Consider the following 72,089-nt stretch of genomic DNA (forward strand, 5'->3'; position numbering starts at 1 on the left):
TCTCCAACCGATTTATAAGTGAACTTTGTTTCACAGCCCTACTCATACTCCTCCTTGTATGTGCTCTTACAACCTATACTCATCTTTGATTGTAGAATCTCAAAGCTTGTATCAAAGGGGAGGCAAATTTCATGAGTGATTTTTCCTGCATACCATAATTTTGGATCATCATCTATGGTTTGTGAATGTTGTTCTTTGAGATTAACGTGTGAAATTAGACCTTATCACAAACTATTACCTCCATCGATCATACACTTGATTGGTGGGATGATTGAAGGTTATTGGAAATTAGGTGTTGCATGGTACTTAGACATGTATAAAGGTGAAGGATCCCTTGGTTATAGCCTTATTTATTAACTAGGTGTGGTTTTTATTGCATGTCCTCCTTGTTGTCAGACACAACTATATGGTTACCATGCTCACATACCTCCACTGCACCTACCAAATTTGTAATTTTTACTTTGTTAGTTTTAAGTTTGTGTAATTTTTTTAGTGGAAGAAATTTTTCCTTCAATATTGAATGAATACCTTCTTTAAAGTTTTTATGGTTTTATATCTACTTGAGTGTCAATTTTTTGAGGGTTCACCTTGTGTGCAATCATCTCCACCTCACCATGATCCTCAAGCATCTCCTTATGGTTATGGAAGTCCTATTTGTAGAGGTGCATTTGTTTCATTTTTGGCACCCCGTCCTTTGTTCATGGGCACTATTCTCTGGTGAAGACTCTATTTGAGCTCATCTAGCAATGCTCTTTATGGGTCTGCAAGTTTGCAATTCTTACTACACATTTTTTTTTAAGGTGATGTGTATGTTTTCTATTAGAAATAGACCTAGCCCACAGGTCTTCTAGGTTTATGATTTATTGAATTGTGCTTACCAAATGTTCAATTGGTCATGTGTTTGACTTGTGTTTAAGCTTTCTTGCCTCTTCCTGATTGCTAGTCTATTGGAAATTTTTACATGCCCTACACCTACACAATGTAGACTATGCATGCATTGTAGACTATGAATATGGGTTTGGCCTTGCTCAAAGTTTGTGTAGGTCAAGTGTAGCTTGCCCTATACATTGGTGTTTGATATTTTTTAACATGCTGAGGCATATTTATTTCCATCAACCAACATTACTTCCCCCAATGAAGGTATCCCTTTTGCATTACATGATTATTTGGAGTTTTTCCTATGTTTTAATAGTTGGAGTAGTCTTTTCATTGGCATTTTTAGGTCTTTCTATAGTTGTTTTTCATATCTTCTTCATGTGATGCTTGGGCCCCATCTACTTTTGCCTCTATAGAGTTCGACACCCTTTTAATGGGTCCCATGAACTTGCATATATTGGCAATTTTTTTGTGGTCTCCTTTTGCATTGGATTTATTTCCTTTTATGGTGGTTGTTTTGGAATAGGTGGTTTGAGATTATTTTTCAATGGTTTCCTCCCTCTTGAGACTATTTAACTTTAAACATGTGTAATTGTGATGGCCACTGGTTATTTTTTAGTGGCTCTAACTCTTTTATAATGACATGATTTTTTCCAGTGATCATGTTTTTCTTCTGTACCTTTGTATTATTTTGGCCACCAAATTTTTTTCTAGCACTAACCCTTAGTTTTTTGGCTTGTTTCTAGCAGTTAGATTTTTTTTTTCTAGTAGGGGTCTTTTTTTAGGCTTTTTTTTGCCTCGACGCCCTTTTTCTTGTCAAATTTGAGCTCATCACTTACCGATGTCAATGCCATGTTAGCACTACATCAACATATCATGTGATCTCTTTAGGCTCTATTTGGACCTACCTTCACATTTTTTTCTCATATCTTAGGCATACAAACTCCATTTTTTGCAAACAAGATATTGTTAGAAAGTTGGTTCCAAGCCCATCATAGTGGTATAGTTAGTTTTTAATTTTGATGTTTTTTTATGACCTTCTTGGCTATCAACGTCAGGGGTACAATATTTCACTTCGAGAGACATATCTTGAGCATCCAATCTCTGATTTGAGAATTAATTATGTCATTGGAAAGCTCTTTCAGAGCTCTTTCCAATAATGGTAGTTATTTTTCTAGATTTTGGTCCAAGCACATTCTATTTAGTATTTTTCATTTTTGCTTTCTAGTGGATACCTTGATTGTTTCAAGTCTGAGGATCAATTTTGTTTCTTTAGATAATTCATCATCACTTGTACTATCTATTTTATTATTCTTATGTGTCTTCTGGTCTATTTAGACATCATTTTTAAGCATTCTTGCAAATGCACTAAGATAAAGTACCATATTCCATATGTATTTTTGTTTTATTTTTTTTGCCTTACTTTTCATTCTGATTCAAGAAATGTCATCTCAAGACACTTGTACAAATTATTGTATTCTTGGGATTCACTATATCTTGTGCCTTATTATACATTCACTACTCTAATTAAAGTGCTATGTGGGGTTGATGATTTTTCCTTTGTTTGTCATCTTGATCTATCTATTAAGCTTCTCTTTTGTGACATTAACCTCATGATGTTATGAGATTGATCACCTAAGTACACACATGTGTAAAAGTACAAAGTTGTTTCATCATTCATGTTGACTTATTAGAATGAATGAATTTGAGTATTTCTATCTAAAATTTTATTTTATTCAAACATATGATCTAGCTAAATTCATTCGAGATAAGTTATATATGATCCTACACTTTTCCAATTGAAAATGTTAATTAAATGCATGTTTTGTACTAGTTTGTATCCAATTACTAAAGAAATATAATTATTTCATAAAACTGATGTTTCAATAACTCTTACTATTTTTAGTGATATTTTTATAATAACTTATAAACACCATTATATAGATCTCAAAGTCAAGAATATTCTCATATAGTATTTATAGTGTTTTAATTAGATATAGTATATTATAATTAAAATATTCTACAAGCACTTATTTTAATACTCAAAAAGATGTCAATTTAGAGAAAGAAAAAGATATTAAATCATATATAAAAAATTTGAAACTTATATAATGTTATAGAGGAGAGAGCCCTTTTCTAGAATGTATAATTTGTATTCTAGTCAAAATAGTTCTTTTTTTTAAAATGTGGTGGGAGATGAATACTATCAATTTTAGCTAAGTTGAAATTTGAATCATTATAAAAGAGAAAATATAGGTTTAAAGCCAATTTTTATTCTTGAATGTTCTAGATATATATGTTATCTATAACATAGTCTAAGATCAAAGAGAAACAAGTTTATTTCCATATAGTTTTGTGGTGGGAACTAAACCTCTAATTTTTAACATTTTTCAGCAACTAAAAAATTGTCTATAAAAATTACAAAAATATATCAATTCTTATTCTAAATAATTGTTAAAAATTATAATCCTAAACTTGATTGATTTCTACACATTTCATTAGTTTACTTCATTTTCAAATTCTAAATAATAATACTAGTTTTATATCATTGAAGGTGAACAATTATACTTTTGTTAGCCTTTTCCTTTACAAAAGGGTGACACGGGATTGTATTTTTACCCACACATATACTCTTTTGTGCATCTTGATCACGGTTCCTTGGCATGTAGTTCTTTTGGTGCACTTTTCTAATTTTTTGTCACCTCACCCCTATCTACATAGGTGGTTCCTTCTATTGTTTCCTCTGATATTTATCATGCTTTCTTGGTTTGATGTAGTGAGCTATGTATTTAGTTTTTGTTCCTGCGTACTAGGTGGATGTAGTGGCAGGGTACCTATGCATTTCGATGAGATGAATGACTTAACATACACACACTCTTCTTTTCATTCTTACATTCGATGTAGCCTTCTATGTTCAATTGATCAGCTCTGAAGGCTTTGGTTTTTTGCCCCATCTGTATCTTCAAGTTTAGTTTTTTACTTTTGTGTACCTCCTAATTCAATGCAAATTACATTCTTCTCTATTTGGTTAGGTTCTATTTCAATGGAAATTCTTAAGATCAGGAATTACTTTTGACAGAGCTCTATAGCTTCTACATAGTTTAGTGATAATCTTCATGATCATCTTTTATTCCTATCTTCTAGGACATTCCCTAATTTGGAGGCTTCTTTAGTCCTTCATTAGTTTCTTTCAGCATGTTTTCCATTTCTTCTTGGAGTAGAGTTTTTCCCATGTGGTTTTCTCTATTTCTCACATATTTAGAGATTTTTTTGTGATTGAACACCTCATGAGGCCTTGTTACTGAGACCCAAAATCTACTTTCTATAAGTAGTTTTAGGTTTTTAGCTACTCCCTAAGTTTATTTTAAAGGGGAGTGTTAAATTAATTTAAAAAATTCTAATTAACTCTAGCTTACTTCAACTAAATTTTAGCAATATAATAATTAATTCTTTTATTAGTTATTATTATGCAAACTACGTTAAAGCTTTTTAGGGTTTTGATCTCCTTTATAAAGATGACCTCTCTTTGTAATTATTGATTGATTCACTTTTAAATATAAAAATTTCTCTTTTTGCTCATCAGGAATGTCCCATTCATGGATCTGGGATTCCCACTCTCCACAGCTTTTTCATTCTCTTTTTTTGTGATAGGTGTTTACATCCATGTGATTTTTGAAAGTTGTGGGGATGATCTTTTATCAACTTCAATAATTTTGTCTTTAGTGGAAACAAGACATCACATGAAGGAGGTTAGTTTATTCAAATTCTAATTAGTATTAAGTAGATTTTGAAAGTGCTCTATGTCTAACAATCACAAAATCAAAATGCCTCTAATAGATCATGTGTTCTAGTCTCAGTTCTAGTTTATATAGTTGATTGTGACCCATTAAAGACAAAGAAGAATGCATACATTGCAATTCATGAGTTAAATTTTGTGAATGAACATGTCTACTTTCTATTTCTATGCCATGTTTTAGATGTTTGTAATAGACTACAAGTGATTTAAATATAATATTCTTTTTGAACTATTTGAATATTCTATGTGTAGTATTGTCATTGGGGAATCATTTTGTTGACTGTCACATTCATTTGAGGGTATTTTAGGTGTTATAGACAATAGTGCCGATAGATGTGATGTGATTAGTTTTTCTTATAGAGCCTAATAATTCAAGTTATTTCAATTGGTCATCCTAGCAATGATTTTCTCAAAAGCAATTTATAATTCCACTTGCATAATGTAAATTGAGATGATATTTATGAATTCACAATATCTACTAGATGAGTTGGATTAGCTTCATTTCTTTGAAGATTCTTTTCAGTGGGTGGAAAAATAGAAATTGCACTAATTTTGTCAATTGTATTCTTGATCATGATGTTTCACCTTATAATAAAGCTATGTACATTTTTTATTATTTTAGTACATATTCAAATAATAGAAAGAAAAATGTACCTAATGTGGCTCACAAAAGAGATATTTTTTGAAAATTTATTTAAGGAAAAAATGGGTAGAAATACTACCATAATGGAAGACCCAAATAATGTGTTAGGCAAGTCGAATGCTTCTAATGAGATCCCCTATAAATTAATTGGAGTGACTTGCAATTAAACTGAGAGAAATCAAAATGACGATTGTGTTGTGGGGTTGAATATTCTCAATAGCCATCTCATGGATATTGTACCATCTATTTTGAGGTCTCTTCTTTTCCTCTACCATCTCAATCTTAGACACAATGACTTCAATGGGAGATTTTGTCTCCAATTAACATATATAGTTGAACTATTTATAGAGATTTGTATGATTACATGATCTATTGCATGTATAATTCCTTTATCAACTGCATGTAAAGAAAGGAAAAATAGTTAAAGTATTCCACATTTCTTCTTGAAAGACTCCAAAAATGAAAATTAAAATTAAAAAAATGAGTAGTGATTTTTTTAAGTAAAATAGTTTCTCATACTGCATTTCATTATTGGAGTTAAGTTCAAGTACAAATCCATATTACATGACTAGAGCAAGGTTAAAATAAACAATCAATATGAATACAACAACATGAAAATAGGGAAAGAAAAAAGGTTGAACTCAAAATTTCTCTTGCAAAAAATCAAACCATGCTCACAATTCCACTAGCTTATGATATGGTTTGTCAGTTGTGTAGACATTTTGAGGTTGGACATACTTTTGTGTGGCATTAAAAAGGAAAATAATTGATTGTTATCTTAACCAAAAAATCCTCTATTAGAAAACTAATCAGGAACTAAAAACTACACCCAACGATATTTACAGGTAGACAAGGCCTTTTGGACAAAAAGGCCAACAAAATCTAAGTCACACTAAACCCTACTATAATAGAAAGATAACATGCATAAATATGTTAGATTGTGGTGACTGGTCAGAAAAGTATTTTTTCATAAGGTGATGTAAAAATTGGTTCTTGTGGCAATATTGAGCTATAAGGGATTATTGATTGTAATCAAGTTGTAATCACTCGATCATAAAATATTAGACTTTCTATTTGGTGGACATAGCCCAGGGTTTGGGTGAACCACGTTAAATCTTGGTGTCTTGTGTTCTTTTCTGTGTGATCTATTATTTTTTGATATTGTTTATATTTTCATGTAATTGTTATTTCTAAATGTGGTTTTATCCTAAAAAGTGGTATCAGAGTGAGGTTTTTTTTTTAGTTATCCTCTATAGGAAAGTCTTACGGTTAAGTGGGAGTCTCACAGCTGAGTGGGAGAAATGGAAGATGAGGGTAAGCTGAGAGTTGATACATTTAATGGGTAGAACTTCTAGGTATAGAAGATACAAATGCAAGACTATCTTTATCAAAAGGATTTATGGAAGTTGTTAGAACGAAAAGCCAAGAATCAGGGATCTATGTCAAATGATGAATGGGATATTTTGGATAGAAAGGAACTTGGAAGCATTCAATTATTTATGGCACCATCGGTGGAATTTAATATTAGAAAAGTGAAGACAACAAAAGAATTGATGCAAACCCTAGCAAAACTTTATGAAAAGCCCTCTGCTCCAAACAACATATTTCTCATGAAGCATTTATTTAATATGAAAATTGTAGATGGTGGATCTATTATAGATCATTTAAATGAGTTCAATACTATTAATAGTTAGTTATCTTTTGTGGTATCAATATTGATGAAGAAATTAGGGCTCTCTTGATTTTGTTTTCTTTGCCCGAAAGCTAAAATGGCTTGGTAATGGTTGTGAGTAATTATGTTCCTGGATCTAGTACCCTAAAATATGATGATGTGATCGATGTTATTTTAAGTGAGAAAACTCATAGGAAAACCTTAGGTGGATCTACATTAGGAAGTTCTTTGAATGCACAACGTAGGGGCAGAATGACTGATAGATGAAGTAATTCTGAAAAATCATGGGAAATCAAGAAGAAAGTCAAAGGGGAGGAGGTCTCAATCAAAAGGACTGAATGGCTATTGGTACTATGGAAAACCAGGGCACAAAAAAAAACATTGTTGAAATCAAAAGAAAAATAAAGGAGATAAACCAAATGGAGACACGAAGCCAAATGTGGTAAGTAAAAAATTCAAAGAGGATGTTTTTCTTCTACCTTTAGAAAGTGTTGATGATTCATGGGTTATAGGTTTTGGTGCTTCATCTCATGCTACACCTCATAGAGGTTATTTCATTTATTATGTCCAAGGGGATTTTGGGCTTGTTTATTTGGGGTATAATAAAACCTGTCAAATTGTTGGAAAGGGAAAAATTAAAATTAAGTTGCAAAATGGGAATCATTGACTACTACATGAGGTAAGACATGTTCCAAGGTTGAGTAGGAATTTAGTTTCATCAAGGCAACTCAATGATGAGGGTTGTGTAGTTACTTTCAATGATAAAAATTGAAAGGTTTCAAAAGGTTCCCTTGTAGTAGCAAAAGGTGTGAAAGTAGGCACCCTATATCTTTGTACATGTCATATTGTTTCTTCTACTTTAATTGTTTCAGAAAAAGAAAAAAAAATGTTTAGAAATAGTTGGTACTGTTGAGTAGGGAGAACAAATAGCTACTATAAATTTTGATACAATGTTGTGGCACAATAGACTTAGTCACATGAGTGAGAAAAGTATGAAAGTACTTCATTCAAAGAATGTTTTACTAGGTCTTCAAAATGTGTTAATATGGATTTCTATGAAAGTTGTGTGTATGGAAAAGAAAAAAGAGTGAGTTTTGTCAAGACTGGGAAGGAAAACAAAAGGGAGAAATCAAAGCTTGTGCATGCTGATGTATGGGGACTAGTTCAGGTATCTTCCCTTGGTGTCTCTCATTATTATGTTACATTTATTGATGAAACAACTATAAAAGTATGGGTTTATTTTCTTAGATAGAAATTTGATGTATTTCAAACTTTTAAGAAATGGAAATGTTTGGTTGAAAATGAGACTAGTAAAAAATTAAAATGTCTTAGATCTGATAATGGTAGTGAGTATTGCAATCATGAATTTGAAGATTATTTCTCCACTAATGGTATTTTTAGACAAAAAACTATTCCAAGGACTCCACAAGAAAATAAAGTGGTTCAACACATGAACAGGACTATAATGGAGCATGCAAGGAGCATGAGGTTGCATATTGGGTTTCCCTTACACATCTGCTATCAATACTATTGTATATTTGATTAATAAATGCCCCTCTACTCCTTTGGGTTATCGTATTCTAGAGGAACCATGGACTGGTAAGATGGTGAGTTACTCTTTTCTCAAAATCTTCAATTGTGAGGCATTTGCTCTCATAGATTCTGAAAATAGAACCGAGCTAGAAGCTAAGTCAAAGAAATGTGTATTTTTCGGATGTGGCATTAATGAATATGGCTATTGGCTTTGGGATTTTTAAAATCATAAAATTGTAAGAAGTAGGGATGTCATATTCAATGAGAAAATGTTGTACAAAGATGTATTGCAACAACATGAGAAGAAAGAAGATGATTATGTAGTGTTGGATGATACTTGAGAAGTTGATGTTCCAACCATTCCTCATGATGTGCAACAACCACAATAAAAAATACCACACATACTAGTGAATGTTAGACAGTCAACAAGGTAAACTAGACCTCTAGAAATATTTTCTCCCTCTTTGTATTCAATTTTATTTACTGATGCTAGTGAACTTGAATGTTATGATGAAGCTGTGCAGGTGGATACTAAGATTCAATGGGAGTCTGTAATGAAAGACAAAATGGACTCTTTGCTGAAGAATAAGACATGAGATTTATACAACTTACCTATAGGTAAAAGAGATTTATAAAATAAGTTGGTTTACAAGTTAAAAGAAGAGGATGGAGGTAAGAAAAGATTTAAAGCCAGGTTAGTTGTGAAAGGATTTGCATAGAAAAAAGGGCATTGATTTTGATGAGATATTTTCTCCTGTTGTTAAGATGACTTCTATCTGTACTATTTTAAGTCTTGTGGCTACTGAAGATTTTCATTTAGAGTAGCTTGATGTTAAAAAAACCTTCCTTAATGGTGATTTGGATGAAGAGATATATATGGCTCAGCCATAGGGTTTTGAGGTCCAAGGTAAGGAGAAATTAGTGTGTGAATTGAAGAAAAGTTTATATTGCTTGAAGAAAGCACCTCAACAATGGTATCTAAAATTTGACAATTTTATGCATGAGCATTGATATCACATATGTCATTTAGATCATTGTGTTTATTTTAAGAGGTTGGATGATGATAGCTACATTATTTTATGTTTATATGTTGATGATATGCTTGTAGTTGGGTCTAACATGGATCATATTAAGGGGCTAAAATACCAGTTAGCATATGCATTTGGTATCAAGGATTTGGGAGCAGTGAAACAAATCCTTGGTATGAAGATTTATAGAGATAGGAAGAATAGAACATTGATGCTATCTTAGGCTGATTATGTCAAGAAGGTGTTGCAATGTTTCTCTACGGAGAATGCTAAAGGTGTTAGCACACCTTTACCTAGTCATGTGAAGTTGACTAAGAAGATGTGTCCCAAGACACGAGAAGAGGAGGATAAGATGTCCAAAGTACCCTATGCTTCAGCTATAGGAAGCTTGATGTATGCTATGGTATGTACTAGGCCAGATATTGCACATGCAGTGGAAGTTGTTAGCAAGTATATAAGTCATCCAGGAATTGAACATTGGAATGCAGTTAAGTGGATTCTTAAATATTTGAGAGGAATATCCAATAAGTGTTTACACTTTAGGAGCTCTACTACTAATTTATAGGGCTATGTTGACTTAGATTTGGTAGGGGATATTGATACTAGGTAGAGTACTATAGGTTATGTCTTTACTATTGGTGGGGCAGCCATGAGCTAGGTTTCTAGGTTACAAAAGATTAATGTTTTATCCACTACAAAGGTAGAGTATGTTGTGACTAAAAAGGTAGCCAAGGAGATGATATGGCTTTATTTCTTCTTGGAATAATTGAGACACCCTCAAAAGGATAATTATTTGTTTACAGATAGTCAAAGTGTCATTCATCTTGCAAAGAATTCAGCTCTACATTCAAATACCAAACATATACAGTTATGGTACCATTTCATTCAATCAGTTTTGGAGGATGGACCATTAAAGCTAAACAAAATACATGCAGATGACAATCCAGCAAATATGTTGAAAAAAGTAGTAACAAGGGAGAAGTTGCACTCCTCTTCAGCTTTAGTTGGTCTTCTAGACTAAACATGAATAAATGAACAAGATAGTCCAAGGTTGTTTGATCCAATGGGAGCCTCATGGAGTAGCGACATAGCTACACGATCAGTCTCCAAGTGGGAGATTACTATTTAGTGTGGAGTCTAATTAGTCCCCAAGTGAGAGATTATTAGATTGTGGTGATTGATTAGAAAAGTATTGTACATACTTCATAAATTCTTTGGGGCTCAGGGTATTGGCCTAGAAAAATTTGTGGGCTCTATTTTATCTTGATTTTGGTCTAACATGTAATTATTAATTGTAACCCTAAACTGGTAAAAATACTTGTATAAAAAGGGTTAGGGTTAGGTATTGTTTCATAAGGTGATGCAAAAATTGGTTCTTGTGGCGGTATGGAGCTGTAAGGGATTACGGATTGTAATCAAGTTATAATCACTAGATTGTAAAATATTGGACTTGCTATTTGGTGGACATAGCCTAGGGTTTGGGTGAACCATGTTAGATCTTGGTGTCTTGTGTTCTTTTTTGTGTGGTCCATTATTTTTTGATATTGGTTATATTTGCATGTAATTGTTATTTCTATCCATGGTTTAATCCTAACAAAATATTCATATAATCATTAGTTGCTACCATGTGCCTAACAATGTGCTATAGAATATGAAATCACCCAATCGCAGCTTCATTGCACTGGAAGAAGAGAGTTGCATCCCCTCATCTCCAGACCTTTCATTTGGCTCTATAATCACATTGATCTGAGGAACTAGATTTTGTCTCCACCCATCTCTAGTAACTCTCAATTATATTTCTCCAAACATCTGGAAAAGCAACATGCTTCAATATTGGAGTCAACTATAACAAAAGGATATATGTAATCTCAATATGTCCAAATATTTTGAATAATCTGGCATGCAAGAAGAAGATACCCTTGGAGTGATTCTCTACATAGTTGCTACCACTACTCGAAGCCTTTTGTCCCATCACTGAAACAATGGGTAATTTGAGGGGATTTTCATGACCTAATCTATTCAAAATGAAATCCATTCTATGGTTTCCATTAATAATCCAAAGGGAAATAGTTTTATGGCCTCTTGAAATAGGCTCTAACCTTTTATATTTTCATGAAATATATGTGTATTTGAAGAATTCAATGCTTAATTAAGTTTTAATTTCTTGGTGATTATTTTTGGCACACTAGAGAGTGTACTAAATTGTAAACCTTCATGATTTTGTAAAGACATTTTCAAAAAAAAATAATGGAGCTCAAGAATAGAGTAGTCTACAAGTGAAATACATCCGAACAACCAAATACCTAAAGTTACAAAGACACAAAAAGAACAGTGCTATAATCTTCTCTACCAAACCCTAACACCTTTCCCATTTAGGGTTTTAAGCACTCACTATAATTCAAAATGATTAACAAACAAATGGAAATCTAGAAATACAAATTGCATAATTTGTGAACCAAGATTATAGTTGATATCATGGGTGCATTCTTTCTTACAATCAATTTACCCCAAGGCCCTGCAATCAAGATAATTGGATGCTCCGTGGCCACTCAATATGTCTACATCAGTCAAGCATAGAAGCTCGTCAACAACCACCAAAGCTTTTCCCTATGTGACAGTATTCCATGACAACAGAAGCCATATCAGGTTGGTGGAAAACATGCTCCATAGGTGAAGCAACATGGTGGCCACTACAAGAGACTTGGGGTCTTCTCCATCAGCAAGAAATATGTGCTCATTGTGTAACATGCTACTCTCTGAGAAGGGACAGTGAGGATGTCCATCATCATCTTACACAGCTCTAGAGCATTCACAACCATAAATGTAAAAAATTAGTTGCAATTAACTTTTCCAAGCTTTTTAGTGCTCTAAATATACTTTTCCAAACCTTTCATTGTTTAATCATATAATGCCAAGCATACACAAAAAAATAGTACACAAAGGAAAACTATAAAGAAAATGTGTAGGATCACTATCAGTTTTCTCTCTTGCTTTCTTGCTTTTCTAATTTTGTAACTAGACAACACTCAAAATTATTTTTCTCATTTTGTAATTAGACAACACTCAGAATTGAACTGAAATAGAGGTTTTACAGTATCCTTACAAGTTATTTTGCCAAACCAAAATCAGTATGGCTATTGCCATACTCTAGCATAAGACATAGAGGAAAATGACATACTTTTGTGCTTTTTAAGATGAAAATAATGATTTGATAAAGTATGATAGTGTAAGAAACAAATTTGTGACCAAACCCCAAGATTAAAATAAACATTGATTATAACTCATAGTGGTTACACAATATACAAAGATAAGATACCAATAAAAACATATGAAATAAAGATTTGTAAATTCAACTCAACTAAGAAATTACTATATGAATGGAAACAAGTAAGGAATTATAATGTGACAGCCAAGACAAGCTAACAACTTTTCAAATACAGCAATTACTCTGGTATGTAATTCATTGTCTTTCTATCAACATGTGTTAGACTATTCTGAAAATTCATAGAAAATTTATAATAATCTAGGATCAGTGGTGAGCTAGTTCAAAAAGAAAATAGGAACCAGACAAGAGTCAGATCTACACTAAGTTATAAAGGAAAATAATGACTTGACCCCTGAATAGTATCAATTTATTTTTCTGTACTAGCTTCTTTGAGATTTACAGCACATAGATGCAACAAATTTTTACCATTAGGATTTAAAAACAAAGAATGTTTTAGTTAATGTTGTTTGTAAGCTTAAAAAAATTTACCATCAAGATTTAAAAACAAAGAATGTTTTAGTTAATGTTGTTTGTAATATTAAAAAATTTTACCATCAGGATATAAAAACAAAGAATATTTTAGTTAATGTTATTTGTAAGCTTAAAAAATATTGCATTGGCTTAGCAAGAGTTTCTTTCAATGACATTACTACTATAATCTTTTGGACGTATTATGCTGCTGCATGATAGTATACAAGTCTAGAGCTATATGGATATTTTTTCACTTAAGGGGTACCTATGGCTCATATCCTCTAACATTTGATAGGTGATGAGGAGCATGACTTGACTGGAGAAGGTTGCATAACTATTTCCAAAACTAGTATACCCTTGCCATTGATATCTAGCGAATTGATTGTATATTACTAAAGGTTTGACTGGGAAACCATTGTTCCCTAGTAAAAATGTAGTCCATCAACCTAATCTGATGACTGACTTGTTTTGAACCCTATTAATGGAAGTCCTCTTGAGGGTTTTATAACGCCCCACCAAGGAATCCAAAAGAATTAACCTAAAGTTTTACTAAGTTTGCTAAACATTTTTTTTTTAAAACATAAAAGATAAACCATTCACATCAAACACATAGTAGCAAAAGCAATAACATGTAATCATCAACAAACATACATAACAAGTTACATTCCTTAAGGATCCTAAGATGTTGAGTCACATTTAAATTTAATTTATTCTAAGTCTATCAACTACCATATCCACAACAAAAAATAATGAAAAGTCCAATGTCCATTTAATATACATTTGCTCTGAATGCCTCTTGGCAAATTAATTCGGAATGCACATTCATCCACTCGACATGTCACAAGGTATGAATGGCTTAAAAGAATATACATATGTAACAATAGAAATACATCATCCTCTTCGGATCCATGACACACGAGCAATAAAATGAATGAAATCATCCACCATACATGATACATCCATACATCAATAATGATAAAACATCCATCACAAAATCTAACCATCCATCACAATGATCCATGAAAAGAATGAAGGTAAATGCCAACCAAGAAAGCTCCAGCCATGGTTACCACGAACAAATCTCAATGATAAGAGTTAAAAGTACTACCACCCAACCGTGTGGAACCTAAATGGCCCACTCCCACCCCACTGAGGAGATAGTCTCAAGTCACAAACAAGATATCAAAACACAAAACACAAGTACTCTGTAAGTCTGGGAAATCCTAAAAGTACACTAACTCAAAGGTTCCAACATAGATAGACATCTAGACACAGAGGCACACAAGACACATAGGAAACCTACTATGCAATTGGGAAAGTGCCATCGCAAAAGTCACATAGTAGAGTTAAATAGTAAGGTAAAGTTTTCATTCAAATGTAAGATTTACCATTTAACCCTTACACATTATCCCATTCTTATATTTGAATAAAATGTACAATTACCCCTATTCTAATTTTAAGTCAATTATTAAAAAATAGTTCAAGGATAAATATTTAGTTAATAACTGTTGATCTTCCAATAAAATAATTTTCAGTTTTATTAGAGTCAATATCATTATTATTAAAATAAATCAAAATTAAATACTTTCATTTATTAATTAAACTTAATTAAATTCCATTTAATTAGATTAACTAATAATTATATATAATAATCATCTTAATCTTTTATTAATTTATTTATTAAAATAATAAATCTTAATAAAATTTACTAATAAAAATATTAAATAAATTTTAATTTAAAATCTTAATATTAATAATTTTTAATAAACAATTATTTAAAAACTAAATCATATTAAAAAATTATATATTAAAAAAAAATTAAAATGATTTATACAAAAATCGTGCCTTAAAAAGGTCGTCGAAATTAATCTTGCGACAGCCGGTACCTCTGCTGTCGCAGTAAGTAGTACAACTGCTATTGCGCATAGCAGGGTACCTGTTGTCATAGCACTTTTAAAGCTGATACTAGGTATGGGGGGGTGTGGGGTTTCCCACACCTCCCATTAATATATCAATATTATATATTTTTTTTTTACAATTTCCTATGTAAATATATTTTTTAAAATTATTTTGTTTAATAGATTTTATAAATATAAATTTTATGAAAACAAATACCTTCCTTAATTAAATTGTATTATTATTATTATTTTTAATTATTTCCTTCTTTATTTCGATAGGAAAATATTGTCAACTATCCAAACTTCTAATTTAGAATTTCAATCTTAGATTCAACCCTTCCCATTTAAATCCTATGTATATAGAAGTTAATTGACAAGCATCTGATAAATTCCAAAATTGAAATGTTTAAACATTCATCATAGAGAATTCAGGTCTACAATCCACAAACATGAAGAAGATAGGAAATGCGAAAATTGCATAAATAATCAGCGATCAAAATACAAGACCCTACCTGATCCCGATGCTAATACAAAATCCTCAAAAAACTATGAGAGAATTTTCTCCCCTTCAATAACTTTCCTCTGAAAAACTTTCTTAGAATTCTCCTTCTGAAATTCGCTGCCAAAAGATGTCTCCCAAAATTCCTGTCTCCAAAAATTCTTTCACAAATTTGTTGTCCCTCAAAAATGAACCCCAAAGTTGTGATAAGGAGTTTTCTCCACAAATTGGTGCACTAATTGTGCATTCACCCAAGAGGACTCCTTGCTCACTAGTCTCAAACTCAAAATTAACTTTTATTAATCTTTTCTTTATCTTTTAATGCACGTTAACCAGATTATTAAATAACTTTACTTAATTTTCCACTTGACTTTTTGTTAGTCTCAGAATGGTTTTGACATTTGAGTGCCAACACAATTAATCACTTTTTACATTGGAGCCGAGCACACTATGTATTTTGAGTCAGGAAATCCAACAGGTGTCGAGTGATCTTCAAGTGTTGAGCAGACTTCAGGTGCCGAGTGAAGATTAGGTGTTGAGTAAAGAACAAGTGTCGAGCGACTTCAGGTGCCAAGCATGATACAGGAGCCGAGTGATATTTAAGTGCCTAGTAAGCTAGTTTATTATATGCGTCGAGCAATAGGAATCAATAAGTGCCAAGTAACACAAAGTGCACATATAAGTCTGTAACTTTACTAATTAAGATGTAAATGATTTTTATGGCTAACATATGACGAATCTCGAAAGATTAAAATGATAAGATTGAATGTTTTATTTTTCCTATGCAATCTACATGTAGCCAATAAGAAAAATGGAGAAGGCATGCAACCAATAAGAAAAGTGCAAGGAATAAGCAAGAAACAGAGATTCAATGTGGATCGTAGATCCATATCTAGCCCTAAGTCTTTGAATGTCTTTATAAGGAAGACAAAATTTCATTGTATAATGATGAAAAAGAGTGTATGAAGAAGATATACTGGAGTTCAGAATGAAGAATAAAAAGACTTAGAGGAACAAAGCAGTAGTGAAATATTTAGTTGATAAAGAATAAAGCAAGGGATACAATCAAGAATCAGATCTCAAAGGATCAAGATAAGAGTAAGTAGATCAAGTGCCTATATTTAGCAATCAAAGGATTATAAGCTATCAGGTTTATTATGTCTAATACTCTCTAGCAATTGTATTAGAAAGTAAATCCTATGTTGATATTTTAGCTTAACAGCTATTTTGTAGATCCTTTATATAGGTGATTAAATCCTTTAACAAGGTAACACTTCATGTGAAGTGTTTGTAAATCCTTTAACCAGGTTACTATTAACATAGTGTAAAGCCTTTAATAGGCCAGGCCTTTAACACGGCAGACCATCAGAAGTGGTCAAACATCATTGCTGCAGTAATTTTTTGGGTATCATCCCCACCCTAGTTTTTACCTTCTTATTCCTGGAAGGTTTCTGGGTTACAAAAATCTCACATGTTATGTGGTGATGCATGTTTCTTTGTCATGATTTTTTGATATGTTTATATGCATGCAATCAATTTTTAGTTAAATCTTATTAATGATAAAAAGTACAATACTTCTGATTCACCCCCCCCCCCCTCAAAAGCATTATTCCTATTTGAATATTCCAACAATTGGTATCAGAGAATTGGTCCTCTCAAGAAGAAGCCTAATAGCTTGGAGGAAAAGATCTAAAGATGGAATTTTTCAAACTTGGAAAGATCATTGAGAACCAGGCGATAGATGTACATCTTGCTCTACACAAGGTTGAAGAAGCTAGAGTGGAATTAAGAAAATCCTTGAAAAGAAGGAAAAAGATAGCCATAGCTGAAAATCACATAAACTATAGGGAGATTGATACCACACAAGTATTTTCAAATGGAGACACTAAAGAGTTTGATGCAACAATAGCAGAACTGATGGAGAAAAACAAAGTTCAAGCAGAAGAGATAAGATCTCTCAAGATGGAACATGAATCACAAGCCATAATGTTATGTGAAATCACTGAACAAAAGAAAAGAGCATTTGAGGATAGAGTCATGATGGAAGATGACAAAAGGAATCTTGCAAATAGATTTGAAGAGAAATGTATCAAATTGACAAAGATCTCAAACATGTAGATGGATACACTTGCCCAAATGATGAACCTTCATCATAAACTCAATATGAAAGATATTGAGATCTCTACTTTGAAGATGGAGAATGAACAACTGCATAATGAATTGAACAGAGAAAAAGAGATAGCAAAAAAACTCAACAAGTCAAGTGAAGCCATCAAGTATTTTGAACAATTGATGAAATTCCCAAGAATAGCCCATGATACATCAGGATTGGATACAACAGCACTGAAGTTGGTGAATCATCAAAAAGTGATGAGCAAAGAAGTGATAAAGGTAAGGATTCTAAACCCACTTGTCATTATTTTAACAAAAAGGGGTATACTGCTAATGTTTGTAGGAGTAGAAGAATCAATCATCATAACACACCCAAAAGCAAGGTTTACAATCACAAGTGCAATATGCAAGGACATATGACTCAAGATTGTAGATCTAAAGTCAGAAAGACACAAAGATTTGATGGACATTGTCATAATTGCAAAAAGTATGGACATAGAGCATTTGAAGGCAGATCAAAGCCTATGTGGACACCAAACCAACATGTAAGAAGGGACAACTATGAACACCATTACAATTGGGAATATAACACCAGGTATAGCTATCATTATTGTTAGGAATATGGACATATACCCTAGAATTTCATAAGAACACATTTCAAAGAGAACTATAAAAGATGGTTGAACCAAACCACATGTTTCAGTTGCTTGAAAATTGGACATGTCAACAGGAATTATCCAACAAAAGACAAGGCACCCAAGACTGAAGTAAATAAGGGCAAAAAAAAGATTGACATGGAACACAGCAGAATGGACATGAAGAAAACATGGCAGAAAAAGAATGAATCAAGTTCATCCAATGAAAGGGTCACTTCACCCATAAGGTCAAGTGATCATTTCTCTTTCAATTAATCACAAAATGAGCCTACAGGGCTAATACATATAAGGAAGTATCATACATCAGCCCTAAACTATGAAGAAGCATTGCAAAGTATAAATATGCATGAGATAAGATGCTAGGACTAAACTTGAATAATGATGCCAAGCTGTCTTTGGATGTCGAGTTACTAACAGTGACCGAGTTGATAGTTGATGCCGAGTTAAATAAACTCCAATGGAAGCTGAGTAAAGTAGGAATGCAATACAAGCCAAGTAAGGTTAAAATCCTTCAGAAGCTGAGTGGGCAGTTGAGCATTTAATGCGATAAACATAGGGTATATTATCACAATTTCAATCATTTTTCCTCATCGCAATCAAGAAGCAAAGAAGAGAAAGAGAGCGGAGTGACTTCATAGTAGAGAATCTAGCATTCCAAGAAAATTCCAACCTCTTACAACACATTTTTATCAATCTTGAGGTATTTTCATTTGTGCCAAGCTACGCAATTTCATATTTCTGTGTAAAAGGAAACCTAATTTGCATAAATGGCTTTGAGCTCTAAGAAAACCCATGAAAAAGAGTCATTTGAAGTCTAGCTAGTATCTAATGTGGTTAAGCAGCCTAATTTTTTTCCCATTCCTAAAGTTGCATACAAAAATGACCCAGTCGTAGCCCTTTCTCAAATACCCCCAAAAGTTATAATGGTTCAGGATGTAAGAAGATGTTATAATTGTAAGATAGGAGTCATAGGAGACATGGAAATAAGGGAAGCCTATGAGAAGTTGTGTGTAGATGGAGTTTTGAAAGATGAATACAAAATTGTTGAAAGGAAAGGTTTGACATGAGTTTTGAGCTTTCCTACTGTATTCAAAACAAAATGGATCAAACTTGTGTTAAGCAGAATTCATGATGGAAGTCTGTGGCTAGAAGATGTTCCTACCAAGATCATGAAAAGAATCATTCACGGGGTAACTGGATATCCTACCCTAGATCAGCCCAAGACCTTGAGAAGTGAATCAAAGGAGGTTATTGAGAAACACACAGGTGCCCAGTGGAATAAAAGAGGAATGAAAATTTACACCATTCAAGATCCTCTAGTTGAGTTTGTTGTTAGAGTTATTGCACATAAATTTTATCAATCTAGTAGACTCAACAGTGTGCCATGTATTGCAGTAGATGTAGGTTACAAATTGGTGAAAAAGGATCATACTTATTATCTTGCAGAACTGCAATTACAACAGATTAATGAAAACCTTGCTACTATAAGAAGGAAAAAGGGTGCCCAGTGCAAATTTGGACCAATTTTTTTATGTGTATTCTTCTATGTTATGAATGAATTTCCCTCTTTTGGAAAAGCTACATGGAGAAATGATAAAACTATCATATCCCAAATCAATGAATATATAGAATAAATGGGAGACAATTTTGATACACTGATGACAAGTTATTTTGAAGATTTGAAGAAATCCATGAAGCAACGAGTAAGAATACCAGTTTCTTTAGTAGAAAAACATATTAGTGATATATGCTTCTTAGTTGATATTTATTTTACCTATATCCAAGCAGTAATTTCGAGGGTGAGATGGCTAGGGCCATTTGGTTATGAGATCAACATAGATGAAGCATCTGCAGCAATAACTGCATTATTGGTAGAAGAGATAGATAAGAGTGCCCCACACTTTGGCACTTATGATGTGGTAAGGTCAAAGGTAAAAATGGAGTTAAAGATTGCCTCTACAATAAAGAAGAAAGACAAATTGATGAAGAAAATTAAGAAGAAATTTGGTGAAGGAATTGAAGTTGAAGTAGAAGAAGATGAGGAGGATGAACAAGAACAAGGCCAAACAGAATTTAACTCAAGGCCTAGGTGAAGACAAGGAGGAAGGTGCTAAGGAAAAAGAAGCCAAGGAAGCACCAACCCAAGCTGAGCCAAAGAAAAGAAAGGCAACAGTACAGCCTCCAGCCTAGCCTAAAACAAAGAACGATGCAAAGCCAACACAAGACAAGCCTCAAATACCAGTCACAAGGGCTACCACAAGGGCATCTTCACAGAAAGCCAAAGAACAAATCAAAGAGAAGAAGAAGGCTATTGAACAGACTTATGAAGAGCCAAGAAAAAGAAGAAAATATGTAGCTCAACTAGATTCTATTGAGGAGGAAAGAACAAAGTCAGAAGACATCAGCCAATTCAGAGTGGTAAGTCATCATCCAAAATCAGCCTTAGATAAAATCTGAAAAAATATTAAGAATGCAGATTTTACTGATTTAAAAAGTATTGACTTCAACATGCTCAGTAAAGAAGAGCAAAACAAAATATAGGAATCAGTATATGCCATGATGACTGAATTCAAGACTACACCTCTAGAGCTAGACAATACTATGCCTAGAGAATTATATGAGATAATTGAAAATAAATGGCATCATTGTTTGAAAATTGAAAAGGAGATAAGAGAATATACCCTATCATAGGTTATACCTGACCTAACAAAAGGTCAAATAACTAAGGCTAATAAGAAATATAGTGGCAATTTTACACTGAAGCATAGAGCCTTTGATATCTTACAAAACAAGATTGAAAATGTAGTCAGTAAGTCAACAAAAATATGGAAATTGATATATGGTTTGACTACTGTCAAAGATGGAGAAGAAGATCCCCTTGAAGGACAAAACATAGAACATGAAGAGCCTAGTGAGAAAGAGGAGGAAGAAGTAAAGAATACAAAAAAAGAAGAAGAAAAGAAAATGGGAGAAGAAAGGAAAGATGAAGAGGAGAAAGAAATAGAGACGCCAAAGCAAGATGAAATGGCAACAGCTGAGAAAGAGTAGCAATAAGACCAGAATTTGCAACACACACAACTACCACCTTCTAGCCCTCCTCATGTACCCATCACACCTGTAGAAACTACAACTATATAGGATGTTCCTGACACTTTTTCTCATAACATCAATCCATTAATTGCAGAGGATCTCAAAATAATCCTTGACCAATTCATAGAACAAGCAAAATTATGTACAGATCCAGTATTGATCAATGTGGATGAATTAAAAAAATTAGTTGAAAACATAGTACGAGACAAGGTGAAACCACAAGAACCACCTTCCATTATCTCTACAGCTACTAGTGGTCAACCTCAAATGCAAACAGTTGTTTCATCAAGAATAGTTGACACCACAATACAGAAGCCAAGTGAAGCAAGAGGCAAAGAAATAGAACAAATAGGATAGACTGTTACTTCTAATCCTACAACACAAACACAAAGTGTACTTACTAAAATTACTATAATTGATCAAGGTAGTAGACAACAGGAGGAGAAAACAAAGGAAATCCCTAAAGAGCAAGAGGCAATACAGACATTGATAAATTTTCCTACCTCTGGAACTCCTTCACAACAGCCAAGTAATGATGCAGTGCCACTACAAATATCTACACCAAGATCAAGTTCTAAAAAAGTTGCAAAGGTACTTCATTATGGAGACCCTGAATTAGATGAGGAGATAGTCTTACCAAGTTATGACTCAAAAACAATAAGCATTGAAAAAATAAATGAGGTGCAGGAAGCATTGAATAGAAGAAAGAGGAAAGAGATACTCAGAAAGGAGTATAAACAAAAGAAAACATTACATGAGATTAAAGACATCTTTATGGATGCTTTTAGTTTGTAGTCACCAGATGAGTCAAATCATATCATTGAGAAATTATTAGAAATTGTTGACCAAGTGACAAATGAAGACCAAGAAACAAATGTAAAACTTATGGAATGGTCTGAAAGGAAATTTCAACGGAAAGTAAATGAGAAAATATCCAATGAAATTGCACTTTCCTAGGTTGAATTGGAAAAAATGCTTGACAAAGTGAAAAAGGTACTTGAGAATATATTCTCATTGTACAACAAGCTATGTAACTTTTCATACTTCACATAGGAAACAAGCCAAAAAATAATGAGTCTAGAGAGAAATCTAAAGATTTCAAGCATGCAACTACCCCAAGGCCCAACTCAAAGTGAGAAGCACTTTAATCAAATGCTTCACACTTAGAAAGAAGTAGTTGTGTTAATAGTAGAAGAGGCAACCATCAAGGAAAAACTGATATAGCTCCAATCCTCCATTTACCCCACATTTGGAAGTACTCCATAAAGAACAGGTTCATGCTGAAACTGTTCTCAAGAAAGATCCTAATCTTTCCACTTTAGATGGACTTGTACACCTTGTTGCAGAGACTGCCATCTAGCACAAGTCATTGGATATTGCTTTGCATAATTGGGATGTAGCTCTCAGGATGATTATGGAGGTAAATAGCACATTTTTGGCGAAATATGGACTTAACCCTTAAGAACCCTTTGACATAAGTGTCAAAAAGGGGGAGATATTATAGATGAATAGGGGAGACAAGTTAACAGGGGAAGACAAGATAACAGAGGAGCATCAGAGCATCACAAAATTTTGGTTACCAAGATAGCATAGATAATGGCACAATCAACTCAGGGGGAGTTACAATAATTTTGAGGTATATATATTGTAAATTACAAAATTTTGATCAAGTTTTACCTCTATATATACCAAGAAAATTAGTGAATGTACTCATAAGGATAGATAAATAAAGCTTAGTTAAGTGTTTTTCTCACTCATGTCAAAGGAGGAGATTTTTAGTCTCAGAATGGTTTTGACATTTGAGTGCCAACACACTTAATCACTTTTTACATTGGAGTCGAGCACACTATGTATGCTGAGTCAGGAAATCCAACAAGTGCTAAGTGATCTTCAGGTGCCAAGTAGACTTTACGTGCCAAGTGAAGATCAAGTGTTGAGTAAAGAACAAGTGTCGAGTGACTTTAGGTGTTGAGCATGATACAAGAGCCAAGTGATATTAATTTCCAAGTAAGCTAGTTTATTATATGTGCTGAGCAACAGGAATCAATAAGTGCCGAGTAATACAGAGTGCACATATAATTCTATAACTTTACTAATTAAGATGTAAACTATTTTTATGGCTGACATATGACGAATCTTCAAAGATTAAAATGATAAGATTGAATGTTTTATTTTTCCTATGCAATCTACATGCAGCCAATAAGAAAAATGGAGAAGGCATGCAACCAATAAGAAAAGTGCAAGGAATAAGCAAGAAACAGAGATTCAATGTGGATCATAGATCCATATCTAGCCCTAAGTATTTGAATCTCTTTATAAGGAAGACAAAATATCATTGCATAATGATGAAATAGAGTGTATGAAGAAGATATACTAGAGTTCAGATTGAAGAGTAAAAAGACTTAGAGGAATAGAGCAACAGTGAAATATTTAGTTGATAAAGAACAAAGCAAGGGATACAATCAAGAATAAGATCTCAAAGGATCAAGAAAAGAGTAAGCAGATCAAGTGCTTGTATTTAACAATCAAAGGATTGTAAGCTATCAGGTTTATTATGTCTAATACTCTCTAGCAATTGTATTAGAAAGGAAATCCTATGTTGATAGGTTAGCTTAGCAGCTATTTTGTAGATCCTTTATACAGGTGATCAAATCCTTTAACAGGGTAACACTTCATGTAAAGTGTTTGTAAATGCTCTAACCAAGTCACTATTAACACAGTGTAAAGCCTTTAACAGGGCAGGCCTTTAATAGGGAAAACCATCAGAAGTGGTCAAACATCATTGCTACATTAATTCTATGGGTATCATCCCCACCCCAATTTTTACCTTCTTATTCCTGGAGGGTTTCTGGGTTACCAAAATCTCAAGTGTTATGCGGTGATGCATATTTCTTTTTCATGATTGTTTGATATGTTTATATGCATGCAATCTATTTTTAGTTAAATTATTTTTATGATAAAAAGTACAATACTTCTAATTCACCCCCCCCCCCCCCCCTCTTAGAAGCATTATTCCTATTTGAATATTACAACACTTCTATTTTTAATTTTTATTACTTTTAATCTCATGTGCACTTAATGAAATTAAAATAGCATTATTATTTTCACTTATTTTATCTTTTTAATTAATTTTTTTTATTGTCAACTCATGCTTGCGTCATGCGATCTAGAATCTTTTAATAGTTTAATATCTTTTTACTTTTAATTTTATTTTAGAAAACTTAATTGATAAAATATTTAATTAACTTAAATAACAATAATATTTAGCAATTATTTAAAAATGAACTCTAAATATATATTATTATTAAATTAAATAAATATTATCACTTTCTAAATTTATCCTTAAACTTTTATCTCCAAATTTAATTCTTTTATTTAATTAATTTCTCACTTAATTAATTATAATTAAATATTAAAGATATCATATTAATTCTCCATTAAATTAAATCATTAATTTAATCTTTTTTAATTAGACTTAATTAATAGAAAATACACCAAGGCCTCATAAAGCAACATATGAAAACCCATCATAGAAGAACACATACAAAATCAAACGAAAAGGGTTATAATCATGAATTAACATCATTCAACACATTTGGAGGGTACTCAACTCATATACTTGTCCTAATTATCAATTAGGACAAATGGCTAAAGGGTTTAGGATTTGGACTTAAGATTTATCTCCCCTCTCTTACCATTGAGATAATGCAATTGGGTATGTTCATCCTGGCAATTCAGGGAAGTCGATACGTGGTACCTACAACCTACATAAAATCCACGCATGTAGAGACACAATATTCTAAGCTAAACAGACAATGGTAGGAAGTGGTGCATCGCATAGATCCTAACTAGTAGGTGACTACAACTCCCTTCCTTAACCACATCAAAAATGCTATACATAAAGAAAAAAAACACGCACACCATACACATGCAGTATGAGGTAAGTATCCATAAGAAGATGCATGTGATAATAAACCATCTAACTAATCATTATCGATAACTAAAAACACTAAATAATCATCATACATACTAAAAATATAGAGTACCAAGTAATCTCACTATATAATAAACTGAATGTAAAATAATATCTGATAATCTTAAAATAATACTACTAATCATCAAACATAAAACTGGCCTAAAGAGTTTGGCAATGATAATTGAAATACGACTTAGGGGCAGGCACTACAAGTTTGCAATGATAAGGCTAGAAGATACCTCAGTAGCATACAAAAAAAGAAACATGTACCTTCCTCACATAAACTTCCAAATATAGACCCACTGACACTCAAACTTCTATATTTTTTTTATATATCTTTTGACCCAAAGGATCATCCAATAGAAGAAGGGGCTTTGGTTGTTCCTTATATTAAAGGGTTAGCAAAAGTAGAGCGTGAACCTTTTGCTCAATGAATAAGTAAGATAGAGTTTGAGTTTGAGAGTTACAAGTAGATAAAAGAAGATGTGAGGGAGCTTATTTTCTGAGAAGTTATTGAGTATCATTCACTGATGCTAAAAGTGTATCTGAATGGGACAAATAGGATTTACTTTATGTGCCCTAGTGTTATTGATCAATTCAAGAGATAGTCTGCTAACCTTGAAGAACATTATGGAAAAGGTGGATGTGGTTCTTTTAGATAGGTAACATGAATCTCTACCATGATAATCTATTGTCTTCTCAAGTACCACACCTCCCTCTCCAAATAAAATGTGTTCCAATAAGGAATGTCTTATAGAAACTTATGATGAAGCTTCTAGGTATATTAGAGAAATAAAGAAGCAACACCAAGGTTCAAAAATGCACAAAGCCTCCATGGCTTCCATCTAAGAGGATCTTGAAGGGGTTCTATGAAACCAAGGAAAGCCATTGACCTTATATTACCATATGAAAAAGGTAACATTAAAGAAGCATATGATTCTAGAAGGTTAATCAGCAATGCAACTCTTCCCACTTCTCAATATGGTGCTCCCATTCACTCATATCAGAAAACAACCTCAATAATAAAAGTTGAGAAAAAAGAATAAGATAATAGCAGTCACTAAAATATGATGCAAACTAGGGCTTGATATGCTATAATGACTACAACAAGGATAGTAATTGTAGTTCTTATTTTTTCATGTTGTTTATACTAAGTGAAGTTTGCTTCCTAGTATCAAAAAATTGTAACTCATTATGTAGTGTTGATTAACATCATTCTTTAGTGATGCGTGGGATTTTAAACCTAAAGCATCTGAAGAACATACCAAAGGTTACATGTCAATCATATGTTCATATATAGTAATACATTTTGGTGATTACTCAAAATGGTTAACCTTCAATCCCTAAAAGTCCATAAAGGGATGCCAAATTTATCAATTTATTCCATTTGCAACAAGGTAACTAATGAACTCATAATCACTTTTGGACTCTTTAGTAACATATTTTGATAGTATGTTAATATATTAGGATATTCAAGATCTAAATCTCATCCTTTCATTGATAGTTCCTAAGGAATGTTTCATAAGGACCAACACTTAGTGAAGGTTTTGCAAATGAGATTGCAAGCAGAGTGGGTTTAACCATGGAGGGAACTTCGTAGTTAACCACACTCAAGCTAGAGTAGTACTATGACATGTGACTTCCTAAGAAGTCTTTGTGCTTCACCTTTATGAACATCACCTAGATCCAATGAGTGCTAAGTTGGTGAACATCACTTAAGTTGGTAATAGGATATTATTTCCTACTTTAAACCATACATAACAAAGTAAATAAGTAATGTTGAATAGTAACATTAACCATGCACAAAGATAACTCATAACACCATATTTTGTTAACTAGGGAAACCATATTTTTGTTAACTAAGGAAGCCCTAGCCAAGCAAAAACCCTAGTGAGGATGATACCCACTAGATAATATATTGATATATAGGTTTCCTATTACAGGATGGACCCTGTTAGGAGTCAACAAGAAAATTAAGTATAAGGAGTCCCTATTAGGAGACTTTGAATTGTTGTTAGGAGATTCCAACCCTAGTAGCAGTTGTAGTACACTGCTCAAACATGCACTTCTAAGAAGAGCTCACCGCCCAAACAAGTAATCAAACTTATAGAATATAAGTATTGTAACTTCTTCCTCAAATGATTTTTTATCATCAACTCAATCTCAGATCAAAAAATAGCTTTTACAAAACTTTGCATATATTGCTTTCACAAAAGTTTGCATATAATTGCTCAGCATGCAATTCCATGATAGCACTTCCACTTCTTATCACAACATGTCCTTTGCATAAATACATGCCTTTACACAAATTTCTACTAGGTTGGCTAAGACCAAAATAAACTTTTCCAACTTAGAGTAAATATCTAAGATGTTGGCCCTAATTGCACAAATAATTATTGTGTAAACAAAATAATCCTTTCCTTTAATTTTTTCATCTTGTTTCACTATTAAAATACAAATATATTTGTTTTGAATAATCTATATTGAATTCTAAGGTTATATATGTCATCATCAACATGTATATAATCCCCATCTAACTTCACTTGTCATAATATGATGTCAGCAACAAGTTATAAACAATATACTATTGTATACCAAATTCTATACTTAAGACAGTTTTCTGAGTACCAAAAGCTATATATCTATATTTCTAAGGTTTCCTATGAGTATATACATCATGTTTTTCTAGAAATAACAATAGTTACATATCTCTATTAGCCAATTTTCAAAAATCTCCCCCTTTGGCATTGATAGCAACAAAATAGGGAAAATTGGTTAAGTAACAAAAACTTAACAAAAATAAAGCAACATTATATCTATTATAACTGTTCATTTTACATATGCTCCCCCTTACAATATACTTTCAGAATTTTCTCAAAGTACTTCTCCCCTTAACAATTTTCTTGTGTACTTCTCCTCTTGAAAATTTTCTTGTGTACTTCTCCCTCTTTGACATCAATGACAAAGGTCAAAATGTCAAAAACTGTTCAAAAAATGTTTATCTATTGTCAAAATGTTGTCCTTCTATCTTAGGCTAATAGGATCTTCATTCAATCATCAAAATTTTCTTTCACACTATCCATACCTTTAGTTCATGTCTCCTTGGTGTGTTTAGTAAAGGTGAGAATTGTACATAGGACATATGATGCAATCCCAACTGCATCAACATCAAAATATAAAAAGTTATAATAAGTATCCTTGACCTTGACACATTCCTCCAATTATTTTTCAATAAAAGATACTTTTAGAGAAATAGACTCTCTAAAATCCAATGTTCTCTTCAAAATGTATTCCTTCCAAAGTTTCATTTTCCTAATATCATTGTGAATACTGTCACTCATCTTTCAAAATCATCAATCATACAAGATGGATGATGTATCTAGCCTCTAGCTTGCTCATATTTCCTCCAATCTGACTGTCAATGTCTTTAGTCAGTTTATATGATAGAGTACAGTTAATGTACAATATCTTACCATCCTATTGACACTTCCAAAGTTCCTTGATACAAGTATCAAGACTTATTAAATCATTCTTAATATTTTGACAAATGGTGATAAACAAGTTAGCATCATGTCAAATTTGTGCCTTTTCTTCTACAACATTTAACAAATTGGTAAATTCTTCATCAAATGACTTTAGCATTGTCTGTGCCCTCTATTCTAGATTTTCTTATATGTGTTTCACTGCCAGAGTATTATGTAGTCTATTAGTAACCTTCATCAAGGTTTTCTGCAGGCTCTTCACTATTATATTCTTCTAAATAAGTTTTGATAGGGATGAGATTAAATCAATTTGATCATCATCATCATCACTTGCTAGGTTGGCAAGTGAAAGCTAAGTAGATGAACTAGAAGGTTTAGTGTCATTCTCCCTTTACTTCTTGGCTGCCTCTTCGACACTTCTCTCTTCTTCTTCTTCTTCTTTCTTTTCTCTTTCCTTCTTTTCATTTTCTCTCTTCTCTTCCTCTCCCAATTTATTCTTCTTATCTTCCTATATTTTTTTTGTTGTTTCTTCTTCTGATATTCTTTTCTTTTCATCCTCTTCCTTTATTTTCTTCTCATCCTCAAGCAATTTCTTCTTCTTGTCTTCATTACTAGACTTGACAATTGTCAGCAATGTCTTTTCTCTTTTGCCTAGTCCAGTGGCTTGTTACTCAACCCTCTTATTCTCTATGGTCACTGATTCCACTAATCTCTCATATTTTTTCCTTGGTTCACTTGGTTGCACATCTAACACTGTTGCATATGGAATGCTCTGTTCTAAAGATGTCTCTGTAATAGATACTAACAAGGGTTGTATATTTAGTATGCATTGTTTCATGGTTTGCCTAACTGCCTCATACTTACTCTCATTCATAACAGCCTCTGATAAAGCTTTATTCATAATAGTTTCTATCTTATTGTGAGAAGCCTTCTCTAAGGATGTCTGATGAGCTGATAAGGTAATCACATCATATGTTCCAAATTTGTATTCTACTTTATCCTTCTCTGATATCAACAATAAATCAATATATTGAATTGTTATATCATCACTCAATTCATAACCTAAGGGATTCAAAAATGTTTCCTGAGGTTCTACTACTTGTATATAAGTAAAATCTATATCAACTATAATGAAAATTTCATCTTTAAATTGATCTACAATTGCAGGTGCAATTCTAAATCTCTATCTCATTTCATTCTAAAATGTCTCCATTATCAGGTTTCCACTATCCAATATCTTATCCGTAGGATGTCTTCTATATACTTTTTGATCTTTTTCATTGTACATCTATCATTGCTCATTATCTCTATCACTAATAAATATGGAAATCTTTTAAGCACATGAAAGAATATGTGATTGATTAGTGACTAAAATCTAAATACACCATTCTTAGTCTTTTTAATCTTTTCAAGGTTCTCAAGTAGTTTCATTCTCAAAATTTTACTGAGGTTTACTTGTTCCTTCTCAATACATATCTTATAGGCTCCATAGATGAATCTAGCTAACAATTCATCAATCTTTGAGCTTTCCATATAGAGTACGCTATAATTCTACTAAGGAATCTTACATTATATTTTTTAATGGTGTTGATCACCATGGCCTTTCCATTGTACACTACTTTGGTATAAGTTTCAACTTTCTTCTTAGCCATTTTCTCACCTATAGGTACACTTCCTTTTCTAGTAAGACCAGTTACCTCATGAATAAGGTTGAAAAAAATATCAAGTACACTATCTTGCATCCATAGTGTCCCATCATATATTATGCTTAATATGATTTGTGTCCACTCATCTATGTCCAATTCTATGTAGAAATGGTATTTGAATAGGTCTAATTCAAATAAATTTGCAAAAAAATGATAAAATACCTCTTTTTGGAAATAGGGTTTTCTTTGAAATCACCTTGACAAGTCACTTTTGAGTGCTTTCTATTTTGGATGTACTTGAAATGAAGTGAAAATAAAAATTTTACTCTATTTATTCCATCAAATTGAACTAGCATTAATTGCATGCTTTGCAAACATGAAAAAGTTTTTAATTACATTTTGTAATCAAGTAACTACTCAAGATCATCTATTTGATCTTTAGATGCTACCCAAGGTTTTCCATAGCCTCCTTTCATCATAGCAAAGCTCCACAAGACTTCACTTCATGAAATTCTTTGCAGAAAGTTAGTTTTCATCTTTTGCTATAGAAATTACTTTCTCTGTAATACCTGTAACTCTTAATTCCTTTGTAACTTGTTTAGATAAGCTCCAAATTACAAGAAAGCTTAGGTACCATCTAAACTTATCTCGATATACCTTTTCCCAAATTTGCAACTTCTAATTCGATCTCTGAATGATTTTTTCAAATTCTAGTATTGTGAATAAGCTTAATTCAACTTAATTGAATCACATTCAATAACTAACTCCAATATTCTTGTATCACAATCATCTAGCTTATCTTTTGAGATGTCCAATAATGTCTGATTTAGTTCTTCTAAAAGTTTATTGACTACAATCCTTTATTCCTCATTGTCTTCGTTAGTTCCAGAGCTCCTTTTGTGGTTCCTTTTGTCATTTCTAACATTTCTTCCATTATTCCTTCTATTTCCAAAGTTTCTTCCATTATTCCTTCTATCTCTAAATTTTTTGTCCATTTTACAGTACTTTTCTTTACATTTGAAGTTGTTGCATAACTGACATATTAGTGTTTTTCTTCTAAGATTCTATTGATCATCAAGTGCATGACAATTCTAAGCTATGTGTCCAAAGTTGTTACACTTATAACACATGATCTTTCTTCTATCTTCATAAGTTCTTCCTTCTCTTGATGTCCTTTCATTAGATCTTCTTCTATCTACAACATTAGTATTTCTAGACATTCTACTATTCCTTCTATTATTATCATATTTAGGTTTTCTACAATCAATTTCTTTATGACCCATACCATAATAATTATGGCAATAAAAATTCTTAACATGATTAAATGACTTATTTGTACAATATATTTTCATATGACCTATTTCATTACATGAAAAGCACTTACCTCTAAATTCATACCTCATTTCCTAAGGAGATTCCATTTACTTTGGTTCATCCAAAATTTCAACTTCCTTGTCTTGTCCAACTTCTTTAATTTTGTCAAATGATTGATTAGATTCAATCTTATCATTAGATTTACCTTTTTCTTTCAAATCTGATCTAATCCTAGGTTTCTTTGCAGACATGTTAAATAGATAGCCAAGACCAGTCTTATCATAAGTAGCTCTCTGTATTGACATTGAATCATCAAGTTTTTCTCTGCTAGAATAAAGCTTCTCTAGTTGTTTCTTGCACAACGTTAATTCACCTTTCAAAATAGTATTATACTTATGAAGTTCTTCACGATCTTCTTTCAATGTTTCAAATTCATATGTCTTCTTTGTTAGACTTGTTCTCAAATCTTCATTATCAATTTTCAAATCAAATTCGACTTTGCTAGGATCATTTCTCAAAGTCAACTTCAAATTCGTAATCTTCAATTCATGCTTCAAGATCTTGTATTTTGTCTTCAACTTCAAATAGTCATCATTACTAGTTTTAGATTTAGTAGAATCAAGCTTGGATTCGAGATATTCAATCTTTTTCTTCAATTGTCCAATGTATACTTTGGAGTCTTCATATCTATCTTTCAGCTTATCTCTTTCTTTAGTAAGGAGATCAATTTGTTCAAGTGCCTCTTCAAGGTTCTTCATCAATTATTCCATATCCATAGGGATCTTACTCAAGCTATTAAGCCTCTTCAGAGTAACTATTTTCTAATACCAATACTCAAGAATAAGGATTACTAAGAGGGGGAGGTGAATTAGTAATCTACAAATATTAGTTGCCAACTGGATATTATTTCTTACTTTAAACCATACATAACAAATTAATAAAGTAATGTTGAATAGTAATAGTTACCATGCACAAAGATAACTCATAACACCATTTTTTTAAAACTAGGGAAACCTTGGTGGGGATGAAATCCACTAGATAATATACTGATATATAAGTTCCTTGTTAGAGGATGGACTCTATTAGGAGTTAATAAGAAAATTTAGTATAAGGATTACCTATTAGGAGACTTTGAATCCCTGTTAGAAAATTCCAACCCTATTAGGAGTTGTGCCAATCTTGTTAGGAGTTTTAGTATAGTAGAAGCAAGATGAGTCCACTTTCTAAACATGCACTTCTAAGAAGAACTCACCACCCAAACAAGTAATCTGACTTTTGGAATATAAGTACTAAAACTTCTTACTCAACTAATCTCTAATCTTCAGTTTGATCTCAGATCACAAAATAGCTTTTACAAAACTTTGCATATATTGCTTTCACAAAAGTTTGCATACAATTGCTCAACATGACAACTACATGATAGCACTTGCACTTCTTATCACAAGATGTCATTTGCATAAATACCATGCCTTTACACAATTGTTGCTAGGTTGACTAAGACCATAACACACTTTTCCATCTTACAGTAAATATCTAGGATGCTAGCCCTAATTGGATAAGTAATTTTTTTGTAAACAAAATAACCCTTTCCTTCAATTTCGTTGTTATGTTTCATTATTAAAACATGAATATCTCTATTCCATACAATCTATACTAACTTCTAAGGTCATATATGTCATCACAAAAATGTATACAATCTCCATCTAACTTTGCTAGTCATAATATAACATCAGCAACAAGTTATAAACAATATATTGTTGTATACCAAATTCCATACTTAGACAATTTTTTAAGTACCAAAAGCTAAGAATCTTTATTTCAAAGGTTTTTTGTGACCGTGTACATCATATGTTTCCATAAATGAAAAAAATTACATATCTCCATTAGCCAATTGTCAACAGGTTTAACCATGGAGGGAACTTTACAGTTAAGCATTCTAGAGATGGAGTAGTACTAGGATGGGTGACCTGTTGAGAAGTCCTAGTGCTTCACCTCTATGAGCATTATCTAGATCCAATGAGTACTATTATTCAATTTATTGTCATGAGAGATGAATTCATGTGTGAATCACTACTCATGATATATGGGTCAAAGAGTCTGACACAAAAACTACGTAGTTAAATCGTGATAGCAATATCATAGTTTTACTTGCTATAGAAAATGTCTCTTACTAATCAAAGAATGTCATGATAGTAGTATCATAGTTTTACTTGCTATGAAAAATATCTCTTACTTATCAAAGAATGTGGATCTTAAACATGAAATATTTTGATAGCTTCCAGTTAAAAATTTTTAGAAGATGGCATAATTCTAAAAGTGTAAGTTGTAATTTTTTATCATTTTCACATTCATAATATTCAAACAAATTTTTCCTTTAGTTGTAATATTTTTTTTTTGAGTATTTAGCGATCAAATAGTTGATACTGTAGAAGGAAATCAAAAATACCCTAAACAGTTTTCCAAGTGATATTTTCTCAAGTTTTTTTAATGACTTATAGTTAGTGGATTTTTATAACAAATAGTTTATAACATTGTACAACTTATCAGTTAGATAACAATAGATTAATTAGATATTTTGAAACATGTATCTTGGATTTTCAATGCCAATCATTTTTTTTTTGCAACATACCTTAGGAGGATCCTAGAAAAGGTTGTACAATTTAGCTTTACATCTATAGATTGAATTTTCTTAAAAGTGTCCAAAGCATTATCAACAAACCTATTTTGTACATATCCTATGATCGTCGCATTCAATCAGATCACATTTCTTTGAGGCATGTTGCCAAACAGTTAGTTTGCCTATGTTTCCATATATTTTGCATACATGTCTATCATGTTATAACTAACAATAATCCACTCTAATGGATGTCAATACCTTGCTTCAAATCTCCTATTTAGGCACAAGATGGAAAATTCTTGCAAAGGTTTCAGAATTTGACACTACACTTGTCGATTAGATCTTGTTGAAAATGAGTACACTTTAGTGTCTAGAGTGCCCTTTAAATTTGGTTTTATTTTAGGGTTAAATTTTATTTGTTTAAGATTCGGGTGAAGTTTAAATATTTTTTATTATGTTTAAGATGGTAGTTTCTAGTTTAGCTTAGTGTTATGTTAATAGAAGGTTTTTATTTATAATTATGGTTATAAATTTCATTTGGTGAAATATTTTTAATTAGAATGAGAATTAGAGTCATAAAAAAAAATAATAATAATATTCACGTTCAATTTGATATAGTATCATGTTAAGTCATGACTTGGTTATAGCTTATAATATGATTTAAAATATTAATTCAATAAACTATAACACAATTGGATTTGGATTTTTTATTATTATATTATAAAGATAATAGAATAAATAATTTTAAATATTTTGTGATATAATTGTAGTATGGATATACATAAATTGATGAAGAAGCTTTACCATCTCCTTAACATATGAAGCCTTAGCATTGCATTAGTTCTAATTTAATCATAAAAGAAATATTTTCTATATATTTTCATTAGCTTCATATTTATAAATATAAAAAGAAGATTTTGATTAAATTTTATTTTAAGTAAATTATATGAACATAAAAAGATTTAAAATTGAAAGAAAAGAAGTGTAATAAAAATTTAAAATAAAATTACTATTATTATTTATATAGACAATACTTCTAATGTAACATTATAGAAATATCATAAAATTGAGAAATATAGAAACATCATACACTAAATCTATTATAGATATTTTTCAAATAATAATATTTAATAGTTTTTTTAAAATATGAGGAATGATTTTAATCTAATCTTAACTTATTTAAAATAAATAAATTATAAAAACACGAATCAACAATTGAATGCAAATAAATATTTTTTAAAAATCACACAACCCATCTAAATTATAACCTATATTATTATTTTTTTCAAATTAGAAACAAAATCTTTACAAATCCATAGAAAAGATTTTGCTATATCTTACCATATAAAACCTATATTGTCACAATGTACAAAAATGTGCACTAAAAACAAATCATACATATAAGACTACAAGAAGATAGACTACAATTTTTTTTACACCTTGGAGGGGGTTTAGAGAAAAGGGCAATTGATTTTTTTAAAATTTCTTTTGAGGATTTCTCTTCTTTACAATAGTTGGAGGGACTCGTGGATCATTTTTTATATAGTTTTTTGTTAGTTGATGTATTTTTGAGTTCATCATCAATTGGTGTCTTTTGAGTTTATCATCGGTTGCTATCTTTTTGAATTTACCTTTGGATAATATCTTTTTGAGTTCATTATCTAGTGTAATAGGTAATTTTTGTGCCCCAAGTAGCCTAAGTAGCTAAATGGCCTACTTAGGTTCCCATGAGAGGGCTTAAGCACTATGTGTTCTAATCAAATTGAAAAGAAAAAAAATCAATGATAGTCATTTATACTTGTAAATCACAAAAAATAAAAAGCATTCATAATAATTTATTAATATGATAAAAAATTCATCAATCATTTAATTAGTCATTTGATTGGGTGATAATTGTTTAGTCATTTAATTGAATATTTATTTAGTCACTTATTTTGGTCTAACCTTGTTATTTTACTGAATGACCAAATTAGTCATTTATTTAGTCACATATAAATTAGAAAGCATTACTAGAATTTGATCACTAGTGTTGGAAATAAGGAGGCAAGAGTGGGATTTAAAAGTTTTCTACTATTTTTTCTATTATGTACATGTTGTACACCAATTTGGAGATGTTTGGAGCTATGAGAAGATAATTTTGTGGCTGTCTATGGCTTCTTTTCTTTTTACCTATTTCTATCAAGAGCATTTCAGATCAATCTAGAGCTATATGTATATACTGCTCCTTCATTAAATTGATCACCAAATTCATCTCCTTCATCAATAAAGGGTAGTTTACTTGAAGTGCTAACAAATTTGTCCAACGAGCCATCCCAAGACTCATTTTTAGTGGACTCCACATCTCTTCAAATGATGATCTTCTTGGTGACTGGGTTATATAATCTATATGACTTTAATTCTAAATTATAACTAGTAAAGATGCACTTCACACCCTTGTCATCCAAATTTTATCTTTTCTTCTTTGGCACATATACATATGCTACACACTCAAACACCCTTAAATGTTCAACCATCCATCTATTTCTTGACCATGCCTCAAGAGGGATCTTATCATGAACTACTTTGTTGGACACCAATTTATCAATTATATAGTTATTGCTATACCCTCTCCACAATATTCATTTGGGAGCCCCTTTTCTTTCCTCATGCCCCTTGCTATCTCAATAATGGCTATAATCTTTCTCTCAACTACTCAATTTTGCTATAGAGTATTGTTGGATGTAAGCTCCTTCTTGATGTCATTTTTCCTACAAAAATTTATAGAATAATCGGAGGTATAATCCCCTCTATATATGACCTTAGGACCTTGAAATAATATCCACATTCTTTTTTAGCCAAGGCTTTAAACTCTAAAAATTTATCAAATGCAACAGATTTATTTTTCAAAAAATACACCCATATCCTACAATTATAATCATCTATGAATGTCATAAAATAAGTAATCCCCCTAATAGAAGTGGTTTTCATTAGCTCTAATGGTGTTTTTGATATTCTAGAATTACTAGAATTAAAGTGAAGCCTATGTTTCTTACCTAAAATACAAGCCTTGTACTTGCTACATGACTCTACAATCTTTGGAAAGCCATCTAGCATATGTTTGTTGGACAATAAACTCAAACTAACATAACCAAGATGTCCATAACTAATCTTCCATAGCTTGGAGGGGTCTTCAATCATATTCTTTAGAGTTGATTGTTGATGTAGTGTTGTACATGCATTCGTGGGAGGTGCAACAATGATTTGAGAAGAGAATTATGTCTTTCTTCTAAAAGGGAACATCAAGTTCTTAATCATTTGAACTGTTGCTTCACATGAATGACACATCTATCTTTTTCCATCTTCACTTTCCGATAGTTTTGAATGTGTTACCCAGCACTCATTAGATTATGCTTCATACCTAGGGAAAAATAAATATTTTGATTCTCCTTCTTCTCAACTAGCTTGGTAAATATCATGATGGATCCCTTGCCCACAATAGGAATTGTTCCATTATTTTCCATTCTAATGACTTCAAAAATTTATAAATAAAAGAAAATAATTTTTCATTACCACTGATGTGGTTTCTATAACTAACATTCAAATACCAAACATCATGGCCACCTTCACCAATATTGCACATGATGAAGGTTGTTGAATTATTTGCTTCACCCATATTCACATCGACCACATTTGCACTTTTTCTTGACTAATCACTTTTCTTTTTCTAGTATTCACTTGTATAATGCCCAAATTTATGGCAATAATGACACTCCACATTGCTCTTATTAGATCTATAATATTTCTTGCCTCCTCTAGAGCTATTTTGAGAGTTGTTTTCTCCCACTTGGCTGCTTGCTCATCTTGAGTTTTCTCCTCCATCATTTCTTTGTCCAAAGTTACCATGACCTCGGCCTCTAGAGACTCTATCAGAGCCATTTCTTCCTCTCCTCGTGCCACTTGCATTCTCTTAATCTTTAAAATCTTTATCTTCGGAAGACATTGGTGATCTATGAATTTGATTCTCATGGGTTTGGATAATACCCATCAACTCATCCATAGTCAAAGAGGTAAAGTCTTTTGCCTCTTCAATGGGGTGAACCCACAATACTGGGTACCACTTTTGGGGGACAAAAGAAAATCGTGAAATGATGAAAAATTCACATATTGAATTTTACATATGTTTGCGCAAACACCCTAACTATGTTCGCATGGACATAAAACTGTATATGTTTGTGCAAACATATTGAGTTTAAATAAGGTATGTTTGTGCAAACATACCTTATTAATATGTTTGAGCGAACATATTTTTAACGGTAATTTTCTAATTAAAATTCCATTTTTCCCTTTGAGATCTTGATAAATTTGTTTTTTTTGTATGTTTGTGTGAACACAAATTATTTTACATGTTCGCGCGAACATGTCAACCTAGATTTCTGACTACCATATTATTTTGCTCATACATTCATGCGAACATATGTTCGTGCGAGCGTATCTAATATGTTCACGTGAACATGTCAAATTACAAATTTTCGGTGTTGTTTTCTGGAAAAAAAAATGAAATTGTCTCTTTTGACCCCTAAAATTGAGATTTAATGATCTCTTACTATAAAATAAAAAATGCCAATTTGTGTTGCTCAAAGAAAGCTTTCCAACAACTATAATTGTAATACATATTATATTCATCAAGACTTTCAAATATGAGTTTAAGTCATTATAGGTTGATTACCAATTGAACATCAACTAACTTCAACACTTCGGGAAAATTAGTAAAAATACCTAGGAAATAGGTTATTAAGATAGCTTTCTATTCAACAAAATAAATTACATTTATGATAAATTGAGTTCAAGTTATCTGTGTCAAAATGAACGTATGTCTAAATTACAATTAGTGTTACTTCAAAACTTCATAAACTATACAATATTCAACCAAATTGAAACAAACCAAATGCATCCTCTAGATATTGATGTTACAAATCTAGTGCCAAAAGAATTACCTCATTATCTTTTCTAGGAAAAAAGTTATGTGTGTCAAACGGACTGTCACTCTTCAAAAATATTGAATTTTAACATGTACCACTTTTTGAAAGAGAAGAAAAAATTGACATAAATAATTTTTTATTTTAAATTAAAAAATATGGTTACAAAGTAGGAACAAAGTACTAAAAATCACTAGTTTATGTCATCTTGAAATTATTCATAGTTTTAAAGATATAGTCACTCGAACATAAGGTTTGTTTCAAAAATATTGATTTCAGTGTCAAAATTGGTCGAAAAGTGGAACCCATTATTGTGGGATCACCCAATGGTCATCAAAAGATTATCATACTTTTGGAGAAAACTTCTCAATATCTTTTCCACTATTCTTTGCTCCCCATATTCTCCATTTTATTTCAACTAGATTATCAATCTAGAGATCCTTGAGCTAAAGTCTAAAATAGACTCATTATCTTTCATTTAAAGAATCCCAAACTCCCTTCGAATCATTTATAGCTTCATCATGCGAGATTTATATCTCCCTTGAAAATTTGTCTCAAGGGTATCTAATACTTTTTTTGAATAGTTAGCTAAGTTTATCTTGGGAAAAGTCATCTCTGACATGGCCCCCTCAATCAAGCTTAGTGCTTTTGCACCTTTCCTCCTTGACTCCTTCAGTTGAGTCTTTTAATTATTTGTGAGGGTAGCATACTATGCTAGGTCTATAACATCATTGAACTCATTTACCACAAACTTAAATAATTGATTTGCAACCATAATGGCTTTTATTTTCTTTCCAAAAGTATCGTAGTTTTATCTATTAAAGGATGGTGGCTACTACAAGGTCCTTCCTTCATCTTCATCCACGTCTTCTACACAAAATCCTTCAATACCTAGAAAAAAATGCCCAAATTTATGAGGATTTAGGGTCAAATGGATTTGATACCATGTCAAAAAAAAATTAAGAACAAGAGGGTTTAACCAACTCAGCACAATTGAGTTGTTTGGAAAAATAATGACCAAGTCACTCGATCAAACAAAAACCACTTGGCCAAAATAAACATCGAGATAGGGTCAAGCAAATGTTAACCCTTAGCAATATGACATGATAACCCACTTTGAAAACTAACAATAAATTTTTAGAAAATACAGTGAAAGAACAAAGATTGTTGCTCTATTTTGAAAAACATCCAAATGCACAACAAAATAAAAGACAATGGAGACAAGACAAACACAAGAGCCAGAGATATCCATGATTTCTTGCTTCCTTTCTATTAAATTGAAATGAACTTTTACAAATATGGAATGACATAAAAACTACAAACCCAAAAAAATAAAATAGCTACTAATGATGTTTAGAAAAAAAAAAAAAAACTTGTCGTAATATGTAGTTGCATACAATAAACTTGGAGCAATCACTGCTCAAACATGACAATATTTCACTTTCAAAAACACAAAAAACTTTCACTGTGTTGTTTCACACTCTAATATTCTTTCTGGTATTATTGCTACCTACAAAGCTCTATTGAATCTCTTAAGAATGTATATACATTCCCCACTTTTGTCTTTTTTTCTATCCACAAAAAAAACTTTCCCACTCATTTTTGAATTGCAAACTTACCTACCGCACTAAATGCAATGATAGTTGGGGCTGCAATGTCAGAATAAATATGGAGATCTTAAACTTCTAATAGGCAGGTGAATGATAAGATCTAGGGGGAAAAAAATAATTTATAATTCTAACATTGATGCCTTTGTGAGCACAATTTTACTTGATTGAACCAAATAATTTCTATTGGCACAAAAATTGATTCTACAAATCTTCTAATCAGTTCAATCTTTAGAAATTTATTGGAGTGAAACAAATATGGGGTATAGAAAATAAATTGTGAATAAGAAGCCAAATAAATGTCAACTCATAAACTATGCTTAAGATAATAAATAATAAGTTATTCTAACAATTCTAAATTGTGAATACTATACTAGCACTTGCACCACTAAAGGGTGCAAGGGTTAATTTGATAGTTCTATAGATAATAAATAATTTCATTGCATCGTTGATGTGAAAAGATTGATCATAATTTTTATTTGTAGATTGGTCATAATCTTATTTCCCCTACTCTATCTCAGTTCTCAAATTTTAGTAATTATTTGAAACACTTAATAGTGATAGAAGAAACACTTTCTTCTACAAGGATAAGCTTTGAATGAATGAATTTTGACTATTATTTATGGCTAAGACAACAACCAATGTTATATTATGTCATATTTACGTTAATGCCAAATAGTTTTTACTCACACATAGTTATCCATTTCTTTGTTCACAGCTCTATTTTCTCTCATCCCTTACTTTACCTCAAACCTCCCTTTATCTATACCTTATTTCTACTATTTATCTTTGATCATCTCTATATATCCATCTATCCATTTATCCATTTATTTACTATTCATCTATCACCCTAGCTAGATCTTTACCATTTTTTTCTCTTTAGCTCCACACCATGCCTCCTAATTTGACCTATCCCTCTACCTCTCTCTTTTTGTCTCTCTCCCTCTTTGCCTCCCTAAACATGTATGCATATATTTATTTGTATCTTTATCTCTTCTCATCTATATTTTAGTTTACATATATCTCATTGTCTCTATCTCATTATTTCTATGTCTATTGTGATCTTGTTATAAATGCTTTCAAGGTTAAAATAGGAGAAATCATACAAATCAATGTGAAATATTTAACAATCAAATAAAGAATGCATCCAAAAAAAATTATATACACTTGACCTCTATAAAAATAACATGGATGGAATGAGTTTGGATATCGTGAACCACTATTTGTGAAATATTGGTCAATAATTTTGAATGAACAAAATTACAAAGTTGAATCTTGATAGCAATATCACAATTTAACTTGTTGGCAAAAAAAATCCTACAAGTATCAAGTTAGTAAGATGTTGATTATTAAAGACTAATGAGAAGCATGTAATTTTTATATTTTTTTGTATAATTAAGAGTTCTTTTATCTTTATCTTTTTAATGGATAGTCCCTTTCTATTAATCTAAACATAAAGTTACACATTCTCAAAAAAAAGGGGCCAACTAACACAAGGTTACACCACAAGAATTCAAATAGCCAAATTCGGGGCACTTAACTATTCATAAAAAGAAAAATATAGAAAGAAACCCTTAGGTAGCAAGAGAAATATCAGCCAAGCAGGAAGGATCATGATCATCTTGGCCCCATCCATCAGTGGGGTTGGTGTGTGGTTCAAGTGGAACCCACCCATCATAAGTATCATCATTCTTCTATCTTTATCTCCCTCTGGTCTAGGCGGTGAGATTGCCAAGTCTATTTAGGGGTGTTGGGACTCAAAATTGAAGCCCCAATTTTGAGTACCATTCTATGAACCTAGTCAATTTAAGCCCCTATAAGTTCTATTAATGCATGTATACCAGGTTGTCACTTTGAGGCCTATGAAGTGTTTTTTTATTTCTAACACCTTGTATTTAGTACATGAATTCATACTATAATGATAAATTTCCATTTCAAATCATTCCATGAAGTTTTGTTTTAAACATTGTTCAAATCTACATTTTGGCCTAAGTGTCAAACAACAATAGGAAGCCTAATTTGTAATTGAATATCTTGCACCCAATAAAGTTTTATTACTGGCAACTTTGCAAGTATTTAGTATGAATATCAAAGAATCTATGTTTCAATTTTTGACTCATTTTGATGTGTTTTGTCTAGGTTTTGAATCTCTCAAAGTTGATTGTTTACCATTGTCATGCTAATGCATTTTTTTCATAATTCTAGGAAGCATTGTTTGACTAGTTACAACTTTGACCCAATGGACCAAAATGAAAAGATTCATTTTGCATTACATTCTAGAGGTCTAATAGATGATATCTTCTAGTTTTTCACCTATGAAGAATCTGTTTGACTAGTTTTCAAATGTGATTCCAAATGTAATTTATGAACTTTTACTGGTGTCTAAAAGTGTAGATTGATTGGTAGCCTTGTTCGAGATGTCATAACATTGAATCTGTTATAGATGAGACCAAATGATTGTACCACTATCTTTTACTCTAAAAATAATTTAAGTTCGTTATTTTTCAAGTCTTGACAAATTCGTCTAAACACATTCCTAAGTCCATTCCATTTGTGAAAATCAATGTCATACTAGTGATTCCAGTTCTACAATTCTGAGTACCCTACTTTGAACACCTTCTAAATGCACCTAGTCACTTGTCATTAGAAAAAATAGCAAATGTGTACTCTCCATGTGATGGTAAACTAATTCCCTAGTTTTCGAGTTCCCAAGTGTCTGTTTGACCTATTTTCAAAACCAAAATTGAACACACTTTGTTGTTTTCTGAAATATTTGTTTGTAGGTAGTTCAAAGAAGGCAAATTTGATGTTCAATATCTTTTGGCCCAGATGTCGTCATGACATGAAATCTGACAGGATATAAGAATGTGGATCAAAGAAGTGACATGTCATTTGTCAAGGCCCAAATGTTTGACGTAGTAAGTTTTTAAGGCCGACTCATAGGCCTTCCTACCAAAAAATTGCAGTTTGTAGAAAGCATTAAAATAATTTTTGAAGTGTTCAGGAAGTGGTGAATTTTGAATCAAACCAATATAATGAGTTAATTTAATCAGTTTGAAGAGTCCGATGTTTTAGTTTCAAAATTATTTTTAGCCAGACACACTTTGGGTCTAGGCTAAATTCATCAAATAGATAAGACATCATAGATTGAAAATGTTCAACATAGATAATTATATTATTTCAAACAATTATAATGTTTTCAAATGGACAGATCATTACTAAGATCAAGTGGGATATGAGAAAGGAGTATACAAATGTGGTTATTCTAACCAAGTTAGTGTTAAATCTATGTGTTTTGATATAGTGAAAATACTAAGGACAATATTCCAAGTGGATAATAGTGTGTTGTAATTTAAAAATGGAAAGTGTTGTACCGACCCTTTTATAGAAAGTTACAGGGAATGCTCAAATTTGTGAATAAAAACAAATGAGTCTTCTTTTCCTATCTTCCTGACTTGGACAAACATACACAAAAATGAAAAATGGTGGTTCGAATGTCCATTATGAAAGCAAGTGAAAGTGGTAAAAGTAAGATTTACTCAATTTTCCCGGGATAGTTTACAGTCATCTTGCTGGGTTTTAAAAGTGCGTTGCGAGGGGATAGTTTTGACAATCATATAGAAGCCTCAAAAGGATCAGTCATTCTAAGCTGGGCGAATTGAAGGGAGTGTCCAAAAGCCCTTTTTGGTGGCATGTTTTCCATGTGGAATCAACATGTTTTGTGCTAGAAAAAATAAGCCATGGTTGAAAAATTATATTTCAGTGACTCGAGAATGGAGTGGAAAAAGATACTTTTCTCTTTACGAGAGACTCGTGTGAGAAATTTTTTGTCAAATGGGTTACCCATCTCAGAGGCTTGTATAAGCATTAATACTAGCAGCAAAACTCATCTGCAGCACACTTTCATTCGAATCCTTTGATAATTATCGACAGATAATTATTAGATGTATTATGATGTGAACAGAGGAGTCAGAAAATGTTAAAGATGAATCAATAGAATTCAAATATTATTCATTGCATAGTTTTTTTTATCCCTCTCCAAGCATAGCATAAGTCCTCTTGGCTGCATTTCATGGTAACCAGGGGGGTTTATCGGTGGCTCAGATGGAAAAATGAAATGGTGAAGGTTTTTCCTAATTGAATTTTTATAAGAAAAATTCCTTAGACTCTGTTGTATTGAGAAAAGTAAGAGCGCTTGAATCAATGGAAGGTTTTTCTCCTTGCAAAACATGGTTTTCTCATCCTAGTCAGATCATGGCCTTTGATCAATGTGTTATGCATCTAAAGCTTGACAGTCACTATGAATTTTGCCGAAGAGAAAGTAGGGTGCAGAATGCAATCTCTCCTCTTTTCTGACTTTGCTCACAGACTTTTAATGAATGTTTTAGATTTTCCTCCACAAGTGTGCAAGAGACGACAATGGTTCAGATATTTGTGAAAAATATAGAAAATGGAGTTTGTTCCCACTTGTAAGGGATTTATATTGAAAAGAAAATCCACGCAAGATATGTAGAGAATGTTTAGGCGGCAGCGAAGGTTTAAGTTTTTACTTCGAATTGAATGCATGACTCCTTGCGGAAAGAGTGAATGAAATGAATCTGCACTTGATTTCTCTCCACAGCCTAGTGATTTTTTGAAGTAAAGTTGATTTGTCTTTTCGAGTGATCAGAAAGGATGTGTTGTGAGCAATGTTAAAGAGGTATTTAAATCAATAAGTGTGGTGACCCTTTCCTCACAAAATGAGCAAGCATATATCCCACATGTGTTAGGGGGCGAGTGTTTTTAGTATATTTATATGAAAACACAAAACATAGGAGTTTTTTAAAGGAATGCACCTTTTAAGACACAAGGCTCATGCTTACAAGAGCCCACCTACCCACTTGGTGATGCACCTTTTAAGACATAAGGCTCATGCTTCTAGAAGCCCACCTACCCACTTGGTGATGATGTGAGGGAAATTTTGACTGACAACAGAGTTCTACATGGCTCACTCGGAGGGTAATTTATAATTTTAGAAATGCCATAAAATGGACATATGAAGCTAGAAAAAATCATAAGTTTAGGAAAGCCAAAGTTTGAGAGATAGGAAGCTACAAAAATCGTGAGATTGGCAAGCTCAAAATATGTTGTTGCAAGGATACGAATTTGTATGATTGGGAAGAAGAAATTATGGAGTTAAGAAGTTATGCTCGAGCATATGATCGGAGGTCAAATAAAATGCAGAGTTATGAACTTATGAATTTTGTAAGTTCAGGAGGCCAAAATTCCAATGTTCTAAACTTATGCTTAGGATTGTGTGGGCCCTGCTAAGTGCTAAGGTGGTAGATTCAACCAATGGGGAGTTGACATGTAGTGCCCAAGTGGAATTGGATAGATAAGGTAAAATAATCAAATGAATTATTAAAATCAAATGTCTCTCAAAATTGAGCACTCACCTTCAGATTTTAAAATTTGAAAAAATAATTAAATATTGTATAGTTCAGACTATACAAAAAGTTAACTATTTTCAATTTAAAATGCTCTGATTCATGGCCAAGAGCGAGATTTTTCAAATGCATGCCAGAGGCCTCCTTTTTTGTCGAAATGAGAAGTGTAATATACTGCTGGAAAGGGAAAAAAGATGAATTTTATGAATCTATAGTCAGAATATGTGTAGGTCTTTAGTTGTTAAAGTTATAAGTAGATATGTGAAAATAGGGGTATTCTCAGTAGAATGGGCATTTTTCATGATGGAGTACAAATTTCAGTTGGAAAGCAATTTGAAAAGTTTGTTAGCTCTCAATTTGGGGAAAATGTGCCAAGGTGTATTATTTTTCCTATAAAATTAGTTAGGACTAGTTTTGGCATGAGTTTTAGTTACATTTATTGCAAATCAGCTATGCAATTCCATCTTTCGAAGATATTTTCATTATTTAATAGAGACAAAATGATGAAATTTGATTTTTATTTGAAGGAAGAGAGAAGAGAGAGGTTCTACACCAATAGGTGGAAATTCTTCAAGTGCACAAATGACAACATTATAGTAAATCTAGGATTTCTTCCATTCTATTTTGTAGACTATGATCAATGCATTGTAGTTCCAGACTATTGAAAAGAGTTCTAGTTGTTATCCCACCATTCATGCCCAATATTTCTTTCTATATATGAACAACATTAATGAAGTTTTAGAGATAGATATAGTCTATTCAGTTGTTTCATGAGTTAATTTCATGCATCCTTATGTATTTTTTTCAAGGAAATGAATAAAATACAACAATAAGTTTATCTTCAGTCTGATTCTTATCTCCTACTTATTTTATTTATAATCTTCTATGGTTTGTGGACCAAGAGAACAGACTCAGTTGCAACCTATTTTAGGTTGTATGTTTTGGTATATTTTTCTTATGATTCAAGGAGTCATATAAATGCTTGATTTACCATAATGGGGTAGCATATTTCATGAAGGGATACATCGACTATGAGGTTTGGTCTTGATGCATATGTTAAATTCACAAAGTGATAGGATATATCTATAGTCTTGATATATGATATGTATCACTCATATCCAAGGATGTATGTTTGTGGTTTGTGGAATTACCTAATAGATAAGGCATTGATCAACTATAGGATTTGTATGTGTTGTTGTTCATATCTTTTTAATGTTGAAACTAATCTTATTAATCAAAGTATTTTTCCTTTTATGTTGAAGACATGAAAGGATTTTCCCCCACTTAGCTTATCAAGTTCATAGGCCATGTTATTGGCTATTCCATGTCTATTTATTTGCATAAAGCATAGAAGATTTAGAGGTTTTAATTTTCTTTATCCAGATTCAGATGTATGTTTTGGCAACTAGTACCATATGAATGAATCTAAGGTTCACCCACCTAGGTCTTGTAGAGCATGAAGAAGAATCAGGAGTATAGCCTTATAGTTTTCCCCACTGTCTAAATAGGTATGTTAAACATGGGAATTAGCTACCCCTAGATGTATTTTTTCCTATCATTGGGTTATTCAAAAGTTGTTAATTTAGGAGCCAACAAGGGGAAATACCACTTTGAATATGAATTAGAAGAAGGCCACACAAGAGTAGGAGTAATAGGAGGAGCCACTGAGGACTAATTGGAATCATGCCTTAGGGGAGAAGAAATCAAGTGCCAACAACCTCCAAAACCACAACTGGGGAATCAATATGGATGCTACAAACTAGGGGTGTGAGAGTGGTGGATTGAAGAGTTACAACCTCACCAATGATCACGGAGAAACTTATGATCTCAAGAAATAAAATCAAGTGGCACCCTAGCTACTATATAGGGGGCATTCCCCCAATGATCCAAGAGTTCCTATAGGTGGGCCACCTCTGAAGCCACTTTATCAATTTGTACTTGAATTCACATCATTACATTATTGCACATGAAAGCTTTAGTATAATTAGAAAAACAATATCAATAAATCTATGAGAAAATACAACATTTTTGTCCCTTAATAGAGTGAAAATATATGTATTCTAAAAGCATGCCAAATTTTAGAGTACTTATAGGGGAGCCTAGGTGAATCCCCCATCAAGATCATATGCCAAGAAAAAGCTTCTAGATGAAAAGGCTTGAAAAGTCATGAATCCAGTGCCAATAATACTAGGCACATCTACAAAATGAGAAAATGTGCATAAACATCTCTAGTTACCCACAAAAAGGGTATCTGGGGTCTAGGACACCCAAATGCTAGAGCCAAGAGTACAAAGCACACCCTTGGAAGGGGACAATCTAAGAAAAGTATGCAATCTTTGGCTCAATTATAGTTTTTCACACAGTGGTGAACCCATGACTCCAAGTCTTTTGAGAGGAATGAAAATGCCAATGTTGGTTTATAACTAGTCAAAGGAGTGACAAGATACCACTTCCAATCCTTTAACCAAGGTTTTATAAACTGAATACCCAACTTGTGTAATGGATGTGAGGGCACTATACAAATAGAAAGATCAAATATTTTCCAATCTAGATGGGAAAGAAAAAACTTTACCTACATATCTACCCATGAGCGAAGGCACCTAGTAGCTCCACAAAAAAGATCTATAGTAGTCTTGATGCCACATTTGAAAAAATATAATGCACTGACCCTTAAACTTTTGACAAAGGGATCCCTTGAATAAACACAATGGAGACCACCATAAATTATGTCGGTTCATAGAGAGGCCATCTCTAAACCCATCTCTAGCCTAGTGAAGCCAAGGCTTAGTGGCTTCATAGACTTCAAAAATTATTTTAGCAACAAAGGTCTCTTAAATTTGAATAGGTTCGGGAGTGACCAAAATTTTTTAAAAACCAATCCCCTTCTAGGAAGGCTAGTTGACTAAAAAAAGCCTGAAGAGATACAATGCCGCAAAAGGATTTTGAAGGATTCATTTTTTGTGAGGGCACAAATGACCGACTTGGCACACAGGGAAATCCCATGCTTCTTAGTTAAAAGAAGATTGAGGCCCCTTGACTCCTTGGGCAGATAAGAAAAGTCCCACACCACCTTATGGAACCCATGGTAGGACACATCTGAGCTCTAGATAAAGTCACACAACAAGTATTCAAGGTTGAGGTAGGAAGCCTTCGAAGGCGCCCGGTAGGAGGAATAATAAACATGAGTGAAAGCCAAAACTTTGGAGAAAATATAAAAATTTCTAACCATTTGAGGTGGTTTGGTAATCTAGCATTCCATCTTCTTCTCAATCCTATCCAAGACCACATTCCAATCTCCATAGGGGAAGCTTGAAAGGAAAAAAGGATGCCAAGAAATTAAAACACTTCCCCATGTTGAATCCATTTCTATTGGAACTAGGAAAGCCAAGGAGGGCCAGGCAAGAAGGATTGTCTTGTGCCACTAAATAGTTGAGCTAGAGGCTAGGCAAAATGTATCCAAGCACTATCAAGAATTGGAAATGTTTTTTTCCTCCTCAAGGAGAGAGAAAAAATAATCTTCAGCAAAGTACCCATTGACTAGCAGCTCAAAGGAGTCAAGGAGAGAAATGCCTCACACCCACCCTATTGAGATGGCATTACAAAGAAAGTAATTGAACCCTTCAGCAACCAACACATACAAGGAAGGTGCAAGAGGGCACCCCTAGAGAATAGACCTAAAGATCCTAAAAGCCTTTTATTGATGTCCATTAATGGTGATACACACAAAGCCATCCCTAAAAAGCATTTGCAGTGATTAAAGAAAAATAGGGTTACTCCCCAAAGCATGTAACATATCTAGGATAAAGTGCCCTTCAATACAATCATAAGCTTTGGAAAAATCAATTTTGAGGAAAAAGGCCTATTGTTTGGATTGATGGGCCCATTATATGCCTTGCCATACTGAACTGATATTATATAGAATACATCTAGATTTAATAAAGCTAATCTTCTTAGGACACACAATTTGCGACAATAGGTGCTAGATCTTAAGGGAGAGGATCTTGGTGATGATCTTGTAGGAGATAATAAGGAGGGTGATGAGTCACCAATTGAAAATATCCTTTAGGTCGCAAGATTTAGGTATGAATTTAATTTACCTTTTTTAATTATGCTCTCTAATGATTGTGACTGAAAGGTTTCAAAATAGACTTTGTGAAAATTAGGGCCAATGGTGTCTTAGAAAGTTTTATAGAATTTGCAGGGAAAGCCATCACACCCGAGATTTTTATCATTCACCATAGAGAACATGACCTCTTTATGATCAACAAGTGTAGGCATTTTCTCACAAAAAAAATTTGCTCAACTACAAGCTTTTAAAGGGTAATTGAAATGTAGGTCTCCAAGGTTTTCTCTCATGCAATAAAATTCCCTTGCACAATGAAAACTTTCTCACAGTGGTGCACAAAAGCTTGGAGAATATCTAGAAGCTCACATAGAGTATGTTGACCTTCCTTGATTCTCTTAATGCCAAAAGAAGAATGACAAGCTCAAAAAGCATAAAAAAACTCCTTTGAAGTCTTCTCACAAACCTCCAACCAGTAGAGACGAGCCTTGATATGAGCTCCGCAAGTGGCATAGCTATCTAAAAACTTGCTTCTAGTGACAAAGGCTGGTGAGTCAAATTTCTAGATCCGTATCGAAAGGATTCATGGAAAGGGCTTCAGAGGTAGTACACAAATCTTTAGTGATAGCCTCATAATATATCCAGTGGTACTTGGCCAAGTGTCTACCATAAATGTGAAGAAACCTCATTGTTCAAGTGATGGCATCATTCCACTGTTTAATCCACCTAAAATATGTGTGGGTTCGACGTTCAAGATTCTAGATATGCAAGATATAAGAAAAGGCGGGGCATGGGTCAATAAAGACATGTTCATAAAAAATCATGTCTTGCTTTAATGAATATATCACAAATTATAAAAAATGTAATTTTATTTAAAAATACTAAAAAATATTGTATGCCAAAGAATAATTGTATTCTTAATAAATCTATGATTATAAAGAATAACCATTGTTATGGAAATATTTTTTATAAGCATGTTTATTTGTTTAAAAAATAATGATAAATAAATGTAACATTGTTGTCAATATATGAGGTTAGAAGGAAAAAGATTTCACAATTGAAATAATTTGGCAAGAGAGAATTATAGTGGATTTGGCCACACTTACTAATAGCCTATTTAATTTTTTGTTATCTAATTATGACTTTTATCCATTTACCTATATCAATATTATATACACTATTTATGGTAAATACTTATTATAGATAATATTCCAATAAAAAAAATTGTATATAAAGATCAAATCATCATATTATTTATTAAACTAAAGTTGAATAATTAAAATCAATTTGTTGTAATTATCTTTTTGTCTATCTACTTATATTTTAAAAATAGATGTGACATTATGATGGAAGTCATATGGAAAAAAATAAAGATATGAATGTGCAAATAACATAATAGTCCTCATTAATCCATGCTTATGTAAGATTTAAGTGTTAAGAGATGACCTAAAATTATTTTCTAAATGATATTGAATAATGAATAAAAGCTTATCCTATTTCTCAAGAAATTCAAATTTAACACTATAAAAATAATTATATAGATATATGAAATTAAAAGAATAATAAATACAAAAATATGATAATTTATTTAATGAATTACAATAATTTTTTTATTTATTATTATTAATATAAATATAATGTTTTGCCAAAAAAAAGAAAAAAAAATGTATTTATTAAATTAAGATTACTAGATCTTAGATCACACCAATGTGTTATGATATCTTCCAATCCATTATTATCCTTAGAGCTACATCCTAGTTATCACAAGCAATATCCAATGACTTAATTTGGATTGCAAGCTTGGTAGTAAGGTGCACTAGAACCATCTAAAGTAGAAAGATTAGGGTCTTTCTTCACTAAAGTCTTAGCATAACCTAGCTACTTGTGCATTATCTCGATATGTCAGGTAAGGGTAGCCTAAATACTTGTTAGTTTGGCTCTAATATTAGCCTCATCTGTTGTTAAGACAACTAACTAACTCTATGTCTAAAGTAATGTTCTGAAATGCTTCTCACTCTGAGCTGAATTTGATGGTAGTCTTGCACCTGATGCAGATATTTGACTTTCTAGACTCAGAATGTGACTTGGGTGAAGAGTGTAGGATTGCATAGTTTTGTGTATAGTGAGAATATATTCTCAAATACCTTATTCACATCCTCAATCTTTTTTTCCAATGCAACTTGTTGTAGTGCTATCTCACTGGATATTTTCTCATTTACCTTGCCTTGAGACTTCTTTTCAAACCATTCTAAGAGTTTTGCATTTGTATCAAGGTCTTCATTAGTGACCTTTTCCACTATATCAATCAGTTTCCCTATGAGTGGCTTGGTCTCTTCAGGAGTTGGTAGACTAAATGCATCTAAAAAGATGTCCTTTATATCTTGAAGTTCTTATTCTGCCTATGTTCTCTCCTAAGCATTTCTTGATGCTTTTTCCTTTCTAAGGCTTGTTGCACAATGCTTATTTGCTCCAATGTCATAGTATCATAGTCATATTTTAGAATAACAATTTTTTCATCAAGGCTTATGTTTCCATAATGGATTACCTTTTCTCCCTTTGATGAGCTTGGGCTTCACACTGAAATATACAATGGAATGGCTTCTATGCTCAGCCTTTGAAGAGTTTGAGTAGAAGGAGTGACAAATGTTGGTAGGGCTACCAGTGCTTGGATGGCCACTTGTTCCTTCACCTTTGGTGTTTTCTCACTCTCTTTAGGCTTGCCCTAGTCTATCACTATGACTTGGCTAGCACCTTGTTCTTGTGATGTAGGTACAAATGAATCTATCTTTCATATTTCCTGTTGTTAACCTATAGTACTATCTTCCTCTTCTATCTTCTTCTCAATTGTATCAATTTTAACACTTGTATCAACCTTGGTGGATGTGTCTACTATTGTTTGAATTGAAGGTTGTACCTTGGTAACTAAAGGGATGATTGAAGGTGGTTCTTATGGATTCACCTTCTCCCTTGTGACTTCAGTCATTGCCTTTTGAAATTCTTCTACACTAACCAAAACTGGATTGCCACATAATTTGGCTTCAAGTGTGGACTATTCCAATATCTTCTTTAGATCTTCTATAGTAAGTGGATTGATGTTCTAAGCTGATGCATTAGAAAAATCCTTAACAATTATGGTTTTAGTGGTCTTGGTTAAGTCATGGGAAGGACTGACACTCGACACTTGTGTGTCTTCCACACTCTATTCATCTTGTTGTTGCTCAATTATTGCCTTGTCATCATTTTTGTTTTCCTATCTCTACCCCAACTGTATTATCTTTATCATCATCTTCCTTATCATCATCTTCCTTGTCATCATTATTATCATCATGTTTACCCTCTGAAGGGTCAACTTCTCCTTGCTTCACAGTGGTCAACCCATAAATGAATTTCCAAATTTGTGTTGACTTTTTCACAACATCCTCAATATTATTTTGGAGAATGCTAAAGGCTCTATATTTAGGTGTGAACCTAACTACATATCTCTTGATAGCCTTAGCAATTTGTCCCTTTGTCAACTCTGGCATTACTTGGGCTAATGTTGTTTCCCTAATCTATCTTTCCAAATTTAGATAATAATACCATGTTTACTCAACAATATCACATAAACCTTTTGGTATTGAGTTGGAAAATTCTAGTGGAGTGTTCTTAAACTTTGACATCGTGGCATATAATGCCTCTTCCACTTGGTTTTCTCTTCTTTTCCCAGTTTATCAAAGTCAATATGTCTAAAACCACATAAATTTGCATTGCTCTTGATATTTTTTGTATGCTCATTTAACAAGGAATAAGTTCTATCCTACCTATAACTATGTTAACAATTGATTCTTTTGAGTGTCTAATTTTTTGTATTGAAGTTTTGTTTTTTCTGTGATGCAGTGTTAATAGATGCAAATGTATGTTAGCATATATTACTATCAAAGAAGTTCTTGTTGTTGCAGATTTGGAAAGAAAAGATGTTAACTTGGATTTGATTAAAGTTGAAGCAAAAGTTGGTGGAAGGCTAGAGGATACAAAGCTAGTTGAAGGCATTATTATTGACAAAGATATAAGTCATCCACAAATGCCTAAAAAAATTGAAGATGCAAAGACCTAGAAATAGTTGACAATGTTGTTACTTCTACAAGTTTTCTTAGATATATATTATATACCAGCACTAGGGATTAAAGTATTCCTACAAGGGTAAAGAGAATAATCAAATGATTGCATATAGAGAATAATCCATGAGTCTAGTGAGTATTTCAATTAATTAAGAATAATTTTAAGGGAAGCTCAAGTACCTCCACCATACGATACTGTCGTTAGTTTGATTAATCGGGAACTATACAAAATGGTTCTCCACAACTCTTTAGCCAATATTCAAGTTCACTTATTTGGATTTAGGTTAACAAATGGCACTCCACATAATGTATTGTGTCCAATGATCTAGATTTATGTTAACAAATGGCACTCCACACATATCTCCAACCACTATTCTAACTCATGCCTACATTTGTTCGGTTAACAAATGTTCATGTCCAATATAATTAACCTATATGCATGAAATCACCAAGTCAATTCAATTTATTTACATACCTTTACTATTGCACTTAACCCTTTTTCATGCCTACACGTAGCCACTAGAATGAAATGAAATGAGAATCAATTTTCTTTTTTTTGTTTATATCCCTTGTTGGTCAAAATTTTGACATTAAACTTTACAAACGTCAAAATTTTGACCTTTTCGAGACATTTTTAAAAAAAAAAAAATTCTTAAGCCAAAATGGCCTTTGGTCAAAGATTTTGGTAAAAAATCAATGGAAAATGTACTAGTGCTAGTTAACAAAATATGGTGTTGAGTTCTCTTTGTGTATGGTTATCTTTCCTGTTCAACATTGTTAGTTTACTTTCATATGTATGTTATAAAGTAATTAACAATATTCAGTTGTGGTAAAAAGTTTGTAGAATATTGATTTACCAATATTCTAATCATGTTATGATATCTTCCAATCCATCTCATTGCATAAGAAAATTCCTTTGAAGTTTGCTCACAAACCTCCAACTAGTAGAGATGAGCCTTGATATGAGCTTCGCATGTGGCATAGCTATCTGCAACTTGCTTCTGGTGACAAAAGGTGGCAAGTTGGATTTGTAGATCCATATCAAAAGGATTCATGGAAAGGGCTTCAAAGGTAGTACACAGATCTTTAGTGATAGCCTCATAAGATATCCAGTGGTACTTGGCCAAGTATCTACCATAAATATGAAGAAACCTCATAGTTCAAGTGATGGCATCATTCCACCATTTAATCCACCCAAAATATGTGTGGGGTCAACGTTCAAGATTCTTGATATGCAAGATATAAGAAAAGGTGGAGCATTGGCCAATAAAGACATGTTCATAAAAAATTATGTCTTGCAAGTAGGCTTATATCTTTTTTGATTCAATGAATATATCACAAATTATAAAAATGTAATTTTATTTTAAAATACTAATAAAATATTGTATGCAAAAGAATAAGTGTATTCTTAATAAATATATGGTTATAAAGAATAACCATTGTTATGGAAATACTTTTTATAGGAATGTTTATTTGTTGAAAAAATAATGATAAATAAATGTAACATTGTTGTCAATAAATGAGGTTAGAAGGAGAAAGATTTCACAATTGAAAGAATTTGGCAAGAGAAAATTATAGTAGATTTAGCCACACTTACTAATAGTCTATTAAATTTTCTATTATCTAATTATGACTTTTATCCATTTACCTATATCAATATTATATACACTATTTATCATATACTTATTATAGATAATATTCCAATAAAAAAATGTGTATATAAAGATCAAATCATCATATTATTTATTAAACTAAAGTTGAATAATTAAAATCAATTTGTTGTGATTATCTTTTTGTCTACCTACTTATATTTTAAAAATAGATGTGAGATTATAATGGAAGTATATGGACAAAAATAAAGACATGAATGTGCAAATAATATAATAGTCCTCATTAATCCATGCTTATGTAAGATTTAAGTGTTAAGAGATGACCTAAAAAAAATTTCTAAATGATATTGAATAATGAATAAAAGCTTATCCTATTTCTCAACAAATTCAAATTTAACACTATAAAAATAATTATATAGATACATGAAATTAAAAGAATACTAAATACAAAATATGATAATTTATTAAATGAATTATAATAAATTTTGTATTTATTATTATTAATATAAATATAATGTTTCACCAAAAAAATTATATTGTAATCATATTGAAAAAGTTTGATTCGTATGTATATTATCTTCCAATCCATCTCATTGAATCAAGTCTCAACAATTGTAATCAATTTACATATCCAACAAGTTTTATTTCATCATTATATGTTCCTCCCATAGCTCAGCCTAACCACTTTTTTACACCTAATGTTAATGTCATTATATAAGTGTTAAATACATAGACACTTTTAAATTCTAAATTATAACAAGTTGTACCTACACCAGGTGCCATCAAAAATTTGATAGGCTAACTATGGCCTTGGAAAGACACAAATGAGGTTGATGGGAGAAGTGATGTGTACCATTGGACGGAGCTACGTGCAAAATAATCGATTGTTAATCACGAAAATTAAAATCTTTCCACATAATATCGCTACAAAATATGTTTTAAGAAATGACAGGTGTAATTAACTGTTCCCCATAGTTATGTTTGATCTATTTATTAGCCCTTGCTGCCCCTAGGTGGGGACTAATGTTTTCACAACACTTTTTCAATTAACTCATGCATTGAGAGTCGGGAAACTGAAAAACAATCCCATAAAATTCTATCCTTCTTTTTCATTTCTATTTACTTTTAATTTTTGTATGAATTTTCAAGCATTTCTATTGGTTAGGGTCCATTTCTCTGGTAGTTTTTTCTTTTTTAATTGCATAAAATTCTAATTAAAAATGTCGGCATTCCGTGTGTTCTATGCACAATGTACAGCATGTGCCTCTTGCATGCTTCGATCAATGTGGCTAGCGGTGTCAACTGAATGATGCATTTCAGCCAAGTTCCTTTTGACTTTCTACTGGTGATTGCCCATGAATGACAAAGACATTCATAGCCTGCACAAAAGTCCATGCTCACTGCTATCGACTTGAGGAGTTGATTTCACATACCGAAAAGCTCTTTCAGTCATTTCCAAAAAGCTCTTTTCCCAATTGCTTTCAGAAAGCTCTTTTACCATCAGAGATCCTTAGAATTTTTATGAGGGTGAGGAAGATTAAGGCTCTAGAAACAAGGACCTTCTCACGAGTGATTATGAAGCATGTAGATATGTGCAATTACTGGAACCATGCAATGCAATTTCAAATAGATGAAGCAGTTACATGTATTTTTTCACTATTATTTGGCATGTGAGAAAGGCGGATGTGTAGAGCCCATTTGCCATTGCACCAAAAAGCCATGACTATTAGTGAACATGGAACACCACATAATTAACCACCTGTGGGCAGGGGAGCGCATCGCATCACCCAACAATCTCCCCCTCGACGTGCATACCAGGTGCTTACGCGGGTCAGGAAGGCACCGGACAGATTTGAACCCATGACCAGGCCAAAACCAGGCTCTGATACCAATTGTAGGGAAACTTGGCAACAAAGAATATAACCGTTTCCACATAACCCATAATAGATCTAAAATAAACACGGAATTAAAATCCACATGCAAGAGAATAGACAACATACCCACAAAATGTGACACAAGATATACCCTAGGAAACCCTCATTGAGGGAAAAACCCAGCCTCCAAAAGCATCCATCATCATGTATTATTCAGCAAAAATATCATTGCCATACAACCATGGAAGCCTTCATGGCCATAGCCACAACCGAGCAAACTATGTGAACAAGCATGAATCCACACATCCCATGCCATGCTTTCAACCTTCACAAATGCTCCCTTGGCTAACCTGTCAAGCCTTGTCCCCCTCGACTCTTGCCTTTTGTCTTCTCCTTGTCACTCTCTATCTCTACAACAGCTACCCTTGTGGCTACTTATATAGTAGCAAGTCCCACAAAACCACTAAGTGGTATTACATAAACCATGTGCTAAAACCATGTGCTACCTAACCCACTGACCCCACATTTAATATTGGGCATTTAATTCTTTTCCCCCAATATTAAATAATTACATAAAATATTTTACAATGTTACAATACAACTCATCAAGAATATTCCATGGGAATATTTACATGTTGCACGTCCATCTAGGTACAACATTACATGATAAAATAAAATAATAAAATAACAATATTATGCAATGTGTGCAACACCCATTATCTCAAAAATCTCCCACTTGTTGTATACATTACATAGGGTCAATCCATAGCCACATAAATGAACAAGGGAACAATCCCTCCCAGCACATCCACCATCATGGATCAAAATACACCAAGTGCTCCATCCTGGTACCCGCAACAAAATCAAAGTATCCAGCATCTCAAACATGAATGATCTCACCTCTTATTATGCCACTCCCACTGGACATACATAGAAGCCATCCAAAGAGAAAACCACCCAACCTGTCGCATTAGAAGATCATAAAATCTTGTACCAACTGAAATTCCAAGCACAAAAAACCTGATCCAAAGGTAATCACATCTATCCGTAGTTGTCAAAAAATATCCATAGCTGAAATAGCACCCACAGCAAAGTGCCAAACCCATCCAACTATCCATACCTCAAAGGTATAACAAGTGAATCTCATATCACTGACATATCCAATCTATAACCTGCAATCACAAGCCTCAAGAGCAATACCTGCCACATATATACCAAGAAGCTCCCACTGCAAAAGATAATGTCAAATCTATAACCAATCCACTCAACACATCTCAAAGAAGTGAATCCATGTAGTATCAAGGACATCCACAATACATAATCCAATATCCTGCAAGAATAACTCTCATAACAAGTCTCCAATAGTCTCCAACTTCTCCACAACCAATAAAGGAAAGAGATAAAGAAATAACCATGTCATCTCTCACATGACATACATGAGCACAAACCAGTGATCACAATCTCCAAACAATCTCAAATCCAATGTAGTCAAAATTGAACATCCAGGAAGATAACCAAGACTAGAGAAACCATGCAAATTAAACCTGTATCATGTCCTTCTACACACACCTCTAGATGTAAACTGTGCAAGTATGATCTCCTCCATAAAACCCCAACTAGAAGCCTCAACAACACCCAAAGCATACCATATAACTAATCATGGATGTAAGCCTCTCACAAGAAGATCAAACTCAATAAACGATTCCTAATCCAAGGAATATGCCCAAATATAAAACCATCTCTCAAACTCAACCAGCATAACAACATATGCACATGGAGATAACCAATGCCAAACCATCTCTCAAATGAACCCTCCAGAACTAACTCATGTACCATAGCTCAAGATCCATATCCATGAAAGACAAGCATAAATATAATGCAACTAAGAGAAAAAAAATGGGCTATACCTCTCAAGTAGCAAATCACCGAGTAGACCAAGAGTGGGGATTGAGAATGCTCATCAAGATAACCAAGTCTCCAACCAAGACTCATCTAAGAACAATCTCCTTTCAAGTCCATATCAGGTGACTGCCCCTCGGACTTCCTGCTGAAACCATCAACCGTCCCAACAAATATTTCTCTAATCCAAGAGAAATCAGCGTCACCACCATCTCTAAGTATCCATGAGCACCTGTAACCAATCAATCCATGCCAACTCCAAATGCAACATAACAATATCATCAAGTATCCAGCTTATGATCAGTGTACTCAATACCTAGAAACTAAATCAAGATCAATGTCAAAGTTCCAACCATGGCCTCAGGAACATAAACATGACAACATGATCTTACCATCTCAACTAAAGAGATAACATGCTCCATATGAACATACTATAACATGTCACAACTCTAAACGTGTATCAAGAGTATACCATGACATAATAATGAAACCATCCTCATACCAAGGATAACATGCCAAATAAAAGCATAAACCACACCTTTACCAAGAACCCTATGAGTCCTCAAGATGCAACCATCTCCACATACCATGAAGATAACCAAGAACTCCATGAGTCCTCAAGATCTAACCATCTTCATACACCATGAAGATAACAAGTGCACCATGCAAATGTCAAAGACACTTCTGCAGCAACAGGATCTAAGACAAACCTCCAACATCTGCAAACACTCAATAAATATATCAATGCCAAAAAAACTCCCACTCAACCATGCTACCAAGTCACCTATGGCATCATAAAATCTATCCTCTCCAAACCAAGAAGATATAAACCAAACCAGGAACTAATCATGCACTGTCACCCCATCACTGTCACAAGCTCCCACTAAATCATGTATCCAAGCTATCCATGACATATGATGAACAACCATCTTCTAACCATGAGAATCAACCAAGGTATCAAACCATCAAAGAACTCAAAGTTCACATCATGAGTTCCTCAAAAGAAACCAAATAGCCATGATCCTCAACCAAGAAGATATACCACCATAACTAAATCAGATTCCAAGCTAATGAACATCAAGGATGTACCTGTATAATCAATCATGTCATGCCAAAATCTATGACACCATGATCACATCCATGAACCGAGCATCTGGCTCTCAATATGTCCAACCTCTCAGCATAGAATAGTCAACCACAATCCTCTGCCATGACTGTACCTGGTAACATCTCATCCCTTCTACATGAAGATAAAATCATAAAATTAGGTGACTTAGGGCATAGACAACCCAAATCCAAGCCACCAATCTGAATATGCATCAATAATGAAAGATCAATGGGCAAAGACACCCATAACCAAGCCATAAATGCAACTTGTAAGTATAGACCGCTTACAACACTGCACAACTTGTAGATCCAACAAGTCATCATGCATATCCAAACCAAACATTGATAACCATATCATCATGAGACCAATCTAAAATATGAACTGAGTATACAATGACATCAAATCTTAAATCTCCAATGCCATAAACTCACAATGTTACCATAGTCAAAATATATCAATAAACTTTTTAGATCAATATATCAACAAATAAATCATACCAAACTTGCACCAAATCTGAACCAATGTGTAGAGCTCTCCAAGAGCTTTCCGTTGACTACTCAAAGTCCAAAATCTGACTCTGTATGCCTAAGTTATGCCCTAATCCGTGCTTAAAATAAACAACATCTTACTTTAGGGCTCTCAAAACCTAACAAAATATCAAAATCATAGAACCAAACCTACACCATGTTGTAGTTCTCTAAATTAGCTTTCCAACGCCTATAAGAACTCTAAAATCTGATATTCTGAGAGAAAGTTATGGCCATTTTACTAAGACAGTCTTTTTACCATTTTCAGTATGATTTTTCATTTTTAATTTTTTCAGTGACGAAAATTCCGACGGGATTAAATTTGACGGCCATCATGGGCTGAAACAAAAAAACTCTTTCATTTCCTCTAAACATGGCCAAACTAGGGCATATTATATATCAAATTTTATGTAAATGTCGACCCGAATCCAATGGTGAGGTCTGTTTTTACCCAAGAGGTCATTTCTACATGCTACCCCCCAAAACCCTCATTTAAATGAAACATCCAAAAAACTCTTTTATCCAACAATTTCACATGCCCAAATCTTTTAACATCCCATCATAACAGCAAATCCAAAGTCCTCAGATCTGCAATAAATCATTCAATTATCTTGCCTTTTCTTTTATCCTCTCATGCATTCCCATGGATTCAATCTAGGGTTACAATAATAAAACCATAGCTCTGATACCAATTGTAGAGCCCATTTTCCATTGCACCAAAAAGCCATGACTGTTAGTGAACATGGAACACCACATAATTAACCACCTGTGGGCAGGGGAGCGTGTCGCATCACCCAACAGGATGTATATTAGCATTCATCGCTACTAATCATGTTCTTGTTCTTGAATAATACCCAAGCTCAGAAATATAAGACAATGAAATGTATAGGGAGAGAATGAATTATGATGGTATCAACACCTATGTCTATCTTCTCCAGCCCTGCAGTAGCTTCTCGCAGCTTATAAAACTCCATGCTTGCATTCTCGTCAATAGCCATTAACAACTTGTGATATTGTATGTGTACACCAAATTCAATATAGTGAGGACGACTGCAAACTATTTAACAAAATGAGTAAATGAAATTTGTTCCTGTGACAATAATTGAAATAATCAAATGTATAATGAGTCCTTGGGCCTATTATTTTACTACAGATTATATTGATCTTTTGTAGACCCTATTTCCATGAAATAATGTATACCTAATAAAGTAGAATAATAACTATTTCTTTAGACTTTGCTACTCGTGTGTTTTGTTTTTTCCTTTCAAGTTTCTAGAGATCTTTGATTTAAAAATTTGAGGCAGAATGAAACAAAATGCAGCTTATTATTGTTAAGAGTTCTAATTTTCATAAGAAGAATATCCGCTATACAAGACTAGAGAAGTTGTTTAGTAAAAAAAAATCAGTCATTGTTGTAAAGATCCAAGTATTGAGTTAGACAATGCCAAGCTGTAGGGTTTCAAATATGCTTAGCAATAGTATGGAAGAATTAGTCTTGATGACTTCAAATATCAAGAAGCTTGGACCTTTAAAAGCCAACTATTACCAAATAAATAAATAAATAATAGAGAGGCTCTCAGCACCATGAGTAATACTTATTAGACGAGTGTTTTTCAAGCAATTAGGGCAATTTTTTTTTTGGGAAAATTGATCTCCATGCCTACCAATCTTATGTAAACTGATACCTATTACAGTCTAAACATACAAGAGAAACAAGTGATTCTAATGTCTATCTATATAACGTTCTAGTTCTTTCAACAGTTTTTCTTGATTTTCTATTCTTTTAGTTCATTTTCCATGTCTTAATTCTTCCTGCAAATAATATGTTATGCATAGGCTACCATTTTGTTTTCTCTACAAGTTTTTATTCTTCTTGTATTTGGTCTTCTATTAAATTTCAATATTTTTATTGGACTTCATGCTGCTCTATTTTTGCACAAGATTCAAATATTTGTTTAAAATATACTATATAAATACACACATTGAATTAAATTTTCTAATGATAACAATGATTACCTATTCTACGTAATTGTACTGTGACCCAAGTAATATCTAAGTTTCCTTTTTTTGAAGCTTTTGTAAATACAAAATATTTCCTGTGAAATAATTTCTTATAATTTGACTCCATGCATTCCCCTTTCCTGCTATTATCACTCCTATAAATTAGAAGCAGTGTCAATTGGGTAGGGTTATGGCTTCCACTCATAGTTTTGCTTAGCTATCAATTTCTAACTCTATTTGCAAATAACTGATTATAAATATATAGATAGGCAGCTATATGTATGTAACTTGCAACTGTAAAATGTTTCTATGGCTTTAGATTTGAAAAATACATACACTAAAAGGGCTTCCCTTATTAGTTTATATTTCTATATTACCTTCCACCCCCAGTGAGATGCACCATTTCAAACATTACAGCAAAGAAATGCTCATATTCTCAATGCAATTCCATTTTTATTAGGAAAACCTCTTACTATTCTGAACTTTTAACAAGGACTAGTACATTTTTCAAAAACCCATTTATATGGAGATTCTTCACACCCCTCAAGATGAAAACCCTAATGATCTACAACTTGGGATAGACCATTTCGATCACCTCCACTAGAAGTGTTGAAAGAGTTTATGTGTGTCTTTAACTCCTCTTTCTTGTTATTATGTGTTACTATTTTATTTTTTCTTCTAGTTTTTTTGTTCTGTAAATTCTTGCACACATGAAAAAAGTAGAAACATCAAGAAGTGCTAGGAAAAAGCTTCACCTAGGGTTGAGATGCACCATTTCAAACATTACAGCAAAGAAATTCTCATATTCTCCATTCAATTCCATTTTTGTTACAAAAACTTCTGACTGTTGTGAACTTTTTTGGTTCTATTTGTTTTGTTCTGTAAATTCTTGCAGCTTGGGTTAAAATCATAAGTTTCAAAACTACTCATCTGCTTCAGTTGTGATCAAAACAAGTAGATAGTTCATGGCTTTCATTTTTGTTTCTCATTCTGCTAGAATGATTCTTATCTATTTGCTTGTATATGAAGTGTTTATTGTCTAGCATGGTATTCCACCTCTAATAGCTAGCAATCTTGTTCAATTTTGTTTAGAAGCTAATGTATTTATTATTTTCATCTATTCATGTTTTTTGAAGCCCTACTTTTGTAGTTTTCCACACTATGTGCACTTAGATTACCTTTTAAAACTCTCAATTCTTAACCTTTCCAACCCCCTACATGAAAAAATTAGAAACATTAAAAAGTTCCAAGAAAAAGCTTCACCTAGAGTTGCTTGAGCACCTGGCAGCTAGGCAAGGCCAACAGGTCACTTGGCATTTTCAACAAGTCCTTGGCCAGAGCTTAGGGAAAAACTCAGCTAGAGAATTAGGTCTCATATTGTAGCTCATGCATGAACAATGAGTGACTTCCTCTATAAGAGTGGATTAGAATTAATTGTGAATCTTTTCTCATTTCTTATGGAATATAATCTTCACTTGAGCTTCACTGGAATACATTCACATGTTAGGAATTGTGTCGCAAAGGCTCTCAAGAGATATTTGTCTATCTCTCCAAAGACTCTAGTTCGTGTTGTAATAGAATGTTAACTGCTACTGATTAATGGTTTTGATTAGTTCCTTCAATTGTGTGTCACTCTATTTTAGTACTTCCATGCATTTGACTATGCACTAAATCTCTAAATCTCAGACTCTAGTCTTCCTCTATCATGCACCAACTAGAGCTCTATACTAACCATGAACATTTGCTCCATCTTCCCCACTAAACCTACCACAATTAGGGACTAATGCTACATGCAGCACTTGTTAGATATTTATTTTTAAAAAATATTACATGATGTACCAAGACAACTGATCATTTGTAGTGAAAACATGATAAAAGTTTTTGAAGTTGTAAGATTTTATATCAATGAATCCCATATGCTTTTAAAATCTTCATTAGCATTTGAAGACTAATTAACCAAAGATCTCTCAGTGTATGTGCAATTCCACAATGATTTTTTTTATTTTGGTAGATAATGATTTTCTTAATTTTAGTTAATGGAATTGTTTAGTGATGGATGCTAATTTTCTTTTTTCTTATAAATGGATGATTTTACATGGAAACCTATTTGATGTAAAATGAATATTGATTTAGAGTAGATCATTGAAATTTGATCTAGATTCGAAACTCATTATGAATATTTTTTCCCTCGATATATCATTGCAATGAGTTGTTCAATATTTATAGGAGTACTCCATTAAATTTAATATATTTGAAATTTTAGAAAATTTAAATTGAAAGCTCATGCTGGAGAAACAATATCTGCACCTTCAGCATATTCTCTCATGGCTTAAATATCACACAATAAAATTTCATTCCTAAGCTAAAAGTGTTAAATAGTCAAAGTTGACTTATTTTTCTACTCTTAATTTTTCCAATTTTAGTATATGATGTTTATCCAACAACCCGTCTCAAACAACTTTGTTCGGAAGTCATTTCCTACTAATATCATTGTTGGGATGTGAAGGCCAACAAACATAATAATCTGTTCCCTCCAATTGTGACTCTCCATTTTGAAGATTCTTCATTATGTAATAGTGTTGGAGCCTTTATATTTGCCTCATTTGTAAACATCTTTTTATATTAATACAATACTCTCCAGTTTGGATGTAGCCACATTTGTGGTGAACTAGGATAAATCTAATGTCAGTTATTTATCTTCTTTAATTGTAAATTCATCTATTTTTTTCACTTAGGCATTCAATCCCTTCAATTGGTATTAGAGCACAAGTTGTGCAGATTGGAAGTTATTGAATTTCCAGAAAGATGGAGGATGCGAGAGTGGAGAAATTCATAAGCAAGAACTTCAACAAGACTTATCAGTCGCAATCAAAGGAATGTCTAAGAAACGAGCTACAATGTCAAATGAAGATTGGGGAAAGACTGATGAGAAGGTGATGGCATAAATTTTTCTCCCAATATCGTAAAATGTCTAGTTCAATATTTTAAATGAAAAGATAACAAAGGAAGTTTGGGAGAAACTTCAAAGCATGTATCAAACAACATTGGCTGCAAATAAAATCTTCATTATGATGAAGCTCTACAAGCTAAAAATGAAGGAAGAGACTACGATGTCAAATCATATCAATGATTTGAACACTTTAATATGTCAAGCAACCTGAGTTGGTATGACTCAAGATGATGAAGTCAAAACCATCATCTTGTTGTGTTCCTTCCTTGACAGTTGGGATCTCATAGTTACAAAAGTAAGCACTTCAAACTCCATGAAGAAAAAGATGGCCTACAATGAAGTTGTTTCCACTTAGTGAGGACATGAGAAGGAGTAATAAAGACTCCACATCTGATAATGCTCTCACCATGGTCAACATCGAGCGAAGGGGGAGAGGCCATCATAGAGGTAACAATCATTACAATCAAAGGAAATCTAGATCACCCAACCGATCAAAGTCAAGTGTTAGGAATGGAGAGTGTTGGTTTTGTGGTAAGCCTAACCACTCAAAGAAAAAAATTTGGACTTACAACATAGCACAAGAAAATGTAAGGAATATTGAAGCAAATATAGCCTATGAGAAAGATGAAACTATTTTAATTCTTTCCAAAAGTGACTCAAAATCAGATTCTTGGGTGTTAGATTTTGGAGCCTCCTTCCATGCCACTTCATGAACAAATTGCTTCAAAAATTACCTGGAAGGAAAATTTGGAGAAGTATTTCTTGGAGACAATAAATCTTGCAAGATAGTTGGGAAATTTTGCATTATGTTGCAGCTAGAAGATAGAGGCCAATGGTTGTTAAAAACTATTTTCCATGTTCCCAAGTTAAGGCAATACATGATTTCTATTAGTCAACTTTTTGCACAAGGATATCATCCATTCTTTCATCCAGATACTAGGAAAGTCAGCAAGGGTTTGAGGATCATTGCCAAGGGCAATAAAGTTTGTAGTCTTTATCTCTTTGAAAATCCTACCCAAGTAGGTGGTGTTGTGACAAGTAGGTGGTGTTGTGACAAGTAGGTGTTGTTGTGATAATCATGGGCAATGATGCGACACTTTGGCATCAAAGATTAGGCCACATGAGTAAGAAAGGCCTTGAAGTAATGCTCAAAAGGGATCAACTATTGGGTCTCCAATCAATAAACTTGGAGTTTTGTGAAAATTATCTTTTATGCAAGAAAGAGTGGGTTAGCTTCTTGAAAGAAAGGTATGACATGAAGGCAAAACTACTGGAACTTATGCACTCCGATGTCTTTGGTCCTACAAAGGTAAGTTCTTTAGGAGGTGCAATGTTTTTTGTTACTTTCTTTGATGAATATACTGGGGAAGTTTGGATATATATGATTGCCAATAAATTTGAAGTATATTCAAAATTTAAAGTTTTGAAAGCTCTTGTTGAAAATCAAATAGGTCACAAGATTAAATTCTTGAAAATGGATAATGGAGGTGAGTTTTGTATGCCGAAGTTTGATAATTATTGTGCAGATAATGGCATTCAAAGGGTGAAAGTTGTTCCCTACACCCCTAGAGAAAATGGAGCAGTGGAAAGATTCAATAGGACTATACTCAATCAAGCTCAATGTATGCTTTCCAATGTAGGTTTGGGAAAAGAGTTTTAGGTTGAAGCATGCAATATAGTGGTCTATTTAATAAATCAAAGTCCTTCATCAAGGTTGAACTTCAGTATTCCAAAAGAGGAATGGCAAGGAAGAAAAGTTGTATACTCTCATCTTCAGGTCTTTGGGTGTGAAGCCTATGTACATGTGCTCAAAGAAAAGAGAACTAATATGGATTTTAAATCACAAAAGAGAATTTTCATCAACTTATGGAGAGGACCAATTTGGGTTTAGAATTTGGTATCTAGTCACAAAGGTTATTCAAAGTAAGGACATTATTTTCAATGAGAAAACATTCCCAGCTTTGCATATACAAGAAACAACATAAAAAGAATTTGTGTCAATCTCTGCAAAAAAGAGAATTCAAACTAATATACAAGTCATTCCCAACTCCAATTCATACATTCCTACTTGTGTTTTATTTCCTATATGTAATTCTACATCAGAGACAAAATATAGTGAACATAATACACAATCTAAAGAAGGATCTAGGAAGCATTTAATGGTGGAACAAGGGATTAAAAACATGGATGCCTATCCTCCTACACAAAATAAAAAAAGGTATCAAATGATCTCTCCAAATATTAGTTACACATACCTTATAAAATCATAGGAAGATATGGATAGTCAACATAAACATGACAGTCAAATAGTTGTGAATCATCATGATTCACTTCACTCAGTAGAATGACATTATATTGTCCATCCACACGGGTCACACTTTGTTTCAAAACATGCCTCTACATCTCTACATAACTACCATGCAAACAAAGTCATACATACAAGTCATACACATTTCAATCCAACACAAGATTGCCATTCATTTGATGGTTATGACATCCTAAGTCCATGCGGTCTGAAGATATAAATGGGCCTCCAAATATTCTCCACCATTCAGTCAAACATGTTTCGATCACCATGAAGGTCCTCAAGAAGACACTCAATGGAAAATAGAGCACGATGAAATGGTTCTAGTGGGGCACAAGTTCTTTTGTAAGTGGGAGTCTAATTCAATATTTGGCTACCTCAAACAACATCAATTAATAAGTAATGCACCCCATATAGATGGTTTCTCAAATCAGGATCCTTCATCACATGCACACAACATTAGACCAAATTGGATAAATAAATTTGGTACATCATTATCAAGTCTTGGATGTAATAAAACAAAGAGATAGTTGAACTAAATATTTAAATGGAAGAACTTCTATCTTTGGTTCTCCATTTGAATTAGTTCAAGATCAAATAGAGAACATAGAGCCCCAATTGAGAATGTCCAATAAGGAAAGAAAAATGCTAGCTAAATAATCTTATTATGAGTTATTGTTCGCTAAAGAGGGAGAGCCTTCCATTTTAGTTGAGCCTTCCATTTTGGTTTTGGAATTCTTAGAACCATCAACATATAAAGTTGCTCTTAAGGATTCAAATAGTCACAAATGGCAAGATGTTATGCATGATGAAATTTTTTATTTAATGAAGAATCAAACTTGGGATTTGGTTACACCCTGCTAAATAGAAAACCACCTAGAAACAAGTGGGTATACCGATTATAAGTGGAAGTGAAAGGAAAAAAATGCTTCAAGACTAGATTGGTGGTAAAGGGGGTTGATCAATAAAAGGGAATATACTTTAATGAGATCTTCTCACTCATTGTTAAAATGACAATCATCCGAATTATTTTGGGATTAGCAACATCATGAGATCTTGATTTGGAACAGATTGATATCAAAACCATATTCCTACACAGTGATGTAGACGAAGAATTATATATGGAGAAGCCTCAAGGATTAGTCAAGGAATGACAAGAACATCTTTATTGTAGATTAAATTGAAGTTTGTATGGCCTCAAGCGAGCCCCAAGATAGTGGTATATAAAATTTGATCACTTCATGGCTGAACGCAATTTCACAAGATGTGAATTAGATCCATGTATCTACTTCAAGAAACTTCCTAGCGGTGAATTCATCATTCTTCTTCTTTATGTCAATGACATGTTAGTAGTTGACACAAATAAGAGAATAGTTAATGAGTTAAAAGAGAAATTGGCAAGAAAATTTGCAATGAAAGACTTAGGGGTAGCCAAGAAGATTCTTGGCATGACAATCACAAGGGATAGGAAAAAGAGGGAAATCAATTTATCTAAAAATAATACATTGACAAAGTTATTGAGATATTTGGCATGGCTGATGCACAAGTTGCTCTTATTCCACTTGTTGGTCATTTCTAGTTAAGTTAAAAAGTGTACCTATAAACACAAGAAGAAAATGAATTCATGGATACTGAGGTATCTAAAAGGTACTTCAAATTATGCATTATGTTTTGGAGGAAATATGGTTCAGCAGCAATGTTACACTAATTTTGATCTTGTAAAAGACTTGGATAAATGAAGGTCTACCACTAGTTATACCTTCATGTTTGTTGGAGCTCCGATTGGTTGGGCTTCATGGTTGCAAAATTGTATTTCTCTCTCTTCAAATGAAGTTGAATATTTAGCTCTTCCAAAAGGTTCAAGGGAAATGACTTGGCTTCAACGATTGCTTAGTGACATGAAAGTTCATCAAAGTTAATATAATCTATTTGGTGATAGCCACAACATGATCTTCATGGCACATAATCACTCATCACAACATAGCTCTAAGCATGTTGATGCACATGCTCATTTTGTTCATCATGAAGTTGAAGAAGGCAAGCTAAAAGTTTTTAAGTTTGACACCAAGATCAATCCAGCCAATATTTCTATGAAGGTTGTAACCAAAGAAAAGTTTGAATGTGCTAGGACTTCTCTTGGTCTTGTGAATAAAAGATAAATCATCATTTAAGCAAGGTATTGAGTGATCAGTTGTGTTGATCTATCATTTTACACAATGCTTATTGGCAAAAATCCTTTCAAAATCCTGTCTTGAAAAGCTGATATGGGATCAACTCCAAGGTTCTGGGTGATCTTGCGACCTACTCAAATCCACTCAATAGAAGATAAATGTATTTGTTCATAGGGAGTCCTTTGTTAGTTCTGACCAATTTTAGATAAGATATTGAATCTACTTGTTATCTCAAAAGAATAACCATAAAAAAAGAAATATATCTTTTGTATTTTTTTTATTTTTTATGAATGCAGTTTTAACTATACAACTATATGAATTGCTAAATTAACCAAGTGCTTGTAAAAGAAAATAACAAAAATAGAGTAATAAGAAGTTTAAGAAAATGACTTGAAAAGTAAATCCATAAAGGGCATAATCCATAGAAATAATAGGTCTGTGAGTTAAGCCTTTGAAAAGATTGGTAGGTAACCAATGAAAATATGAGCAGTGCTTCCTTAATTTGACTAATGTAATTGTCGATGGGAATTTAGTAACTGTAAGATGTTTGACTTTTCATCAAATCGCAAGGCCACAAAAAGTGTGCTCATGCAAGATAAAAAGCTATGCAGGAACAATATGGTGATCTCTTCTCCAACTAAGTACATGAGAAAAATTCATAAACACGTGGAAAACACCAAAATTAAGAGATCACACAATCAAAATAACACAATAAAACTATTAGCTCAATTACACTCTATGAACATACATTCACAAATTATAAAACATTTAGGCAAGAATAACTACACTCTGAATGAGAGCACCAATAAGATACATTATTGCATCATAATGGCCTAGAATACATATTACATTCCTAAATTTATAAGAAATTCTCTCCTCAATTTGTGGTGAGAGTGAGACATCTCTTTATGCAAACATATGC

At 32.7% G+C, this 72,089-nt stretch overlaps 1 pseudogene; it reads left to right on the plus strand.

The window, feature by feature from the left end:
* The first annotated feature begins 11,530 nt into the window (after positions 1-11,530).
* LOC149554979 (mitogen-activated protein kinase 10-like) lies at positions 11,531-26,579 on the plus strand (annotated as a pseudogene).
* The last annotated feature ends 45,510 nt before the right edge of the window (positions 26,580-72,089 follow it).

This window comes from Cupressus sempervirens, chromosome 5 (genome assembly GCF_028749045.1).
Source record: "Cupressus sempervirens isolate cs-2001-9-10 chromosome 5, ASM2874904v1, whole genome shotgun sequence".
Taxonomy (NCBI): Eukaryota; Viridiplantae; Streptophyta; class Pinopsida; order Cupressales; family Cupressaceae; genus Cupressus; species Cupressus sempervirens.